Here is a 72089-nt window from a genome sequence, read left to right as displayed (position 1 = left end):
TCATCTTACTCCCACTTAGTACTTGCATATTTGGTAAATCAACATAAGAGTAATAATCATACAACTTGTCCAGAGTACCCCTCACCAAATTATTCATCTCATTAGCCATTTTATCCCCATAAATTTCAGAAAAAGAAAATTTCAAAAACCACATTTTCTTTCTTCTATTAAGAACTACAGCCACATACAAATGATGATTAATTTTATCCCCTTTCCCCTCAATGCTTATCAAATTTAGATTCCATTTTAATTGCCATATTTTTCAAGAGGTGGTTTTGAGAGTAACATACAAAGAACCAGAGAATTTCTTTGTTGCATTGTAAAAAAACTTCAACAAACCCACAAATGTCCTAAAATTTTAAAAATCAATCCCATTAGGAGATTCCAAACCACCACTATGTTCCTTATTCATAAAGTATGATGAATAACTATCATCCTCAAAGTCCATTTGTATGAACACTTTCTCAAAATTTTCAGCAGTTTCTAACATGAGGTAAGTAGAGTTCCATTTAGTAGATACATCTAGACAAAGCAGACACTTGGAATCAATACCTAAACTCCCCACAAAACTCCTAAAAGTTTAATTTCTATTTGGTGAGAGTTTCACATATCTTACAACTTTGCACACCCTAGCAATAGATGTATCAATTTCTTTCAAACTATCCCCTACAATTAGATTTAGGATATGTGCACAACACCTCTTGTTTAAGAACTTGGGTTCTAAAACAATCCCCTTCCAATCTTTAATTACTGTTTGCAAAAACTTAATAATGGCACCATTTGAGATAGCATTATCCATTATCAAAGTGAATATGCCATCAATACTTCATTCACGCAAACACAACTCAATCTTTCTACCTATAGTCTCCCCCTTGTGGTCTTCAACTTGACAAACATTCAGAATTCTCTTATGCAACTTTCAATCATCATCAATGAAATGACATGTGAGAGACATATAATTCAAATTTTGAATGCTAGTCCATGTGTCTATAGTAAGACACACTCTATGACCCTTCAAGGCCTCCCTTAGTTTCTCTCTCTCAACACTATAAGTTTCAATCACATCCCTAGCCACAATTTTACAAGATAGGATATCCCTAATATGCAACTTAGATTTTAAGATTGTCAAAAATATTTGAAACCCATACCCTTCAACAAACCTAAAATGCAACTCATCTATTATAATCATTTCAGCAAGTGCCTTTTTAGAAGCCTCAGCAATAAAGGCTATTAGCAAAAGCTGAAACCCTTCCTCTCCATCTATTTTGGGTTCAAACACTAAGGTTTTTTTGCCCTTTAAGTGCATCTTTATTAGAGTTCTTAAGACAATTTGACATATAAGCCAATAAATTAGTAGTACTATGCTCCTTACTGTCAGCAAGATAGATTTTTTAGCAATAATTGTAGACAACCTTAAAATTCACTAATCGGTTTTTTTTTTTTTTTTTTTCAAAATGATCCTAAACAGTGGACTTTTTCCTATTATTTTACCACGACTATCTACTTTCTCACTCACCTTGCCTTTACCTTTAGGTGGAAGTAGGGGAACCTTAACAGTAGTTGGAGTGGTAGCAGGTTCAGCTTGGATAATAGGTGTTATTCTTTGGAAAATGGGTGCATCACTAAAGGGTTCCATAACCTAACACCATCAAATTTAGAATTAGAAAACCACAACAATAATGATACTATTATCGTTTTACAACAACTACTACTAATACTAATCATAATAATCATTCAAACAAAACATAATAAACAAAGATTAAGATTTAGTGCACACAATAATATGCCAAAAGAATCCAATGAAAATCAACAAGTAGAAATACAAAAATTCCATATACATTTGTCCCATATCCTACCATAAATTTAGGGAAAAATAAATAAAATAAAATAAAGAAGGTTTATGTTTTTTACAATATCAAATTCACCTGTGAATCCTTCATATTTTAACAATGCATTTCAAGTGACCGCTAAAGCATGCCTCAAATCTAGATATTACCATAACAAACAAGGAGACCTACAAGCAATAAATCATAGAAACAAACAAGTGAACAACATAAAACCAACAAATTAATTATTACAAGAGCCACAAGTTTTACATTAGATGGCAAACACAAAATCATACAAACATTCAATTTAACTACCCTAACTTTGTTGACAATTTGTCCCTCCCATTAGGTTCCATTAAATAGGTATCCAGTACTGTCTAAAATGGCTAGGGATGTGTTGGCTGTACCAGTTTCTACTGTTACTTCTTAGTCAACATTTAGTACTAGAGGGTGCATACTTGATCCATTTCAAAGTTCAATGTCTCCTTTCATGGCTCAAAAGCTTGTTTGTGCTCAAAATTGACTTCAAGCCTTGGTCCCAATTTCTATTCGCATATCAAAGGATGAGGTAGAGGCATTAGAGGATGAATTTCATGACTTTGGTAATATGTTTAACTTCCAAATTTCTTGTCTATTAAGTGTTATTAAATGTGTCTTATATTCAAACAAAATTTAATCTGTTACCTTCATTTCTTTTTCTTTTCTAGTTATAAATCAAGTAGCAGCAGAAGGTTCCAGTTCAAGCAAAGTTCCAGCTCAAGTAAAGATATCTCAATTAGTGTTGATGACTGATCACTAACCGGGTAAATTTTTTCCCTTACTATTATTTCTATTGATTTTGGTTACTGCCCTGACTGTTATTCACTTATTCTATAATTTTTGGTCTTGTCCTTATACATTATTGATTTATTGATAAATATCTTTTTTGCCCCTTGTATTGTAGAAGGAATGTTACATTTTGTGTAGGAAGCAGCCTTTTGAATACATTTTGGAAGCTCTTTTTGGACATATATATTGCTTTTTTAATTGTAAATCAACTCTTGCTTATAGAAAAGAAAATTTATAGTCTATAGGTTTTCTTTTCTATTAGTCATGGACTTAACTATAGAGAATATAATAGTTGTTCTTTAATGCTTTAGAAAAACTATTTTTTGGAAATACTTAGGTATTTCATACTACCTTGGTGATAAACTACCTTCTAGCCTACTGCCTTGGTGGTAAACTACCTTACAAACTTGCAGTAATTGCATTTTGCCTTCTCTACCTCTATATTTTACTAAGTACATATATTGTAGTATGCTCTTCTTATTTGTTGTTGCCATACTTGCTGTGTGGAATGGTTGGCAGGTTTAATTAGTTGAGATGGGCTTTTATGCCTATGACTATTTAAGTTTTCTTGATTTGTTTATGCCTTAAGCTATTGCCTAGGTCCTAAGACTAAGGCATTTTGAAAATATTTATTACTTGTATTGTGTTTGTGTGATTTAATAGGTGCTAAAAAAATTCTTAATGCTATTATATGTTTATATTTGTTTGCTATTTTGCTTAGGTTTTTACATGCTATTTTATGTGTATTTTTTGTTGTCATTTGTTAATGTGGGAACTAGGAAAAATTAAATTTTGACTGATATGGACTGAGGCCCAAAATATTCAAAATTGTGTAGTGGCTTAATACGAGCTAAACTTGAAGGCCCAATTTAAAATAAATAATGTAAAACTAGGCCCATCATATATATATATACAAGGTTCAAAATTTTATAAATCCTTGCAATTTAGCAAGCCCATTTATTTGGGCTAAAAATGCCCTTAAAAAATAGAATTTAAAAAAAGAAAATCCATGCAAATCTCCAAACTTGGCCCAATTTGAAGCCCAAACCCACCTAACGAAAGAGCCTGACCTGCTCAATCGATGGCCCGAAACGCTAGTCTAACCTATATGTTTAGTCGAGTGCAAGTCAAATTTTCAGTCACCCAACCCAATCGGATTGAGCATAGGTCAGGCCCAAACTTGAGCTGACTTGACCCGTGGATAGTCCTAGTTTCCACTTTTGGTCTACTCACTCTTTCTTTATAATGAATCCCCCAATAAGCGGACCCACACTCTCATCATCAGGCCCAAAGTCACGAGCTGTAGTGTAAACTCAAAACAGATAGTATTCTAGATCCTTCCAAAGAAGACCCGTTATTTCCCATTCTATTTCCAATAAATTGGGTCACTTTTCTTTATTTTATTTTATAAACCAAAAAAAGAAGTGATTCTAGACACTTCCTCCAATCTCATCAGAACCCTCCGGACTCAAGACTCCACGTCTCTAGTCTTTCTTTATAACAACCCTTCTTTTCCTTCTCCCTCTCACTTTACGCACAAACCTCCTTAACCCTCCTTAACTCTCTCTGTTCCATAGCTTCCTTCCTTCCTTATTAACTCTATATTTTGTCTCTTTACTTTTCTGGGTTTCTTCAATCTTTAGCATTTGATCAATGGCGAAGTATGGTGAGGGAGACAAGCGTTGGATCGTGGAGGAGAGACCCGACGGCGCCAATGTCCACAACTGGCACTGGGCCGAGACCGACTGTCTCGAATGGTCTCGAAACCTCTTTTCCAAACACCTCTCCAATCTCACAATCCTCGATGGCGAAGGCAACCTCTACGTCAAGACCAAGAAGGTCGAGAAAGTCGAGGGCGAGGCATACGTGAATGTGCGAAAGGGAAAGATCATACCTGGGTACGAGATCAGCCTCGCGCTTTCGTGGGAAGGAGAAGCTAAAGACTCTGAAGGTACTTCTTTGCTCAAAGCCGAAGGTCTTGTTGAGATCCCCTATATCTCTGATGAGAATGCTGGTGAAGACCCAGAATTCAAGGTCTCGGTTAAGGACGAGGGACCCATTGGGAAGACACTCAAGGACGCGGTGTTTGCGAAAGGGAAGCGTTTGATTTTGGATAAAGTTCGAGTCTTTGAGGAAACCATGGCTAAGGGTGGACCTGCCAAGGATGAATTGGAGGTCAAGAAGGTTGCGCCCAAAGCTCAACCGGGTTCGAATTCGAATTCGAATTCGAATTCAGCTGCTGCTGCTTCTTCCGGGACGGCGGCTGCGGCTGCGGCGGTGGCGAATTCGGCTGCAAAGCCGAAGGAGGAGGCGAAGAAGAAGAAGAAGGAAGGGTTTAAGACCATAACTATGACAGAGAAGTTTAGCTGTAGAGCTAAGGATTTGTATGAGATTTTGATGGATGAGAATAGGTGGAAGGGTTTTACTCAGAGCAATGCGAGGATTAGTAAAGAGGTGGGTGGGGAGTTTAGTATTTTTGATGGGTCTGTTACTGGGGTCAATGTGGAGTTGCAGGAAGCTAAGTTGATTGTGCAGAAATGGAGGTTTGGAAGCTGGCCTGATGGGATTCAATCAACAGTGAGTTTCGATTCGTTTTCGTTTTCGTTTTTATTAGGTTTGTGACTGATGGGAATTTGTGTACTCACTGGTTTTTGAATGAATGTTGCAGGTGAGACTAACTTTGGAAGAGCCTGAACCTGGAGTTACCATTGTCAAGCTGACGCATATTGATGTTCCCGAAGAAGATAGGTGAGTTTTCGTTGATGGGTTTCTTTCTTTCTTTATTTTTTGGTTAAATTACATTTTAAGGGCTTTGAAGTAACAAATTAAACTCTATAGTTTCAATGGAAATATTAAACCTTGACTTTCAAAAAAGTCACTAAGTAAATCTTGAGGTTCAAAAACGTAACAAATTAAACTTCATTCCTTTTAAAGTTTGTGTGTGGAGCTCAACAGGGATTGAGATTTTGGAGTTTAATATAGACTGAGGGTTTAATTTGTCACTTATAGGGTTTAAACTGTACATATATATATTTTTTCATTGCTGTGTTGTGTGAGACTTTTATTGTTTTCTTGGATGGTGAGGCAGGTGAGCTGATTGGGTTTTGTTTGGATTGTTTTTGATTGCAGATATGGGAATTCGACTGTGGTGGAGAATACTGAGAGGGGATGGCGGGATCTTATTTTCCATAAGATACGGGCAGTTTTTGGTTTTGGAATATGATTTTTTTTAAAGATAGTATCCCTCTGAACTGTAGGATTTTAATCAATGTCTCTCTTTTTCAAATATGAATGAAATATTGACATTGTTCAATGTTGTGGAATGTCTTGATAACATGATTTTTGTACTGTATTTCAAACTTAATTATCACCCCTTTCAGTGTTCTCAATAGCAAAAATTTGTTGTTGAAACTTAAAGAAGTTTGTTCTGTCATGAAATATGTGTCCTGTTAAGATTATGTCTCTAGCCTGCTTAGGATGTACTTCATGTTTTCATTCTATACTGCATTCATGATGTTGGAACTCATTACTGCCTTTTTCAATTTCTGCCTCTTGTGGGGTGAGAAACTGTTGTTCAAATGCTATATAGAAGCTTGTACTTCTATGTTAAATGTAATTTCTTATGTTGTTGGCAATTGCTGATGGTGTTGTTGAGCAATTTCAGGAATCATAATTTATGCGGAAGTTTTTTTATTAGCCGGTTGGAGGCTTTTTGGGGTGCTCTAGCGTCTTTTAATGCTTATTAGTTGGTAGCAAAGCCAGATTCTGCTATAAAGGAATGGAGTTTGTCTTGGCTTGCTGTCTTTAACTATGCAAGAAACTTCTTTAGGTCTATGGTAAAAACATTTAGTTAAGTCTATCCAATGTCAGTAGACCTTAGACTCAATTTGAGATGAACTTTTAATAACAGATTGGCTTAAGTATTGCTTGATAATTCATAAATATTTTGAGGAGGTTGTTCAAATCCTGTGTGTTTGATTTTGGCAATTGGCTTAGTGTGATGGATTATGAGTTGAGATGGAGATAATCGGAAGATTAATCTAGATTGTCTTTTTGCCTCAAATTTTCAGTGAGGGAATTGGGTTTAAGACTTAGTTTGAGTGGAAAATATGTATTGCTGTAGTTTTTGGTGGTACATATGTTGTAGTTGGAGGGGCTCTTGTGTGGCTGTGGATATTCCTCTCTGTTTTTGGCTTGAGACTTGTTAGGGAAACCTTTGAGGGTACTGTTGGTGACCCTTGTTTTAGAATTTGACTGTTCAATTTAAAAACTATGGTGTTGTCTATCTTTTAGGGTTTCCATCACGCGTGCAGTCTTGGGTCATTTGTCTATATCAGGGCAAAAGTTTTTAGCTTTGAAGTTCTAGGTAGGTTGAAGTGATAGGTATGTGATTGAGTACTTAAAAAAGGTATTAGATTGATGCTTTAATGAAGTTAGGGAGTATATGGATAATGATGGTATAGTGTGTTGACTAAATTTATGAGTCTTAATTTGTATAAATAGAACTAGGAATGGTGGCGTTTACATGTGAGGAGAGTCTATGTGGGAAGGCACTTCAGTTATCATGGTTTTAAAATTGTTAGTCTAGTCATTAAAATTGAGGGAGGTTGGTTGAGAGAGTTTTTGACGTGATCAAATTGTAGTTAGACAAAGGTTGAGAATATGGGAGTTTATCTGTTCGTATAAACTAGGAATTTTTTATTTTTTGAGAAGCCAAAGGTTGGACTGGTTGAACACAAAAGAGAAATATTGATCTACCATGCAACAAAGACTGATGATTCTGCTTGAGGCTTCTGTTATGATCCTAATGTCCCACATTGCCTAATTATAAGCTTAAACATGAGTTTATAAGCTCTTGGGTTTTCAAGGGTGAGTTCTACTCATGGATTTGTAACAGCTTCATCTTTTGGTTCAAGCAGAAGCAGCAGTGAAAAAGAGAAACCGAACTCATGACATTGCATTGAAAATTTTTACGGAACTGTGTCAATATGCCTTTCTCGACCTGAGTTTTTTGTTGTTGTTATAGAGCGAGAAGAATTATCTTATGTCTTGTGCCATGGTTTTAAATGTGCAACCTGTGTACATATCATTTTGTTCATGTTTTTCTTGTCTCGAGCCTTTTTAACTGAAAATTGAAGATATTTCTACATAGGTAGAAGACCTGATCTAGGGTCAGATATTGCTTAGGAGTCTGGACATGATAAAATATGGTAAGCAGCTATTCTTTAGTACAGCATTCATGGATGTTTGACGTGACTACGGGTATACTAGTTGTCTCAGAAAGACGCGGTGGGAATTGGTTTGATGGAGAATTTATTTAATGATTTGCAGTTCATTTGTGTCCAAGTTGGTTTGCATGGGAAGCTCTCACTACTAACCGGGGAGTGTTTGAACGCATAATTTGTGTGTTCATGCTGTGTACCACTGTTGACTGTACCTTGTACCTATTGGGGCAGGTGCAACCAAACATTCATGAATCTAATAATTCTGATATTTGGTTCCTCCCCTCTGGCAATGTTTGGAGTATTCCAGCTTTTCTTTAACTAAATAGGTTGAGATTCTCATAATATATACTGTTCTAGTTCATGGCAATTTAACTATGATAATTTCAGAGTATATTTGGGGTTAAATGTGATTAGAGGTTAGATTGATTTTTCTTAGGGAAATGTGAATAGGTGCTAAAAGTGCATTTGTTAGTAAACCATTTTAGGAAAGTTAACAAGTTGGTTTGCATAGGAAGCTCTCACTATTAACCGGGGAGTCCTTGAACGCATAATTTGTGTGTGCATGCTGTGTACCACTGTTGACTGTACCTTGAACCTAGTGGAGCAGGTGCAACCAAACATTCATGAATCTAAAAATTCTGATTAGAGGTTAGATTGATTTTTCTTAGGGAAATGTTAATAGGTGCTCAAAGTGCACTTGTTATTAAACCATTTTAGGAAAGTTACCAAGTTGGTTTGCATAGGAAGCTCTCACTATTGACCAGGGAGTGTGTGAACGCATAATTTGTGTGTTCGTGCTGTGTACCACTGTTTACTGTACCTTGTACCTAGTGGAGCAGGTGCAACCAAACATTCATGAATCTAATAATTCTGATATTTGGTTCCTCCCCTCTGGCAATGTTTTGGAGTATTTCAGCTTTTCTTTGACTAAATAGGTTGAGATTCTCATAATATATACTGTTCTAGTTCAAGGCAACTTAACTATGATAATTTCAGAGTATATTTGGGGTTAAATGTGATTAGAGGTTAGATTGATTTTTCTTAGGAAAATGCTAATAGGTGCTCAAAGTGCATTTGTTAGTAAACTATTTTAGGAAAGTTACCCAGTTGGTTTGCATAGGAAGCTCTCACTATTAACCAGGGAGTGTGTGAAGGCATAATTTGTGTGTTCCTGCTGTGTACCACTGTTGACTGTACCTTGTACCTAGTGGAGCAGGTGCAACCAAACTTTCATGAATCTAATAATTCTGATATTTGGTTCCTCCCCTCTGGCAATGTTTGGAGTATTTCAGCTTTTCTTTGACTAATAGGTTGAGATTCTCATAATATATGCTGTTCTAGTTCAAGGCAACTTAACTATGATAATTTCAGAGTATATTTGGGGTTAAATGTGATTAGAGGTTTGATTGATTTTTCTTAGGGAAATGTTAATAGGAGCTCAAAGTGCATTTGTTAGCAAACCATTTTAGGAAAGTTATTATAGGAAAAGAAAAGAAAAAAGCAATTAATGTTTTGATAACTATTTATCTTTCTCATAAAAGTGACGTTAAAATTTTTTTAAAATGATTTGTTAACGATTGCTCTAAGCATGATCCTTTTTCTTATGCTACCTGATTTTATTGCTTCCAGTCAGCATGAAAGATACTCATGATCCAACACGCTTGCATGGTATATTTTTTGCCAGGTAAAGATGGCTAGTATTGAAAACTATGGTTCTCTTTGGAATATGGCGATTATGTAAAGTGCTAAACTGACATTGTTGTCTAAATCAATTAGATTTTAAATTCTGATGATTAGAGCATTCACAGTGGGAAATGCTATCATATTTTATTTTACTATCTCAAAAAACTATTTTATCAATTATACCATACCATTTTACAATATACCTAATATCTTATTTTTTATGGATCTCATCTATTCATTAAAATATTAATTTCACCACCTATTTCTCTCTTTTCCTCTCATCTCTCCTTTTTCTCTCTATCTCTCCTCTTCATAAAAAAAAATTAAGCCACCACAGGAAAGCTCAGCTACCACCATCACCAAGCAAACCTTGCCCAGCTACCACCATCGCCAAGCAAACCCAGCCACAGCACCAAATGAAAAAACCCAACCACCACCACACAAACCCACCATAGCACTGGCTAGCAACCACCACCATAATCACAATACCCACCACCATTCCAACCACCAAAACCCATGCTGACAACCTTAGATGAAATCCATGCCGACAACCACCAAGAGAAACCCACCACAAGAACTACAAGAAAAACCACCACCAATCTCGCTGACAACCATGCCACCACGCCGATCTAAAAACCCATCACTATGATCTTGTTGACAACCACGCCACCACACCAATCTCTCTCACTTTTCCTTTTCCTCTCTCCCTCAACCTCTAGCACATGCCACAACAGATTAAAAAAAAAAAAAAAAAAAGGCCACCATCGTTAAACCACAATCAAACCAAAACCAAATTAAGCCACCGTCAAACAACGCTACCACCAACCGATCAACTGATCCAAACCCACCATCAACTAATTCTAGCCCACTGATCCAAACCCAGCCCGTCGATCCACGCCGATCCCAAATCCAAAATCCAAAACCCAGCACTAGTGCAAACTTTGAACGAGAGAGATGTGAGAGAGGGAGTGAGGAGAGAGGAGCTATAAGGGACAGAGAGAGGAAGTGAGACTCAGATTGAGAGAAATCAAAAGGGAAAATCAATAAAATATAGTATTTTTGTTTACAATTGTGCTACAGTGCAATTCTACATTTAGAATGGCACTGTAGCACAATTGCAATTTTTTTTGCAATTTTAAGCTTTTACAAGTTTGGGTGTTGGGCGGTTTTTGGGCTTTAATGCCAAATCATCCCTACATATCCCATTTTGCAGTCCCAATGAGAATGCTCTTAGTAGACCAAAACACCATTAATGTCGTTGACACCAACGGAGTCCGCTTGTGTTGCCTAATTTGGCGATGGCCAAAAGCCTACTGTTGTCACTATTTAATGCCTTGCCACCGAAGTTGCAGTGTAGCGCAAGAGAGAAGATAGAAGTTGATTGAGACGGAATTACTGGTTCTGCTGCTTCTACATACATGCCTCTTGCAAGGATTATGAGAAAGACAGAGTCTAGAGTGATTGATGTAGTAAGTTTCTTTCAGAGAAGGTGGCCACCATTCTCATGGTTGGATGGTGGTTCTGCATTCAAAACAACTAGTCCTTACAATGATTTTGAGAAAGCAGGGGTCTTTTGAGTTGCTTTCAGAGAAGTTAACCAATAACCACCATTATCATGGCTGGATTGTGGGAAAATGGCAAAGATTATCATCAATAACAATGAGGTAATCTTCTCATTACAAGTATTAGTCAGGGAGGGGGTGTTTCAAGCCATGGTCCAAACTACAGTCTGAAAAGATCATTTAGCGTGTGTATATATATATATACCTTCCTGATAGCTTCCATATTAAAAATCTTGGTTTGAGATGCCAAGATTTTTAATATGGAAGCTATCAGGAAGGGACTTCCTCTGAACTATGTGCAATTAGGGGGACAACGTTAAACAGTTAATCGCAAAACCTGTGCCATTGCTACAGTTATGTGCTTCTCACTCTTGATTCGTTGAATGCCTCGTCCTTCTCTTTTTTTCAAATCCATGAGACAACCAGAGCGAGCACAAATACTAATGATAGGAGTGCTAGTTATTGACTGCACATTGTTTTTTCTTGTAAAAAGTTGGGGGAGGGGATTCAAACGCATATTCTCTTGGAAGAGAGAAATGTATTGTGTCATTGAAGCAAAGGTTCTTGATACTTATTGACAACACATTACAAGATGGTTTGTGTGGGAGTTGCTTGGGATTTCTGGAATACTGTGATTTCCTCTTTTATGTTGTGAGCTTTTCTGGGTGATGTGCATCTTTTATAGCTTGAATGAATTTTATTCTTCTTCTTCTTTTTTATTTATTTTTAATTTTTTAATTTTAAAATTTTTAATTTTAATTTGAATGATGCAAGCAATAAGATGGGGCAGAAGAAAATATTTCATCCCTTAAGTTTATTACCCAGAAATTAAAGATTTTTTTTTTTTTTTTTGGAAGCTTGAAGAGATATATGGCCTGTATCTTTACTTCAATCTTTAGTTAAGTCATTCAAAATCCATTATTTTGGAATTTCAAGACCATTTCAATTAATTATTCTAGGACTGGTCTTTGTATCAAGAGGTCTAGGTTTAAGGTTTTCTACAAAATCCTTGTCTAGATAAGTTATAGTTGTTTGAGGTAATTTTTACGAACTCCCAAAAGTAGATTTTTTTTGTTCAGATGAATAGCAAGGTCTGATGACCACTAATTAAGAGAGAAACTATTTAAAAGAGAGTTTATATGGAGCAGAAAACTATATTTACATTCGTTGGCTTTCTTACAAATGAATTGCATCTCTATAGAAGAAGGGAGATCAACAAAGATAAATTACAAAAATAAAAAGGAATGACTAACAATTGCGTTTGGTTGGTTGGGGTCATTGGGGAAATGGAAAATGGGAGAAATAAGGGGAAGAGAAAATAATGTTTATGTTTGTTTGGGTGGCAGGGGAAAAAAGGGGAGAAAACTGGGTATCTTTCACTCAGGCCCACCAAAATGCAATCTCTCTAATTTGGAGAGAAAACATAAGAGAAAAAGACTTCGGTTGGTTCAATTACTTTTCTATCTTCCTTATAACTTTCAATTATCCACTCCAACCATATCTTATGTATTATGTAATAGGACACTCCAACCATATCTTATGTATTATGTAATAGGAGTATAAGAATAAATTTATTCTTATATAAATTTATCTTCTCTATCCTCTCATTTTTCTCCTCAATTAAACTAATGAGTTTTTCATTTCTTCATTTTTTCATCCTCATAATCAAACAAAGCAACAACTAGTGCAATATGCAAGGGCTGGCCCTTCCACTAGGCCAATTAGGTAGTTGCCTAAGGCCCCCAAGTGGAAAGGGGGGCCCCAAAATTTTAGAAAAGAAGAGGTAGAAGGCTAAAAAAAAAAAAGGTTTCAGATGAATCTAAAAAAAATTTGACACATCCTTTTAACCAAAAAAACAAAATTAAGTCAATTGTCCATGAGAACAGTTGGAAGGCACATGAGAAGGTGACAAATGATTATGTTGCCAAAAGGGTGTGTGCAAAGAGGGCTATCATTTTATGCCGAGTAATTGCAGGCCGCGTTGGTGGTTACCATAGACATGAGCTCATGGATATTGGGGAAGATGGTCGGTCTGATTCTGTGGTGGCATCAAATGGAGATGACTCAAATGGCTCGGAGAAGCTTATGGTTTTGAATCCAAGGGCTGTGCTTCCATGCTTTGTGGTCATATATGAAGTCAATTGTCTTCCATGTGGTTATTGCATTCAAGCTTGCCCCCCACAAGAGCTAAGCAAATCACCATTATACCCCAAGAAACCGATCTATTAGGGGTGGTAAGTTTATGGTTAAACCGAGTCACAAATGCATGCCTAGAAATAACATCAGAAAACCAAATTAGTTGCCACCTTTCCACTTTTGCTCCAAAATTTAGAGGGTGAAACTACAAAATCTCTCTTCAACAACCTCCTCTCTACTTGGGCGCTTTTTGAAAAAAAAAAAAGGGGGGGGGGGGATCTATAGTGACTCTACACACCTAGAGAGCTCTGTATCTCTCTAACCCATTATTTTATTATTCCAAATCAAATAATTTCTCTCTAATTGGGTGTTTGTCCATTGGGAAAGAATTCAGAAAGGATGAAGAATTAATATTTCAATGGAATAGAGAAAGATAGTCTATTGGAGTTTATTTGAAAAAGGCAAGTAATTTTTTTTTTAAAAGGACCTGAAAAAGGCAAGTAATTTTTTTTTTAAAAGGACCTTTTTCCTCCAATTTGAGTGAATAAAGAAAAAGAAAAAGAGAAAGAAAGAAGATGCTCAAGTGCAGAACACAACAATTAGTAAGAGTCTCTATACCCTTTTGTCTAAACCAACCACTAAAATATTTCAGGTCAGAACAAACTATTAGCTACCCCTTGAGGTTTTGGAAAAAGTTTAGCTCCAAACTGGTTTTAGAGCTATTTCCCTCTAATCTATTATGTGGCAATTAAAAAGACCATCTATGTGTAATTTTAGTTACGTGACTTTTTTAATGAATTGTGTGACTTGTTTAAATAGTATACAAAGATAGTCTTACAAATTGTCATAATGGATTGGGAAAGAAAGCTTTAATCTGGTTTGGAGTCAAACTTGTCCTTGACAATCAATTAATTGGTCACTCACTAACTATGCAACAGATTTATAACCATGACTGGGGACCTTTGCCACCACCCACCTTGAGGGGCCAGACTTGGGATTTCTAGCATCTGCATAGCAGAACTTGTTGGCATTTGAAAATCATTTTTTCAGTGCACTATATGCCACTCACTAACTATGCAACAGAAAATCTAACAAAACCATGACTGGGGCCTTTGCCAGTTGCCACCACCCATCCCACCTTGAGGGACCAGCACTAAGTGATGGCCTTTTTCTACTGTGGGGCCGTGGGGGCCCTATAGCATCTGCAGCTCTCAATAACAACATCCAGATATGCATCCTAGTATAAATCCAGGACTAGGAACTCTGCATTACCATAGCCTTCGTCAGATGTAAAAAGCAGCATTCTATAAATCAAAAACTAGAGGAAGAGAGTTGCTCTTTTAACAGAAACTAAGGATTAATACTTGGTCAAAAACACATCCTTTAGAGAGCAAATTATAGCCAAGAAAGCAAAGAAAAAAATCATTAAAATATAAAGAGAAATAAATATTACAAGTTCCGTAAGTTTTTCCCGACCAATCATAAACAGCATTTCTCATGCCTATTTTGTACTGTCAAACACAACATAGAAATGAAAGAACAGGATAGACCACCTGGCAGTGCAATCACCTTGAAGATAGATTTGCCCTTCCTGTCATAGTTTTCTGTCTAAAAAGTAAAACCAAAACTGTCTCAGCTGCCTGCCAACCAAAAATTGTCACATCAATCATCCTTGTTAAGACCCATCTCCACATAGAAATGAAAGAATAGGATATGACATGGTCAACTCCTCACCGCTAGATACACATTTTGTGCTTTCCTGTAGCTCCATCAAAGTTGGACCTAAATAAATTCTCTGAGCTTCTGGAATACAAAAAGAAAAGCCTTCTTGCGTGAAATTGTTTCCCCTAAAATGAATGCAAAGTTTCAATCTTATGTTCAAAATATGCAATGGTTGCAAGTTTAAACCACCATAGTCCATAAAATAAAATAAATATATGGAAGAAAGAATCTTAATCTAGCTTTCCCATATATTGATGAGTGTGTTTGGATGAGCTTATTTTTATTGGATTCTCCTATTTAAAAATGTGTAAAATACAGTTTTAACTAAAAATAAGTGAGTTTTTAAAAAGCTGTACATAAGTTGATGATGAAAATAAACTGGGATTTAAGCTAAAACAAACAGACCTAACTGCAATATGACACACCAATACATCGAAAATATCATGTTTGAACAACCAAGAGACTAAATTTTCCAGAGAAATTTCCAATTTATGCATTTTGCCCATTTGGAATTAGGTACTTGAAGCCTAGTACTGGCACTGTACAAAAAACTCCCTTCCCAACAGAATAAATTCAAGAATTTCGCCCATTTGCAATTTTGGAGTTAGGTATCTGAAGCCTAGTACTAGCACTGTCCAAAACATTTCCCATACCAATGAGTTCTAGCTCAATTGGCAATTCCTCCCTTTATAAGAGCTAGGTGGAGGGTCATCATGAGTTCAAAACTTATCAGGTGTATGTGTGTGACTTGCTAAAAGAGGGAGAGGGGGGGGGGGGGGTGTTGGGGGGGATAACTATTTACAAAGAAACATGAAATTTATGCAAAGAAATGGAAAATCTTGAGTGTGCCACCAGCAGATAGCACATCTTAACTGGATTCACAGCCAAAAATAAGTAAGAATACAAGTTCTTGATCATTTATGGCAAAATCCTATATAATGAAAAAAAATCACCTTGGATGCAATGATGAATATCAAGATCACAAGCCCAAATTTCTTGAAGTGAGTTTGTCCCCATGCAATGTAACTTTCCAGCAATCAACTTGGAAAATAAAGACAGAAATCTTTTTGGGCACAACTGCAAAATATATTTAAAAAATTAAAGCTTTAACTATCAGCATCCTCCAATATGAAGTCAGATGATAAGAAGAGAATGTAAATGTACGTAGAGCAATTACTGATCCAATAAATATAGAAATAGTGTCTCTTTAGTTTCAGATGTCTTTTACAGCTTCTAGCTCAGGGGCACACTCAATTTGTTTTACTTTCTACTGTGCATGAAAGTGTAAGGCTCTTGTGAAGCATGGAAATTAAACCCTAATTTAGACATGGTGTAAATGAACCACCCAAAATCCGGTGACTTTCATTGCATATTTAGGCATTAAAATATACCTTGTGTTTCGTTTTTTCTTTTCTTTTTTTTTTTTTGGGGGGGGGGGGGGGGGGGTGGGGGGGGGGGGGAGGGGGGGGGGGGTAGGTAGATAGTGGGGGTCATGGTGTGATGGCAAGTACCTTCCACCAAAGGTGAGAAGTCGCGGGTTTGAGTCAAGAAATCAGCCTCCAAAAAAAATTGAGGGTAAGGCTGCCTATCTTCACCTTTTCAAGACTCCACAAAAGTGGGAGCTTTGTGTACTGGATACAACCTTTTAGATAGTGGGAAGATGGGAGGTGGAGTACGAACCATAAACATGGAGCACCACGAAGGATACCATTACCGTTGGGCTATCATTTGAACGCCCTGTATTTCTTACTTTTACTAAATAGTAAGGCATACTACTTTGGTTTTGCTAAATAGTTAGAGATTTCCCTGATTAAGATAATTACTTCACTACCTTGTTGATTTACAAATACTGCAAAATCATGGACAAAAAATATACTAGTCAAACATTTTATTTTGCCAGCTGTAGAGCTCCATTACTTCATATAAGAAAAATTGTATAAAAGGCTACACAATGCATTCAATCTAAATCTTCCTCATGCATGCATGTTTAGTATGAGACAATAAGAATATCAAAACTATAACTGATTATGGTTAAATTAGTTTGAAGTTGGGGCTGGTGGATGAATTACCTCGGAAGACATCATCTTGTGTAATTATCCCAAATGTTTCTGCAGTTTCACGAATCATGATGCCGCTCACTCCAGTGAAAGAAGTTGCTTTACACTCAGCAACTGCCAGAAATTTGGAAGGAAACTGTAGTAAGTAATTAAATATAAAAAACAAAGAAAAATAATAAATAAAAAAGGGGAGAGAGAGAGAGAGAGAGAGAGAGATAAGTGCAGGACTTTTGAATTTTTTATGGGGGCCTTCAAAGAGTGTTTCAAACATTCTTTGGTGGCTTGGGAGAAGGTGTGTTCACCATTAGAGATGGGTGGTTTGGGGATTAGGAAGTTAGTTCACTTCAATCAATCCCTATTAGGAAAATGGTTATGGAGGTTTGGCCAAGAAGGAACTCATCTCTGACAGAGGGTTATTGCCAGCAAATATGGAGAGAGTCAAGGGGGGTGGAATACTAAAGTTTGCAAAAAGGCCCACGGGTGTGGTCTTTGGTGTGGTATTAATGACAGTTGGGAGAAGTTCTCCAAACATTTGGCCCTCGTGGTGGGTGGATTGGAGATACCTCACTTAAAATGCTCTATTGTCAATTATATGTGTGTTCAAATGACAAGGAGCTTGCATTTCTGATGTATTGTGTCAGCAGGAGAGTGGGAATAATAGATTTTGGAATTTGAGATTTTATAGGAATTCATGAGAGGGAATTAGAAGCTGCCTTCTCCTTCCAAGATTTCATTCAATCTCGGATTCCGAGAGGCATTGGGTGTGATAGTCCCCATTGGTGTCTTAATGGGAATGGTAAGTTTGATATTCGGTTCTTTTATAATAAGATCAGGGGTATCTCTCTCTCTAGCTTCCCTTGGAAGGGGATTTGGAAAGTCAACGTTCCTAAAAGGGTGGCTTTCTTCATGTGGACTGCAGCTCATGGTTGGATACTTACCTTGGATAATTTGATGCTCCGGGGTCTCCCTTTGGTGAATAGGTGCTGTATTTGCTGTTGTAATGAGGAATTTGTGGACCATCTTCTCCTACATTGTCATGTAGCTCATTCTTTGTGGGTGCAAATGTTACAAGTTTTTAAGATCCAATGGGTCATGCCAAGTTCAGTGGAGAGTTTGGTGTTTTGTTGGAGTAATTGGTTGGGGAAATTTTCTTCAGACGTATAGAATATGGTTCCTGGCTGTTTGATGTGGGTTGTTTGAATGGAAAGAAATTGGCACTCTTTTGAGGCCAAAGAGAAATCGCTTGTTCAGTACAATTTCTATGCCAGAGTACTCTTTTTGATTGGACTAGGTGCTGGGGTTCTTCAAATTGTCTTTCTACTTTGGAGTTTCTTACTCCCCTTAGAATTGCCCCTTAAGTTGCTTTTCATATCTTTGTTGTTTTTTGTTGCTGTTTCTTGTGTTCACCATCATGAACACCTTGTATTTGCTGTTTTCGCTTTTTCTTCATGATTAATATGATTCTTATAAAAAAAAAAAAAAAGTGCAGGACTTTTGCGCATATGTATAGGGTCTCTTTTACTGCAGTTGACACTGCTGATTAGTGTGCAGATTAAGTCTATGTGCGCACCACTCCAAATAATTTAATAAGCTGGTGAACATTTAATAGACTATACATGGCCCTCAGACACAGACAAGATATCATTGAACATTCCTTTCGAAGTAAAATGACTCAAAGGAAAAAAAGAAACAAGGGGGGAGGGGGCGACTTAAAGACTTGTGCCCTTTCGGTAAGGAGGTTTCAAAACACTTTTTCAACTACAAATTTATTAAACTCCACTTTTTTGTAGGTACAGCTTTTTCAAACAACCCTGTTATTAAAAGGCTGAAAAATAAGCTGTACCAAACAGGCAAAAAGGATATCCCCATGAACTTGAAGAGTCATACAGTGTACCTCTCTGTGAATTTTGGAATTCTTGCCAGTAACAACTCATCAAAGGACACTGGCAGGGGAACTACCTGTGTATCTTTTTCCAACTAGGGTTTGCTTTTATATTCTCACTATCTTATATTTGTTCCATAGGACAATTTTTGCAGTTCTTTCCAAAGGCATAGTACTGCATGCACAGGTAAATGTTTGGTATCCATTGGGTTATGCCATATAAAGTTATTGAGCCGTTAGATTCTTGGCAGAGCAAGTTCAGTAGACATCGAAATATAGATTTCTAGAGGTTTGCGCTGCATTGTTTGTTTTGGTGCTTATGGCGAAGCAAAATGCTAATTGCTTTGAGGATTGTGAATAGTCTATCCTTGATATAAAGTCTTTCTTCTTCAGTACTCTCCTTGATTGGAGTTTATTTTTACCATCTTGTTCTTGTTTGTCCCTCCCTGATCTTATTGATCATTGTAATCTGGGTTCTTAATTTTTGCCACTATAGTACATTTCCAGTGTAGTTGGTTGGCTTTTTATTCTTAATAAATTTGTTTACGTTATTTATTAAAAAAAAAATCTCCCACAAGCAACAGGGAATTTACATGCAACCCAGCAATAACACAAGTAGTAGGCTGTTGCCATTGTAGACCAGTCCATCATGGCATGATGTAGAAAGTAATAGGGACAGTAAAAGGCGGATAACAAGATTACACATCAAAATTACTTCTACGTTCTCTAGAAGCAAACAGCTACTATAGGTTCCACTCTTATTGCAAAGATTTCTGTAAAAAGAGTATAGTGTTACCTAGAATGAAAGCACCATGTAGATCTGCGCTGAGAAGACACTGAGCCAACTGATTTTTCCTGTAAGATCAAACAAAATTATAAACCTGTATACTGAATGATAATAAGCACATAAAAGAAAGATAAAAAATGCAAAAAAAAAAAAAATTATAATAATAATGAAGGATAAGAAACTGCATGATTGCAAGATCAGCATAGAAGGACAATATTCCTACCCGACAGTTTTAAGCAGTTGCATCATGTAGCCTTTCCACATTTCATGCATAGGCCTAAAAACATCAAACCTGTTATCCAAACACATCCAATAATAATTAGAACATACTGTTGTTTGAGAAAATTTAAAGGCAGAATCAACTTTGAAATGCATAAAAACAATTATTCTTCGGATTACATCATATACAGAAGCAAACTTTAATTTCTATCTGTATTCTCTCATCATCTAAACATTCAAGAGTAAGTCAATTGTTATTTTCCTAATTTCTTCCAAATTGTTGGACAAACTACAGCTGAAAATTCAAAACAATTGGCAAGCATCAAACTAGTCAAGAGTGGAACAGGGTAAACAGATCCCTCATGTAAAGCCTCTCATAAAACACCAACCCTCTGAAGAGTAAAACCAGTTCAACCAGCAGGATGGGATTATTTCTTGAAATTATTGCTTACATAGGTTTGACCCAACTACTTATTATAGGATAAACCAATAAAGTCATGGTACCAGTTCAAACAACTACTGCAATGCAAATTACAAGCTTGCAACCCAACTGTCTGAGTGAGCAGTTTTGGCTCAACATTATATAGAGATAATTGATCAACTTGATACAGCCTTCCCCAGATTCCCAGTCCAGCTTAGTATGCTTTCCAAAAAATGAGGCTATGTTCTTTTGAGAATGTTAGCCTAAATACTTAGTTGTTCATGAAATAAAGTAGCCACTAGATATACAGTGAGAATAATAATATCTAGATTGCAAGTATAGAAGAAGAAAAGGACCACAAGGTCACAACCATGAACAAAGAAGAGAAGCATTAAATTAACTTAGAAGAAGAAGGAGAAAAATCATTAAATCACAACCATGAACAAATCAGAGAAGTATTAAACTCACTTATGAAGCTCTTGGGGCAAATCAAATGATCCACATTTTTTATGCTGTTTCATGGACATGTGCTTTTTAGAACGCTTTGAATGCATCCGCAAAGCCCTGATATGAGAACCAGTAGATACGCCACGTCCTTGTACATAATTATCAAGAAGGACGAAATGGTCAATATGTATTTTTCTAGACTTCTGCATGTACTTCTGAGCCATATCACCATTCTGAAGAAGCTCGTGCAAAATCTTATCGACCATGTCTCCTTTTCTACTAGAAAGCTGTACGATACCAGGCAGACGTGAGCCAAGGAGCTGAGAATATATCATCTCTTTAATTCTGTAAAGTCAACTCACTAATTGAAGCAGCTCCAATGATCAAAGGCTCATGGTTCAGAAAGAAAAGATGTACCTTAATATTGGATGCCAGCAGATTCTCATGTACAGCTTGAGAGAGCTGCAAATATGCCGGAGCATTTTCTTCAGGATCTGCATAAAACAAAAATAAAAAACAAAAAATTTGACTTCCGACTAATCAATTAGAATATATATAAGCACAAGGATATTAGTACACATTACATTCCTTTTTTAAAATAAATTTTACTTAAAAAACTAAAACAAGTATATGCATGCCTAAAGCAATACCTTGTGAGTTGTGACACACAGTACATATAGAACCACGTTACATTCCTTTTTTTAATACAGTTCATAAAACTAAAACTATATGCAATTTTGCATGCCTAGAGCAGTGCCTTGTTAAGCAGGGTGACTCCAAAAAGAACAAATGCATTCCTTTATAACAGAACTACAAACTTTGGTTCTAGAACAACTAACTAGACAAAAACCAAAAAAGTGTATGGTATTAAAAAAAAAAAAAAATGGGAGCCAATCTGGACACCCGAGTAGCCAAACTATTTATAACGGTTGTCTGTTGGACATTGGACATACAAAAATGAAGAATTTGAGACTGTTCTGAGACAGCCTTACAAGATGATATTTATTTCTTACTGAATTTTTTTTCCCCTAATAAAAGGGAGATCCTCAAAACCAAAGTTAGGCATACAAGAATTTTTGTTTTTAATTTAAAAAAAAAACCTTTCTTGTGTTGAGCATCAAATGAGGGAGTGACTGCTGCATCAGTTTTATCTGCTAAAGAAGTTGTCCTATGAGGTTCTTTTCCATCTCCTTCTTTTATACTCTTTTTGTTCTTTTGTTGTAGCAGATCAGCCTCGACAAAGGCAAACCTCCGCTTCAATGCCTCCAAAGCATGTTTTCTTGGATCTTGAATAGCTGTTTCAGTAGCCATGGAAACTAGAATAGTTCACAGCCTTCCTCCTCACGATATGAAGAAAGAGGAACCACCTAAAAGGATGTGGAAAATGAGCTTGTTCAGAAACTTAAAATTAAAGATTTGGAAATTAAAAAATTTCAAGATTTGAACAATGTAGTTATGGGTCTCTCTCTCTCTCTCTCGTAAAAAAGCTACCATCTCAACCTATGTAGACACAATCACACATCTCAATAACAATCTTCTATCATCAATGGCTCAAGTCAATGATTCAAATTACTCGCGAAGCCAGAGCCAATCTAGAGCTAAGCATGACCTGATAGCTCCTTGTGTTTAGTATTTACCAGTTTATGGTGAAAGAACATCATCACTAAAGCTATTATAATTTTAAACACAAAAAATACTTCAAACTTCAAAGTCAGATGAGAATCATTGCATTATCATTGAAATTTTGATCAAACACCTTCACGCATACTCAAATCAAGTCTAAGAGAGAGAGAGAGAGAAACTCACATAGACAAACACTTAAGAGAGACACTCATGGAAACTCTTGGCAACTTTGGATTATGCCTAAGCCACATTGCAAAATTGGGTTATGGTTTTTGAGGTGAAATTGCTAGAGAAGACGTTTGAACTGTGAATATTGAATTCTTCAGCAAATTTTTATTTTTATTTTTATAAATCAAGTCCTAAAAGTAACCACTTTTGAAACATATTGGCAAACTATGCTAGTTTATGTAAGAATTATAGACAATTGGTCATTAACATTAAATTAGCCAATAGCCTTCTGAATCTCAAACACATACGCAAAGTCTAACAATGGCGAAATCAACAAGGTCCCCAACTTACAACTAATATATATATCTATATATAAGTTCGGTGAATTTTATTGGTACCCAGTAAAGAATTTGGTCTAAAAACCACAAAAATCAACGAATTTTAGAGCATTATCACACGAGAGGTTTAACTTTATGCCGAAGCAACAAAGTATTGATTGAAGCAGAGGAGGAGAATCCCAAAAAAAAAAAAAAAAAAGATTCACAGCAACTACATGAAATTTAATTTTCTTACCGAACAGAAGATATGGGCGGAAAAACCCGAAAAGAAATCTGCACCCAATGATATCAGTGATGGTGGTGGTGGGTTTGATGAGTGTGGGTGTGGTTGGATTGGTTCATGAGTTGTAGCTCTCTCAGTGATGGGTTTTGCAAACCACGCACAGTTTCATCTTGCAAACCACGCACCTGTGTCTTTCAAAAAATCACTGACAATCCCAAGGCCAATTCACTATGCTAACAAGAACAGAAACAACGCTGGGCTTTCTCTACTTTTTATTTGTTAAGACTGGGCCTATTTACATTGAGTTATGGCTAGACGTTTGGGCTTTCAAGGTTTTTTTTTTTTTTTGGGGTTAAGCCTGCGTTTTTTTTGTTTTTGTTATAGGTGTAATAGGATTTGTTTTGTGTTTTTTGTGGGCCAAAATGGCCCATTAGCATTAATTTTTGAAATATTTAGCAACAGAGTACTGTTTCGGAAATAATTAGGGAAATACCACTTTTTCCGAAAACGTTGCTATAGGGCCCGAAAACGTCACTATAGGGCTTAAAAAACGCCACTATAGAGCCCCGTGAACCTGTTATGGGGACTTATAAAAAAATTTTGCAGGAAAACGCCGCTATAGGGCCCAAAAACGTCACTATAGGGCTTAAAAACGCCACTATAGGGCCCCTTGAACCTGTTATGGGACTTATAAAAAAAACAGGAAAACGTCACTATAGGGCTTAAAAACGCCACTATAGGGCCCCTTAAACCTGTTATGGGACTTATAAAAAAATTTTGCAGGAAAACGCCGCTATAGGGCCCGAAAAAGTGGTATTTCCCTAATTATTTCCGAAACAGTGCTCTATTGCTAAATATTTCAAAAATTAATGCTAATGGGCCATTTTGGCCCTTTTTTGTGGGTGGGTCTTATTAATAAGATTTGTGTGGTTATCTTGGCAACTTCTTGGCTGGGCTGGGCTGGGCTTGTACTTTTGTTATGGCTGTACTTAATTTTTTTTTCTTTAATTTTAATTTTGTGTTTATATATATATATATATATATATATATTAGTTAATGATAATATAATGAATAAATCTTTATTTATGTAGGTTGAGATTATTAAAAACTTGTTATTGTTTAGTGAAACTACAACAATACTTTTTATATAAATCAGATTCTATTTCTTATTTGCTCAATACTTGAAAGTTAGTTTTTATTTTTGTCTTTATAAATATATTGTTTGATTAGAAATGTCTATTATTAAATATGCATCTGGATATAAAAATCTTTAAAAAAGAAAAAAGGAAGAAAAACTAATTGAGTCTTAAAAAGGATCAATGGATAAATTTGTTATTAGTAATGAACAAAATATAACACAAAATTTAGATGAATATATCACAAATAAGCAAGAAATTCACCAAAAATAAATTTTAAATGAAATATATTATAATATAAAAATTTTAAATAAATTTTTTTAAGATTAATTTAATTAATATATAAGTATAAAAAAATGCCTCATTTTAGGTCTCGTCTTAAGCCCCAAAATGTCTAGGGTCGACCCACCCTAACAATATATATCTTGGATTTATAGATTAATAAGTAAAAGTGTTACGGGAAGCATAAGAAAAAAGAATAAAAAGATATATATGAACGATAAAAGAAGATAGATACATATATTGATATATTAGGTGTCTCGATAATAATCTTTTATAATTTGTTGTGGTATAAAGGTCGTATGGCATTGAGAAGGTCTTTTGTCCTTAATCTAATTAGCTTTACCTTCAGCGGCATGGAAGAAGCATTTTAGCTACTGATTTGTAATGATCTTTAAGCTTCAAGGCATTCACAGCTTGACGTGGACGTGGACCAGAGAAAAGTGAAAAGAGAGAAATGAAATAAAAAAAATAATCGTCGCCTGAGAGATTCGAACTCTCGCGGGGAAACCCCATGTACTTAGCAGGCACACGCCTTAACCACTCGGCCAAAGCGACGATGTTGCTATGGCTTACGAGCTTCCTTTAATTATTTTGTATGTAGGATAGTGTTGATCCAATGAACTCACATACTTATTATGTAATTACTAGTAATAGACCCGTGCGTTGCACGGTTTTATGAAAAAGCTTATAAAATAAATGTATAAATAATTATATATTTTAATAGACTCAATAAAGATAAAAGAAAAAATTATCAAGTGTAAATAATTATTTCACTAAAATAAGGGGTAAGATTTCTTCCTAAAACTAAATTAAATGATAATTCCAAATTGAATTTTAAATTGATAATCACTTTAAAAAATTGTACTAAACAATTGATAAATCTAAAATTAATATAATCTTGATAATATTATAAATTAAAATTAAAGTTGATAATTAAAGAATACACATGTAGAACATCTTGATAATTTGATGTAACATAAAAATCAAATAAGAAAATTGTTAAAATTAATCTATTAATTCTAACCATATTTAATCATTAATTCTAAGAATTGATTTTTAAATTGATAATTATTTAAAAAAATGTACTAAATAATTGTTAAATCTAAAATTAATATAATCTTGATAATATTATAAATTAAAATTAAAGTTGATAATTTAAGAATACACATGTAGAACATCTTGATAATTTGATGTAACATAGAAATCAAATAAGAAAATTGTTAAAATTAATCTATTAATTCTAACCATATTTAATCATTAATTCTAAGAATTGAATTTTAAATTGATAATTATTTTTAAAAAATGTACTAAATAATTGTTAAATCTAAAATTAATATAATCTTGATAATATTATAAATTAAAATTAAAGTTGATAATTTAAGAATACACATGTAGAACATCTTGATAATTTGATGTAACATAGAAATCAAATAAGAAAATTGTTAAAATTAATCTATTAATTCTAACCATATTTAATCTTAATTCTAAGACCCTAACCCTAAGCATATAAATTAGATCAAAGCTAAGAAAATTAGTTTAAATAAAAGGCAACCAATACACAAAACCTAATCAATTTAATAAAAAAAAAATACAAAAACAAAGAAGGAGCCTTTAGAAACTTGACAATGTTTTCGAATGTTTTGAATTCATTAATTAAAATCACATGAAGACAAAAAACCAATAATAACAGTAAAGAAAAATAATAATAATAATAAAATAAGAAAGAATGCATACCTGCATTGTCATGGGATTTAGGCATTCACATATTGAAATAAGCTTCACTCCAAAAAGGATATATAGGATTATATATATTGGTAGAGTTCCATTTGAAATATAATTCATTTAAATCTTATTGAAATTAAAGATATCTAATTAATGTGTTTGTTTTTATCCCATAAAAATTGGAATTAAAAAAAGGTCATATGAATAGAATGAAAAGAAAAAAAGAAAAAAAAGAGTTGATTCAACATGACATAACATGTAAAAAATTAAAATTTGAAAAGAGAGAAAGAGAACGTGGTTGATAGATATAAGGAAATTTGATATAAATATATATATATATATATATATTTAAATGTCATCAACGTAGAAATTATCAAATTAATGGAGATATATACATTTTTTAGAATAGATAGTGTAGGGACACGATTTTTACTACCCAAGGATGACATTGGGCTTGTGTGTAAAGGGTCCAAACAATATGATTTGTAGAGAGTGGGTTTGGAAAAGGCTAGACCTTGGTCGTTGGGCAACGGTTTTGTCAGGATTTTCATGGAAGCCCATCCAAAGATGGGTTTGGCCTGAGTGGCTAAGCCTTACACGGATGGGGTGTGAAGATCTATCTCCTCGGAATTGGTCCGAGGAGCGTCTCGTCCTCACCATCCTCCTTTTTATGAGTTCGTTCTCCCTCTTCTCTCTGGTTCCTGGAAGCCCCCTTTGTCAATGCGACGAGCTTCCCTTTTATACTAGTATTTCCTTCCCACTCTTCACCCACGTGTCCGTTTCTCATTGTTCAGGGTGGTTACTTGTCTTATCAATTCTCACGTCAGAGTGGTTGGGGAAGGCTGGATAGCAGGATATGAGTGTGGGTTTGTCAGGCGCTGGGCTCCACATTAAGGCGTTGGCAGCCTTCCCCCTTGTGCTTATCTTGTACTGAATTTGTCCTTTTCTCCGGGCCTTTCTGTAAGACGTTGGGCGTAAAGTCATCCTCGGCCACATCCTTGGACCTTCGAGAAGCTTTCATTGCGCATCCTTAGCAATAAGGCTCCTCGGCCTGGGCTTGGGCTTCTAATACAAAGTGGGCTGGGACCTCAGATTTCGAGCCCCACAGATAGAGATTATCAAATTATTGGAGATATATATTATTTCTTGGGATAGATTTATATTAATCACCTCTTGAAGAATTTGGATTGTGCTTATCCATTAATAATCAAGTTTTGTAGCTTGATATTCTGATAAAATAATATTAATTTAATAATATTAGAATTTTGAAATTTTAGATGATAATTATTATCTAAATTAAAATTTTGTATGTTAAATATTATCCCCTAATTTAAGAAATATATCCTAAGAAATAAAAAAATAATGTTAATTAGATGATAAATATTATCTAAATCGTAAATTTACTCTCTCTCTCACTATTCATTCCTTATTTAAGGAACATTTCCTTCTACCAACCTATACTAAATAAAAAAATAATGTTAAGTCTAATTTTATTTATGATAAGAATGAATTATTGGTCCTGGTAGTATTATTATCATTTTTAGTTCTTTAAAGTAATCTAAAATTAATGAAAATTTCTAACAATTTTAGTGAAGCCATGTTGGCACAACCACGGCATCTAAGCCTAACTTTTATCATTATATTAATACTAGTCGCTAACCCGTGCGATGCACGGGAAAACTATTGAAAATAAGATTTTAAAAAGAGAATTTTATTAATTTTAGTTTATATCAAATATTTATTTATGGTAGTTTAAAATATTATTTTAAATCTTCATTTCATTTTATTTTAGTTGGAATAACTTATATAATTAATTGAAATGCTTATAAATAAGAGATGACATTAATAATATACTATATATAGTTAGTGATTATTCAAGATATCATTCAAATATGACAATTTTTTGGTTTTAAAAAAAGAACAATATTAATGCATTTAAACACAAAATACTATATTGTTCAATAGATATTACAACTTTAAAACTAAAACATGAGTAGTAATTTTTAATGGATTGGGGTAATAGCACAACTTTTAATAGAAAAAAAAAATATTTGATTTAAAATTTTTTGGAGTATCACTATAGTAAAAATGCCGAAAGGAAGCAAGAAATTCCACTAAAAAATGCTACAAATACATTTGGGTTTTTTTTTTTTTTTTTTCAATGAGCAGGTACATTACTGTTTAGTAGAGTCTTAATACATGGGGGATACTCCTCCATCCAATACATCATTGTCTAGCAAACCCAGCTAGTTCTTTGCTTCAAATGCTATCTTCTCTGTTGGTCCGTTTGTTCAAGGAGCCACAAGAGAAAAATATATTCCTAATAGAAGAACCAACTACCAAGTAGTAACTACCAAGTAGTCTAACATCATTAAGGATGTGGCCAATGCTCAAATTGGTAGGTCCAGCTAACTTGCCTTTGGTTTCGATTTGACCATAATAGCCAACCTCCACCGCAACTAATACAATCAACTGGATTGGTTAAAACAATTATCAAATACTGGGAGTATAAAAATACAATCAACTGGATTGGTTAAAACAATATATCACATACTGGGAATATAAAAATACAAAACTTGGTATTATGTATATTTAAATATCATTGCAGGCTTCTTGAATTCCACCCATCACAAAAGCCACGGCTTACATCAAATTGGCCTTTGAAATTTTGATCTCCTTCATCCCTGGAACCTGGAAAATCAAATTTCTGGACTAATTGAAAATTTGTAAATATTTCCAACTATCTTCTAACGATGAAATTATTATATCTTTTCAAGAACAAAAAGGAAAACAAAGACCAAACGTTCTATGTAGCAAATTTGAAACCTATCACCAAGAAAAAGAATTAAACCTATTGGAAATTCATTAATTGGTACCAATGCAAGTAATTGGTACGCTAAAATATATTGATGAGTAGATAATGGTGACGATGAGAGAATAAAACTTTATAGGAAAAAAATAATATGAATAAATTACTTGTGTATGCTTTGAAGTTACTAGCATATCTATCAAAATTTTGAGGAGAAAAATAGAATGAAGTTACTTGTGTATGCTTTTATTATTGATGCAACGATTTCTCTAATGTTAAGGTGAAAAAATAATATTCACTCTCACAACAACTCAAAACATTTACTTAATATATTATATCATCCATACCATCTAGCCACCACTTCCATTCCGGGTGATCATCTCTAACCACCCTCTAAAATTTTGTGGTTGCCTATGTTTCCGGCCCAACACAAAATTCTACTCCCCACCTTTAAACAAAACTTCACAACTTCGCAAATAATTCTTGTCACATTTAGAGATCTCAAATCAACAATTTTCATTGTAGAAACCAAAATACACACTCAATAGTTCCGCAACTATAAATTATACAACAAATTGAGCTATAGCAAATATTGGTAACACAAAATCTCATAAAGGATTTAAAAGTATATTCCAAGAGGAAAAAAACAACAAATTTTTAATACAAATAGTTAGAGTCTACCTTTTAATTTGGAGTATGTACATGTTTTCTTAAAGAATATAATCGTGTGAAACTTGAAAGCAAGTTCAAAGAATAGGTGCAACACATAAAAGCCAGTCATTCATTTAAGTTGGAGAAAAAAAATCCATCCTAGTTCAATTGAAAAAGCATAAAAAAAAATGACAGTCATGTTTTTACATCACACAAAAAATGACATTGAGAAATAAGGCCAACAAATACATCTCACCCTGATTAAATCAACAACACATCATCACATTCCCTACTTATCTTCCTTCTTACCACTCTCCATGTATTATGACTTCTAGAACAACAACAAAAAATCACTTACAAATTTTATCAAACGGCTTGTGTACATGTAAGAAAAAAAAACTTAATGAAAAGAGAGAATTTTAAAAAGAAAAGAGAGTACCATGTTGCAGCAACACCAGCATCTAAGCATTCTATCAAACACATGTTCAGCAATCTCAAACAACTATACTAACCAACCCCAACCTTCAAAAAAAATTCCCACGAAATCCAAAATAGTGGCAGCCCCAACATAACATTCCATAGGCTATCATATAATAAGATCCAGAGATTATAATAATTTATAAAAAGGGAAAACCAATGTAAATGAAGACGACAGTAACACTACATATCAAACCAAAACAAAGCCAAAATTGAAATCAAATAGAAGAATCCCAGGAAACAAAAATCCAATAAAAATTGCATAACCAAAAAAAGGGAAAAAGAAAATCCAAACCAATGTAAAATGAAGATGAGAAAAACACTATATATCAACTAAAACAAACCCAAAATTAAAACCAAATAGAAGAATCCCAAGAAACCAAAAATCCAATAAAAATTGCACACAAAAAAAAACGGAAAAAGAAAATCTAATTACAAAAATTTTGTGATTGTTCTTTGCCATAGATTTGACAACAAAGTAAGAAGAAGGAACGTTCCGCAGAACTCTCTGACTAAGAAAGACAATCATAAACATTAAGTACCAGAGATGAATCAACATAACAAAAAAAAATTTGAAAATACCTTAGAAATAGGCAGTCCCACCCCGCAACCCACAACCACAAACCAACAAAAATTCCATGAAAACAAAAACAAAAAAACTTAAATCCAGAGCAACCCACAACCACAAACTAACAAAATTCCATGAACAATTGAAGTGGATAGAAAGAGAGCAATATATAGAAATTAAGGAGAGTAAAAAACATGTTTTAATTACCTCAAAATAAAACATGATGGGCTAGATTGAGCGATGATGGAGAGGCAAAGAGAAATCGATGTAGTGGCGGTGATCCATGGCGGCAGCGGCGGCGGGAGGATTGAGTTTTGGCATATATTAGAAAACAGAGAGGTTTTGGGGTTTAGACGTGAAGGCTGAAGAGGGAGTTGTAACTTGGATTAGGGTTATAATTTGATAATCTATATATATATATATATATATATATATATAACGTTAAGAAGAATTTAAAAAAAAAAAAAACGTTAAGAAGAATTAAAAAAAAAAAGAAGAAGAAGAAGAAGAGGTGACGTGAAAGGATTAGGGTTATAATTTGATAATATATAACATATATATATATATATATATATTTATATATATAACGTTTAAGAGAATTTAAAAAAAAAAAAAAAAGAGGTGACGTGGAAAATTGTGGAGCTAGCAGAGGCTTCGGTTTTATATATATATATATATATATATATAGATGATATGTGTACCAATCTATACTGCCAAGTCAAAGTGTGAGTCGTTGAAGTTGAACACCTGCTTAAACGGGTGTAAAATGCAAACTGCACATTTGTCCTTGCAACTTAAAGGTTAAAATACGTTGGTTAGCTCTGGCCCTTAAAATTTTGTCCAAAGATTTTAATTAAAATTTTAAAACCCCTCTAATAGTAACTTTTAAGTATAGAATTTTCTTATTAGGATTCAAACACATGATTATACTGGCCAATGAAACATAAGTAATTTTTTTTTTTTTTTTTTTTATAATAACAATTAAATTCAATACAATTACTTGAATTTAACTGAAAAACTAAATTTTATAAAAATTAAAAAAAATAATAATTAGGAAACTTAATGCACTTCACCTAGAATGCTCTACCTTTTTACCTAAATATATAATGGTGGATTTTAGTAAGTTGGAAAATTATTGGTAATATAGTATCTTTACAACTTATTATACATTTGTTGAGGTGAAATGTAACACATGTTGTCATTGATGGACATTAATAGTGGTGTTAGCGGTGATTGGTGAACACCATGTAAAAATGATATTGAACTCATTATTTATTATCACTTCAATATATTGTGAAATAAGTTGAGATAAAAAAGTTGTCCATATAATTGCTCTTGGTATCATTTTTTAAACCAATTGAAAGTTATAACATGCCAAAAGATGACCCCTTTAAATTTCTCAAAGAAGCTTAACCAATATTTTATAAAGTTTGGAAGAGAAAATCATTCAAGCAACCCAAATATGGTTCACTTCATACTTTAATTGTACATTCCAATTTTCATCGTGTGTTCAATACCCCTAAATGAACGGGGATAAGAATCCTAGAAATTATATCCAAATTCTTTTTGACTTTTTAAACCTTCTTAATAATGAACAAGTTTCTACTAGTACATCTCTTTTTTCTTTTTTAAATAATAATAATTGATAAGTTGTACATACATTTAATGAGTCTTAGACCTACGACTTCATCTTTCCCCTAGAACTTATAAGATGAGGAGGTGCCAATTGTCTCAAAATTGAAACATCCAAGGTGGTGACACGGAATGCAATGGAAAAAAAATTTAGATTTCATCCCCTCAAAGTACCCGTTATAGACTATAGGGAAGGAAATAATACTGTACTATATGATATACGCACGACTGCAATATAAGAGGGAAAAAAATATAAACAAGAATTTGTAAAAAGAGAGAAGTGCCAAGAGTAAGTTAGACAAACTTTTGGATCATTTCTCTCACTTCATCAACCACAAGCCAGGCCTTATGCCCTCCTATTACTTCTGCTTTCATCTCTCCATCTTTCCATAGCTGCAATAAATTTTTACAATCCGTTTGTAAGTTTTCCTTAGGATCACTCTCACTAGAATCAAGAAAATTTTGAAAAATAACAAAACTTAGATGGACAGACACTGACCTGAATTGTTGGCATCTTCTGAGAAAAGAGAACACAAGAAAGCATCATTAAAAGCGTCCAGGGAAAACACGTGTGTATTATACATATTTAAGAAGACAAATTAGAGAACGCAGTATATATCATACATACAGAGATGTTTCCCCGCTTGACTAGAGTTTGAGGTACCTTGTTGACATCCACCCAATAAAATTTGGCCCTGTTATAAACAAAGAATCAGAAGAAAAAAATTTAATTGGAATTATAATAACCACCAATAACTGAAAAGGATATTCAAATTTTGACACATTAGTATTGGTTAATCCATGACAAGGAGCTCCCACATTAGATTATGACCGACTTCCAGAAAGGAAATGAAAGATTTGTGCTTAGGCTCAAGTCTAGTGAGCTAAGCTTGATGACAAGTCTTGATTAGATTAGTCTATGACTCTAAATTAGTAAAAGAGGGAACAGAGCGAAAAATTAGATCTTTTCTTTTCAAATTATTTTTTATATATATTTTTCGGTTGGCTAAAAATTCTGAACTAGTACTCATTCTCAACATATCCTTCAACTCAGTGACTCAAGCACAAGTTAGTCATTGATGTCCAGATTTTGGACAAAACAGTAACGGCACATGTTTAATATTCATAGTCTAAAAGCAAAAGAATTGTAAAGAAAGCTGCTTTCAAGTCTTAATGTCACAAGAGCCTTCACTACTCTCATCACCAGAATCGATGAGTCAGCATGAAAATTCATACTCATTGATGTCAACACACCAAATGTTTAGTTTGTCCTTTTATTTATGCATATGTTATTTGAAAGAGATAAGAAAACATTTAACACCTTAAAGTCTTAAATATTGGTAGATGTCAAATTGGAATATCTGACTGACTCAATTCTAGTCAACAATACCAATGTAAGCAAACCAGGGAGGAAATAAGAGAGAAGAGACCATATGTGAACTGATGGAAGCTTATTTGGTGCTCTAAAGATATTCCTAAATACACATTCTTAAGCTGGCTGGGATAGACTAAGAACCAGAGAGAGATTTGCTAAATGGGGCTATCAAGGAGACATGAGCAGAGTTGAAACTAGAGATTATTTGTTTCTTTGAATACAATCCTCCAAAAGAATATGAAAGGATGTTCTAGAGGTGTACAAATCACAGGCAAACTGGAGATTGGGAGGAAGAACTCAGTTGGGCAATGCAAAAGCTGAAAGGCAAGAGTTTTTAGAAGATGATATGCAGATTAGCTTGGGCTGCAGTGATAAACCATGTGTGGATTGATTGAAATGCAAGCGTTTATAAGTGTAAAGTTTGAATGGAGGCTGCTATCTTGAAGGCTACAATCTATTTTGTAAGATATACATTGTCATTTGTCAAGCTGTAAAAGAATTAGAAACTCAATCCAAGATAGAGTTCTATGCTATTTGTGGAGACCAACATTTTATGTACTAGAGTAGTAGTAGGAGATATCCTCGGTAGCCTGAATGGCAAGTATGCAGTCAGCTGCTTCTGTTTGAAATGATTTTGCAACATTTTTCTTGAATAAAAGCTCTCATTTATCAAAGAAGAAGAAAAAATTCTAGTCACCCAACTTTTTTTTTTATAAAAATAATTCAAATGTAAAAACAAGTGGAGGGTGATTCGAACACTGATTCTTTTCATAAAGGAGACTGGGCAATACAGCTATAAGGTTCTTAACCCACCAGTCACTCAAACCTTGGCACTGATGAAATATGAACATTTTCACGTACCACTAACTTCATGAGTGGGCCCATAAAAAAAAAAAAGAACTTCATGAGTGGTATGCTATATATATTGTGAGAATGTGGGAACTTTAAGAGTGGTAAAACTATATAGTGTTAGGTTGGATTGTGCCTAAAACGGTTTTTAGGGCATTTGCATCTCTACCGGTGAATCTGTGCATTGTTCACGGACCCACAAGTACTATTTTCAACAAAATTTTCATTAAATCTAGATTTCACAAGTACTATTTACACCTTTAAAAATTATTTTGTTATAGTATTTTCAGTTTTCAGCAATAAACAGTATCCAAACATACCCATAATATGAGAATGTGGTGCCTTGAAGTTGAAGGCTATAGTCATGTGGGGTTTAAATGATATTAAAGAAAGAACAACTCAGTTATTCAATAACGCTTGTACTGTCAAACCATGATACAGGTAACAAATGGTGAAGAAAACAACAATTGATACCTAATTTAGATATGCTTGTTTCACACGAGAGAGACAGAGAGAGAGAGACAGAGAGGTTACTTGGTATCAAGCTCAGCAGCCAATTTCTCCAACTTAGGCTTCAAGTAGATGCATTTGCGGCACCAAGTAGCCATCCTGGCAATAACAGAAAACCAGCCTTTATAAAACTAGAATTTTGGAAGAAAATGAATTCAAGAACCAACCAATGAAAGCATTTTGACTGTTTTATATAAATATATATATATATATATATATATATATATATATTTTGGAGAAGCTGCTTTATAAGGAAAAAGAAAACTCGTTTTCCATCTTTATTATTTTATATTTTGGTCTAAAGCTTGATGCAATGTCAGCCTCTAAAATAAATATAAAAAGAAAAAAAAGGGAAAAAATAAATAAATAAAGACTGTCTATCAATCCTTCCAAGAACCTATCAAAAAAAAAAAATCCTTCCGAAAAAAAGTCAATCACCATTCACTAGCCTCCTCTTGTCAAAAAAAAAAAAAAAAAAAAAACATGTCAGCCTCTAAAATAAATATAAAAAGAAAAAAAAAAGGGAAAAAATAAATAAAGACTGTCTATCAATCCTTCCAAACCTATCAAAAAAAAAAAATCCTTCCCAAAAAAAAGTCAATCACCATTCACTAGCCCTCCTCTTGTCAAAAAAAAAAAAAAAAAAAATCACTTGATCAAATTTAGGCCAGATTCGGGCTACGTGTTTAAAACCCGACCCGGCCTGCGAATAGCTATTAAAAATTTTAAACTACAAGTCGTCTACCGTGGCTTGGTCTATGCGACACCATTCCATAACAACTATAACTTTTTTATTTAAAAAACAAAAAACCAGGTGCGCTCCAAAACAGCATCGTTTTGCAGAAATCCACTGAGAGCAGAACACACACACACCCACACAGAGTGAGAGAGAGAGAGAGAAAGATACCAGTCGATGATAATGGGTTCGGAGTGCTTTTGTGCTAGGAGTAGAATCTGATCAAGATGATCACAATCGTTGATGTGTTCCATCTCAACAGTTGTGGGTCTTGACAAGTCTGGCCAAAACGCATCCACTCTAATGTCTCTTCTCAAACTCTTCTTGCACTCTCTGTTTCTTCTATCAACCCAATACCCAGATGAACAACTTCTTTGCAAAATCAAAAATCTCCCACTGCTTATTGAATACTTCTGCTGTTGGTCTCGGTGGTGAAATTCCCTGCACAGAATTTGAGCATTCGCTGCTATTACAGACATTTTTTCCTCTGTCTCTGTCTCTGTCTCTCTCTGTCTCTTTCCCTACCACTTTTTGTTTAAGAAGAAAAGGAATAAAGAGGGATTAAGGTGGTATTTACTAGGTTGATTGGTGATGAGAAAGCTTGAGGAAAATCATTACTTGGTGATACTTATGGGGCTTTGAATTGAAGGTTGGAGTTGGGACTTGGGAGGGGTGTTTCATGGAGTAGATATTTTATTTTACTTTCCTCAAAAAAAAAAAAAAAGATATTTTATTTTACAAAATACTGTTTTTTTTTTTAAGGCTTTTTGCTTGGTTCGAAAGAGAATCGGACAAGTGGACGACGGTTGAATAGAAAGCTTATCCGCAAGGGGAGTTGGGGGGGGGAAGGAAAAACGGGCGTGGGCCCCACCAATGGAGAGCCTAAATTTAATATTCTTGTCCTGCTTGCTTTGCTCACTTTTCTTTCGTTTTAATTTTAAGGATATTTACGTAAAGAAACCTTATAATTTTAGGGGCGTCTTTGGGTCAAACTGGCTTGGGTTTGCCCTAAACCCAAAGGAGGCCAATCATTGCCGACTGACCAATATCAAATTTATCAATTGATCAGGTCATCGATTTTCACTATTGGAGTTGTCTAGCTATCGGTTGGATATCTCAACGAGGGAACAAGGAGTACATGTGTCGAGAAATGACAACAAACAACGAGAATTTTGACCTTTTTTTTTTTTTTTTGGTAGAAAGAATTTTGACCTTTATGGTTAGATCTAAACTTCGATGGCCATATCTTGACCTTGATAGGTTAAGAGATGCCAAGTCTCGAGCTTAATTTCTGTAACTTCCGCAAATTAAAAAAAAAAAAAAATGGAAGAGGGAAAGACCAGTTTGGTGGTAAGGAAATTTGAGAGAGAGAGAGAGAGAGAGAGAGAGAGAGAGTAACAAGGGATTCAGTTGGTTCAATTTTTACTTGTCAGGAATCAAGGGACTTAAGATGTGAATCAAAACCTAGCTTTTTTTAACATTCAAGACCAACCTATGCAAATGGAGCCAACCATGGGTGGTCGAATCGGTGTAAATTGACCAAGTGGGTTGGGTTTTGCGGATCTTTAAAATTTAGACCTTTAAGAGCATCAGCATCCCAAAATTTCAATTCTACTCTATTTTATCATTCCAAAAAACCACTTTATCATTATACCATACCATTTTACAATACCTCCAACATCTCAAATTTTTATTTTCCTATTCTATTCATTAAAATAATATATCTACATAATAAAATAATATATCCCAAAATCCAAATAAAAACAAAAACCCAAATCACCACTTGCTACCACCACCACCACGAACAACCATCAACCCATCACCGATCCCAAACCCATCAACAACCACAGCACCGATCAAACCCATCAACCCAACAAAACCATCAGCACCGATAAAAAAAACCCAGATTGCAACCCAGACCTCTTCCTTTAGCCATCAGTCACAAAAGGAAGAAAAAAAAAAAAACACACACACACACACACACACAACCCAGAAGAATCAAGATCGCAACCCACTTCGGCGGCGCTTTTTTGACACCAAATTCTCCACTTTAGCGCCTACAAACTCGCATCATCACTTTCCTCCTATTCATCGCGTTCATTGTCACACTATCCAACGGCATCATCACGGAGAGACCGTCTTGTGTCACAGAGAGATCGGCTCGTGTCATTCCGAGCACCGGCAATCTGCATGGACTCAACGGCGACAACAGACCGAAATCAACAATGTTTGGTTTTTGGACCTTGCATCGAAGACGGACTGAAGGTGTGAGAGAGAGAGAGAGAGAGAGAGAGAGAGAGAGAGAGAGAAAGGTGGAATAAAATATTAATATTATTTTTGGCATTGTGCTACAGTGCCATCTTACATGTAAGATGGCACTGTAGCACTATGTCAAAAAAATTTACACTTTCCCACTTTTGGCATTTCGGCTGCTGAGTCCAATTGCTAAATGCTTAAATTTTGTGGACATTTTGCATATACATGTGGACCATGTCCCATTGTGGATGCTCTAATAAATCTCTTTCAACTAAAATAATGGAAAACCACGAAAATTTTACTTACATTTTATATGAACAAAATATCTCTCCATGTGAATTCTTTTTGACACAAAATTTTAAAAAACTCAATAAATAAACAAAGTTTAATAATAATAAAAAGTCATGTTTTAGATATATATATTTTGCAACAAAGTAATGTTTGACCTCTTCTTAAAAAATAAAAAATGTAATGTTTGACTTTCATATAACAGGTCATTTATTTATTTTTACACACATAAGAGTAGGGGTGTCAATTCGTGTTCACGTGTCAGGTTCGTGTCGTGTTAACTCATGAATACTTGACTATATAGGTTAACCCTAACCCAACATGTTTATTAAACAGATCAAGATTCTTTAACCCTAACACAACTCATTTATTAAACGGGTTAGTTATGTCGATCTATTTATTAGATTTTATCAAAATAAAATAAAAATTTTAGTATTAACCAAATTGATATGAATTATGAAAAACCAAACAAATAAATATTTTTAATATAAAATTCAGAACTAACGAGTAACTACATCACAAATAATCATTCAAAATTAAAGTATATCTCAATATCATAAATAATCAATCATAATTTTTCAAAGAAATAAACCACAACAACTAATAAGTTTATATACTTAGGGTTAGAATATTATATTGGTAAAATATCATTTAATTAAACGGTTCAAACAGGTCAAATGGGTTTCATGTGATGGACATTAACCCAACCCGTTTATTAAACGGATTAATCGTGTCAACCCAAATATGACACGAACCCATTAAGCCTCAACCCATAACTTACTAATTTCGTATCGTGTTGTGTCGGATCGGGTTTGCGAGTCGTGTCCAATTTTGCCACACCTACATAAGAGGGAGGAAATGGGGTACAATAGGTCATTTTGTACCTATATAAGGAATAAGTACATTCTAATTTAAGGGTTTATTTTTATAATAAGTAAGAAGGTAAAAGTTGTGACAATCCTACTTTTGTGTGAGTGTGACAATAGTAACACTTAAGTTGTGGGAGGCAATAATCCTTAAATTAGACCAACGTCACGTTATTGCCTCTATTAATTAGAACTCAAGACCCATACTATACTAATACTCTACCCATTCTGTCACTACCTTAGATGGTTACTTGTGGTTCTGATATTTTTAAATAATAATTCAAAGGGATGAATTGAAACGATTTTTTTTTTTTTTTTTGGAATAATTTGTGTCAAATATTTATATTTATGTTTATGAAATATCATTTCTTATCAATTTGTATCGATTAACTCCCTAACTACCATTTAAAAAATAATAAAAAACTTCATAAAAATAGAAGAAGTAATTACTAACCATTCAATGGAAGCAATATTATCCATATAGCAAGGAGGTGAGATCAACAAATCAATATATATATAAAGCAGAGATCTCATGTGGAAAAACATGAGGTTCTATCAAGTGGCGTATTCTTTGCAAATAAAATTGGAATATTCTCAAATGCCATATTAGAAATAAAAACAAATTAAATAAGAACAAAAATTATATATATATATATATATATATATATAAGCAGAGATCTCATGTGAAAAAGTATGAGGTTTTGCCAAGTGGCGTATTCTTTGCAAAAAGAAATTGAATATTCTCAAATGACACATCAAAGATAAGAACAAATTAAACATAAACTTTTTGTTTCATTTGGTTCAATGTTTCAAGGCTTTTCTAATTAAAAAATAAATATTATTTGTATCATTTGGTTCAATGTTTCAGGACTTTTCATCTCTTACACATACACACAAAACTCTAATTCAATATTTTCACCTCTTGTACTTTTACCCCTTTATATATACTTACCTATAGTCATTCATGTCATCCCATGTCAAATACACAGAAACCAAAAATAATGTCATTTACCTTCAATCTTTTGACGACACCTACCTAGCTAGCTCTAACATTGTTGTTTCATCTAATCCAAACTCATATGAGTTGGTTACAACCAAGGAAGGAGGGGCTTGCTATTTATATTGAATGACAACAACAATTACGATTTTGTTATTAAGATTAGACGTTGTGGATTTGTGATTTTTGTAAATGATGTGATTGACTGTGGGTGTTTAGGATGTGTATTTTGTTTTATATCAATTTTTATTCTCTAATATTCCTCCAAAATTGTTTTTTTTTTTAATAATTATTTCTCATTACTTCAATGAATAAATATAATGGATATGTGATAGCAATTTATAATTGTTGTTTTTTATGATGAACTCATTACTAATAAAGTTCTATAACAATTATGCTATAATACATATACAACATTCTCCAAAATCATTTTACATAAAATATTACAATATTATCCACGAATCGCATGGGTAACTTACTAGTTGTACTAATAAGAAACTCTCTCTTCTTTAATCTATTACTACTTGTTCTTCCTTTATTCCTTTATCTTTTTTTGTCATCTTAAAAATAATGAATTTAGAAAAATAATTACTTTGTAGTGAAAATGACTTAAATTATAAACTTTTTCATTATTGGAATGCTAGGATGCATGGACACGACAAAATGGGCACCGCACGAGCGACGCCGCTACCATATCCAGTTTTTTTTTTTTTTTTTTCCAATATGCACCAACTTGCGTAGACTTGGGCCAAACCGGTCCGTATCGGGCGAAACCGTTGAAACACTCCGATTTAGGCAATATCGACGCCGAATCGGTTGATTCAGGCCGAAATTCAAAAAAAAAAAAAAAAAAAAAAAAAAAAAAGGTGCAAAACGCACCGTTTGAACTTAATAACAAAACCTTAAACTATCTCAGTTCTCAAAGCGCACCATTCTTCAATCTTCAGCTCTCTCTCACTCTTTGTGCTCTATCTTCCCTCTCAACTCTCTGCTCTCCGTCTCCCCTCTCTCACAAACGCACTCAGTCACTCCCTAAGACATGTTCTCACTCTCCTATGCTTTGCATGACTCTCGGTCTCAAGCTCACCTCAAGTCTCAAGTCTCAAGCTCACCTCACCTCACTAGCCCACTATCAACTTTGGTATCAAACTAATTAAAGCTTTCAATCTCAGTTTTTCAATCTCAAGCTCATTATACTCTCATATGCTCTGACTATTACTCATTGTGAATCTGTGATTTGATTTTTAAATTTTTTATATAAGTTGTAATGTTGTGACTTGGGTTTGATTTTTTATTTAGTTAATAGTTATTATTTGTAGGTTAAATTGAATCTATTGAATTTGCAATGGATGAAATTACTAGCACAGAAACTTCACCTTCATCAAATGAAGAAGTGCCAAATGATGAAGCTCCTCTCCGACAGTATGTGACTAAAGTAGAAAAACCACCTAGTTCTACTGTTAAATCAGGTGGAAACACACACTTTTAAGTGCAACTATTGTGGTGGAGTTTTTTCGGGATCCTATTTTAGGGTTAAGGCTCATTTATTAAAAATTAGTAATAAAGGTATTAGAGCATGCCCTAAGGTGACACCGAGCTAGAGGTTGGAAATGCAGCAAATGCATGATCAGATTGAGAATGATAACTTAGAGAGAGAACAAAGAAGTCAAATTCCCTTACCCCCACCTCCCCCAGGCCGTGGGCCTATACTTATTCCCTCATTTCGAATACAGGAAGGGAGTGATAGTACAAATCCGGTTGATGGTAAGAGGAGGAAGGTGATTATGAATTCTCCTTTGGAGAGAGCATTTCAGAATAATGTTAGACATGAATTGGATAGTAGAATTATTAGAATGTTTTATACCGGTGGGCTTTTGTTTAACTTTGCAAGGAACCCATATTATCGTAATTCCTATTCATATGCTGCTACCCATAGCATTTAAGATTATGTTCCTCCTGGATATAATGCCTTGAGAACAACACTTTTGCAAAGAAAAAGAACTCATGTTGAAAGATTTTTGAAACCAATTAAGGACTTTTGGCTTGAAACTGGTGTAACTATAGTTTCTGATGGATGGTCAGATCTACAAAGGAGGCCTCTTATTAATATTATGGCTATATCAGATGGGGGTCCAGTGTTTATAAAGGCAATTGATGAGTCAGGTGAGTTCAAAGACAAACATTATATTACTGGGGTGTTGAAGGATGCTATAAAAGATATTGGACATGAAAAAGTTGTCCAAGTCATCATTGATAATGTTAGTGTGATGAAGTTTGTTGGAGCTCTTATTGAAGGTGAGTATCCTAAAATATTTTGGACACCCTGTGTTGTCCACACTCTCAATCTAGTTTTGAAAAATATTTGTGCAAAAAAAAACACTGAAAAGAATGAAGTTACATATGAGGAATGTAGTTGGATTACACGTATTGCTGATGATGCATCTTTCATACGTGTTTTTATCATGAACCATTCGATGAGGTTGGTAATGTTTAATGAATTTTGTTCATTAAAACTGCTCCAAGTTGTTGATACTAGATTTGCTCCGGTTGTTGTGATGTTGAAAAGGTTGAAGTTGATAAAAAGATGCCTTCAAGTCATGGCTATTAGTGATCAATGGGCTTCTTATAAGGAGGATGATGTTGGAAAAGCTCAAAAGGTGAAAGATATTATTCTAAGTGATCGTTGGTGGGATATTGTTAATTATATCCTTGAATTCACAGCACCTATTTATGATATGCTATGAGGAGCCGACACAGATAAGTCTTGTCTTCATTTTGTGTATGAGACGTGGGATTCAATGATAGAGAAGATGATGGCAGCAATATATCGGCATGAAGGCTTGGAAGATGATGAGTATAGCTTATTTTGGGGTGTGGTGTATGATATACTTATTAATCGATGGACTAAAAATTGTACACCACTACATTGCTTGGCTCATTCCTTAAATCCTAAGTAAGTACATGGCGACGGGATGGGAAAGAGAACAAAATACTTTCAAACAGGTCCAATGAACATGATTTTTTAGACAAGACACTTGTCACTTGAGCTAAGATTTTCAATGATGCAAATTTGCCATCAACCAGTCTAGTGCTTAGATTGGATGACCTTCAACTCAGGTGCCTTCAAGTTGGAAGGTTTTATCAGGTTCGAGTCTAGGTTGGATAGTCATAAGTCCAATATAGTGATGACCTATGGGCTAAAGGAACATAATTTTGGTCCTCGTGGAGAAGGTATTTGGTATTAAATGATACCATGTCAGTTGTGTCCAAATCCAAAAAGTGTGAGACATGCCAACAAAAAATAACTAACCCACTAACAAATGAAAGACATGTGTTAGTGAATAGTTATTTTTGCACACATGTTTCTCGTTTATTGGATTTTTATACAAATGATGTGGTATCATTTGATACAAAATACTTTTTCGGTCCTAGTGAGGGATGTAATTGAACCAATAGATCACAAATTCAACAGTTAGCAAAGGAAGAGATCTTTTATGGACAAAGTTTAGCTACAAAATTGATTGTAGCGTTAGGCTACAAACTCACTCAATATCTTTTTATTAGAGGTGAATTTTGACAAATCCACCATTGGATTACATCTTCTTCTTATATCCTTCATGTTTGCAAAATTTTAAGAAAATTAAAGATCAATAACTATGTCATCAATAAATTTTTAAATTGCAAGTTTTTGTAATTTAAAATTATGCATAAAATATAATATTATAGATTATATAGTAAATAATATCCGATTGACACAAAAATTGATATGTGTATTAAGAGCATAAAAAATATGTAATTTAACGGTTAGATTTTCAAAATATGAAGTAATATTTATTTTATTGAGTGAGTTTGTAGCCTAAGGCTACAACTAATTTTGTAGATAAACTTTGTCCATCTTTTATTTGGTAATTTAATTTAATAGTTTCTTTTCCCTCTTAATTAACAAGAAATTTTCCCCGCTTATTTCCTTTCTAATTTTACTAGCCAAATTACCAAGTAAATTAGAACCAGGCCGCCAAAAACGTAGAACAGATTTAATTATTTTTAGTTTGGTAAAATTTTTTGTTTGGAAAATTGATTTAAAGCAGGACTACATATATTTCCATGTATATAAAAACCACTTCTACTTTTATATATAAAACCGAAACTTTGAAACTCCTACAATTTTCCACGTCAGCACTATTTTATTTTTCTTTTTATTTTACGTTTTACTTAAACTACTTTCTTTTTTCCCCTATTCGACAAAATCTGAATTATGCTTTGGAGCTCCATAATTTTACACCTCATATTAATTTTTAAAATTTTTTAATTTGCTGAGTAAAAACCACACGATTCACCTTTGAAAACCCGACTACATGATTTCATGACTTTGTTTCTGAAAAACCCTAAACTTAAAACCTGAGACCCACACGGTCACAAGCATAAAACTTGAATACTTGGCCGCCCTTGCAAATTGAACCTTACTCACAAGCCAATGAAGCCACAGCTCACAACCCCTACCATACGATTTTGTTAATAGGCTATCTGAACTACCTAAGTAGCGACCATAGCTTTTGTATGTTTCCTACCCATAATGTTGCTCCCAACAAAAGACCATTCTACTATCTGGTGCTGAGTCACTGACACAACTATATGAGCATTAGCTGAACAACATTGATCACCCGGAGTGAGTGTGAAGGTAAGTAATCCATGATATTGCCAATAACAGTGAAAGCTTGGTTGATTTCACCTTCTTGACCCAATTTTATGCTATGTCTATTCCCTGGTAATACTTATTAAAAAAAAAGAGTATGTTCTGGTAATGATATGTTTGAGTAGCTTTTTACATACTAATTGATGCAAAGAGAGAAAAAAAAAGAGGTTAGCTTTTATATACTGTAGTCTGTAGTGTGCCTACAAATATACATTCAGCAATTGTGTTGTTTTGGTTCAAAGGCACCATAAAGGAGGTGGAATTTTACATCAAATTTGATCTAGAGATGAAGGAGAGTGGGAGAACCATGATTTTCAAAGTTCAAGCAGTTAGCTTGCAAAATATTGTGTCAAGGGAGATAGACCCTTTTTACATTCTTGAGTCTTAATTAATAATAATCTCAAAATCTAAGTACTCCTATCAAATGAATTCAGTCATTTAGTTTACAAGTCTACAATTTGGAGTTGAATTTCATTTTTGACTTTACATAATGTAGGTTATTTATGTTACCATAAAAAACTTGTAACCAACGATTAGATTTTCAAAATATGTAGTCATGTTAAACTTTGTTCTATAATAAATTTTCAAACTATTACAATAGAAAACATTGTCAATAGCAAAAACAAATTAATAAAAATATTTTTTTTAAATTGTATTTAATAGTTTTTCTGTGCATTGCACGGGTTAGCGACTAGTATAATATATAATGTAAAGACTTACAAGTTGTTTTACAGCCTTCTATGGCTTAGTCTTCATGTATTAATAACATGGGAAATTTTCAAATTGGACTGTATATAAGTCATTAGTGCGCGACATAATTTAGTGGTTCAACCTTATTTAAACATTTGAATAGACTTAGAGAATCTCTTTTGCTGAAAAATAGAATTTAGAGAATCTTCTTTTGCTTTCTGGTCTGTCGTTGATGAAATTTCTAAGCAATATATCAGATTATCACAAAAGGATTTGAATAAATTTACAGCCACCCATACATGCTACAACTTTGGAATATGACTCGTACAAAGATTATATAAAAAAAATTATGAGCATAGCTTTAAAATGCTGACCTTTATTAAATAGGAAAAAAAAAAAAAAAAGTGGCACAAGCAGAAATCATCATGCTTGCTCACCCCCAGTAATAGACTAATTGATATTGTTCACATGCATGTATGTATTCTTCTTCGTTTTTCTTTCATATCTAATATTATATTCTTTTTTCGTCTCCTTCATTAGCGTATAATTTTTTTGCTACTTCTAATGGCACTAATTTCTACTTCCTTGACTTGAATTAAGTTACTTTTCTTTATAAGTGCTTCAATTATATTAATTCACTTCATCCATCTTGTTTCTTTTAAATAGGTTCTCTCTACAAATAAAATTGAAATGTTCTCATATGTAATCACTACAATAACTATTATTAAATGGTTATATTAATGGATGTTCTTAGGGTAATTGTTAATAACTATAATAAAAAAGTTTTGATATCACTTTTTTGGAAAATATAAAAAGCTATCAACAGCATTTATTATTTTATCATTCTCTCAATAAAATATTTATAAAAGTAACTCCTTAACATTTTCCATTATCAAGTTTGACATTTTCGTAGATTGTATGTTACTAAAACAAAACTTGTCCTCATCCGATTCTAGAAAAACTAATTGAAATAAACTAGTTCAATTTAGAATTAACTAACCTTTTGGTTTAGCTTGCATTAGAACTGATCCAGTTCTATGGTCTGCTATACATAATTACTTAGAAGCCTAATTATATCACAGTTTTGCTCACAAAATGAAGATCTTTTTTTAAAAAAGAAAAATAAGAAGATAATGAAAGGCAAAATTTCAATTATACAGGGTTTTTTTTTTTTTGATAGATAAGTTAGGATTTGGACCTATTATGCCTACTCAATAATAATTGCTCATTTTTTTTTTCAAAAAAAAAAAATTGCTCATTTTTATCAAACCAAAACAATAACAAGGTTCTTTTTGGTATAAGTATTATTTAAATCTATATATTTTTTATTCAACAACAAAAAATTTTACTAATTAAATTAACTTAAACTCGTAATCAATTGTGGTAATTGAACTAAGACATTTAACACATTAACATTATTGAAATCAATGATTGATCCATCACTTATAAATTTAATGGTGGATCTATCACAGCTCCCTTCCAATAAATTAAAAGGAAGGTGCATGACAGCATGAGTACATTCCATTACTAGATCAATAAAAGTAGTTTTGCCAAGTATTTCATAATTGCTAAGGTGATAAGTTATAAATGGTAAATCAAAAAGTGATTTATGTGATAGACCTAAATAAGAGCAAATAAAAACATGTCAAATAAACCTCTGTGAGAAACATTGTGTGTAACATTATTTTTACCGTATTACCCATACTCCCCTTGTTTATTGGTTTTATGGAACACCTCTCACAAGCATGTAGGTCCCAAGCAAAAGACGCATTGCATAAGACAGGCATATAAGATAATTTTGAAGAGGCAAGCTCCATAAGATAGACAAATGAGATAGTTTTTTCTCCCACTCACCCCGCTCTTAATAAAATAAAATAAAAATAAACAATATACAAATTGGAAAGAAACATGAAAGACCCTTTTCATTTGCGTCAACATTTGAACAGCATTAAACAAAAGTTCATATTTCATGTTGGAAAATGTTAGCCATGACCAATTCAACTATATATTGCCATTAATTTGTCACTAGCTAAGGCCACGTAGAACTCAAGAGTAGCCACAGGCGGAAAGCAGTAAGAGCTAGTAAAAACTAGTTATTGACCTAGCCTTCACCAAACCAACCTTACCAACCTCAAATCCCACATCATAATCATCACTGTTAAACTCATCCTCACCGTACAAACTAGTCTCCAGCACCTTCTCAGCTTTACTACTTATCTGTGCAGCTTGTCTTTGCTTACAAATATGCCTCATGTTTCTCACTCTTTCTTGATTCAAGTGATACTCACATTGAGCATAACCCTCAAGAGCCGATTGCCAACATCTCCATTTCTTCCCATTTGTCCTGACGCACCTCCCCTCATCATTTGCAATTGCACTAGTACTCTTCTTACCCATTTCTTCCTCCTCTTCCTTCCTTGTAGCTTCATTTTTTAACATTAATCTAATGAAGCTTTCTCTTCTTTTCTTCAATGGAAATGCTTTCTCTTCCTCACTCCAGCTTCCTGTCAGTGTCATTGTTCATCAAATCCATATCAGAGACTGAAATAACAGTGTCAATAATCATCAATGCTACATACACAATAATTTTTTTTTTTTTTAATATCATAACATCGGAGGTGAAAAAAGTTATGTAATTTTTTCTATAATAAACTCGCCAACATACATACACATATATCCAAAAAACATTCATATTAATGTTATTATCTATTTTTGATGAAATGAAAAACTTTATCAGTAAATAAGATTTATACATAAGGGGACCTGAAATTGCATTGCATCCAACCCCCAAAGAACTTTAACAAGACTAGGAGCTAGGGCAGCAACCCAAATCAAAAGATCCAACCAAAAGAGAACTTTGTAAGAAATGGTGAGGCAACATTGGCTTCTCTAGGCAATAGGCACACAACAGAAGGATGGGCAATTTGTATGTACGAATATAGAGCTGATATATGTGTACGTACCAAAATGAGATAAGGACGAAGAAATGGAACTTGTAGGCGATGTCTCTGGCTCTGTCTCTGCATTACTTTTCTGATTGTACCATCCGACACTGCAAACACGCGCACACACACACACAAGCTAGGCGCATTAATTACTACAGCTGGAAACTCTAAAGAATATTGGTGCTACGTACAAAAGAGGGCAACAGAAAATTTATAATTAAATTAAATTAAAAAAAAAAAAACGATTGGTAAAAAGTTAGTATGAACAATATGAAGTATGAACTGTACAATGCACATCCTATTAAAACACAAAGAATTTTTCTTTAAGATTATTACCTTTGCTTAGTTGCACTAAACTTGTTGTCCTTGGAAGTGCTTTCTTCTTCTCTGGCAGGGGTAGGTGGTTCCTACAAAGCAAGCCCAAAACAACACGGTTTAAACATTGATAAAAACCTTAATAAGCTACATACAAAGAACATAGTGGAGAGAAGAATAAACATTAGACCTCTTATGTACCTCATTGGAATAACTATCTGAGCTGCACTCGTTTTTTGCCTTTGAATAGTTGTTATGGTTTGGGCAATCCCCGCCGCTGATATTGCTGACTTTGACTGGCTGAAGATGCTCTTGTAGCCGTAGATCATTGCCAGTGATAGATGGCTGTAGTGGAGGTTGACTCGCCTGAGGAGTTGAAGATAAAACATCTGGCGGTGAAACTAAAAGAGGAGGAGGAGGAGGGGGCCACCGTTTTCTGATCCTCATTGATGAACGGCACTGAGATTGCAAAGATAACTGAGAATTTTGAGGTTTTGGGGAAGAAGAAGAAGACTATAAGAGCAGCAATACTATAGGAGTGTTTTGGACATTTAGGTTTTGATCCATATATTGTTTGCGTGCGATGTTGTGGCACAGAGCAGTGTCTGAGAAAAAACAAAGACATTGTTGTGTGTGTAAGAGAATTTCATTCTTGGAGTACATGTCCTGATGTCCGTCCACGCTCCATGGCCATGTGGGGCCGTGCCGCCGTACGTACGCGCATATGTCATGACTACCCCAATCGCTACGCAGATTATATGCTACTTTTTGGACTATTTATTTGTCAAAGTTTGAACAAATTTAACTTGCTTATTACTATTATGTGTATCCTAGTTGAACAATCTATTTGTCATATTGCTATGAAAAAAACACAGTCGATTCTAAGTAAATGACAATCTTCCAACATTAATAGCAACCGTATTTGACCATAGAGAAAAAGAAGGATTTGACTATAGATAACAATAGTTCTTATTTTCCCGCTTAAGACCCGTATAGTAGAGGAGTTTGAGTAATGTTGTTTGTATATTTTTGAAATACGTGAAAAAATATGTAAAAACGTGTATAATATTGTATAAAAACTGAAAATTTATTGTTTAACTACTCTACCAAATGAGGCCTAAAACAGCATGATTTATGTGCTCCTTGTCTTAATAACTAAAAAATCTAAAACAGTATGATTTATGTGCTCCTTGCATTCTTATTGACTAAGCAATTTTTGGTACAAAATATGGAAAATGCTAGTCATAAATTATTTTACAGATTGTTGATTTGGTAAGTAGTTATTGGCAAGTAAAGAAATGACGTTAGCGGTAGACCCAAATGAGAACCAATAAGAATTTATCAAATAAAAATTTGTAAAAATATTGTAAAATAATTTGCGTTTGTAGTATTGCCATACACCTGCACTTGATTGGTCTTCCTTGCTAACCTGAATTTAGTTTATGGAGTTGAATCCATGACTTTTGTCTTCACGAATAATAGAGAAGGCTAATAGTGTATTTTAAGGCATGTTTGTTTCAACAAAATTTAATTTTTGGAAAATATTTTTCGTATTTGTAGGTGTTTGGGGCAACTAAAAACGTTGATTAATTGGAATTTGTTTTCTTGTTAATTGTAGAATAAAGGCACTTCTAGCGAAAAATGTTTTACATTTTCATTTGCAGTCCTTTTATTTTCGCCTCACTCAAAATTCATCAACCAAACCTCCACCCTAGCTCCCACTGTTAACCACCCAACCACCATCCCCCACTAATATCCCTAGACTTCAATCACCAACCACTACAACCGGCCATTGGTCGTTGACCAAAATTTTTCTTTAAATCTAAAATCAGGGGCGGCTGCACATACATTTCAGGGGGTTCAAATGAACCCCCTGACTTGAAAAATTATATATATATATATATATATATATATATTGCTTTACTAATTTAAATCATGTTTTAAATCTTGCACACCCTGATCATATATCAGCTTATCCCATAATCAAACAACAATTTAGTGTATTATTTATGTATGGATAAGTGTGGTTGTGTGAATTAATAATTATATAGTGCAAGTGGAGTTGAGTTTTTTCATTTAGTTTAAAATATTTTTATAAAAAAAAAAATGACAAATATATAACCACAATTTCATAAAAACAAAAATACTATACAAACTTAACAAAATAAAAATGGTCATACTTACATTGACAATAGATAATGAAAACTGATAATAAACAATTATGGGGTGATTTCAAAATATGAAAACTCATAAAGGATATTGTAAAAATTTCACGTATTTGTGTGTTTTTTTTTCGTTAACTCAATGTGTTCAAGTTCTTTTTTTTTTTAATTAAATTTTTGTTTAATTTAAGTTTCTTAATGACCCCCCTAGAAAGAATTTCTAGAGTCACCACTGTCTAAAATTCTCATTTTTTTTTATATGTGCTTGGGGATGAGAAAATATGAGAAGTAGTAAAAAAAAAAATGTTTTTCATATTATTTTCAGAAATGCAACTGAACAATTAAAAATATTTTCTTTTTTCTTGAAAACACTTTATGGTAGAAAAATATTCAGTCAAAACAAAGCCTTGTTATGACACAGCACTTGACAAGCCTACAAAAGAAGGGAAAACACTATGGCAATGTTTGGATACACGTTGCGTTTTGCTGCGTTTAGTTTCCTGCGTTTTCCTTTTTTTTTTTTTTTTTTTTGCACGCGTTTTCCCCCAACAAGCGACTACTATTCATGCAATGTACATGAACAGTAGCCGCAACTTTTGACCAATCTTCCATGAACGGTGCATCCGTGCACTATTCACGGACCCACAAATTTCATTTTTATCAACTTTTTCATTAAAAATGGGTCCCACAGCACTATTCACACATTTTAAAATTATTTTGCTACAATGTTTTCAGTTTTCAATTTTCAGTTTCAGCAAAATAAGTTCTATCCAAACAGACCCTATGTCCAACTCACAAAACTTGGGTAAATCATGGTATTGGCCTTGGAATAAAGAAAAATTGTGATTAGTGTAATGAAAGTAAAAAAGTCACTCCTGTTTAGTGCACTTAATGTTTAAGTATCTACTAAATTTGTTTGAAGGTTTATGCGAATATAAGAACCAAGAAGCACCTGAATTCAAAATGTAATTTTCTATCTCTCTCTAAGTCTCCTCAATTTGATGTCCTAAATGTTCAGGTCCTCCTCCATTTTATAGATTTTTAAGAGTCACTAAAAAATCTACTGAATGAGAGAACAACCTTGTATATTTGATGGACTTATGTACTTTCTTTAGACAGAAGACACTCAAAAGGAGTAGGTTGTTATTGATTTTCCCTATTTGATGAATTTGAGAATTAGGAAATCAGCACTAAATGTTGATTGAATCCATTATTGGGATAAAAAATGTATGTCAAGCATGTGCGTTAATTTAACAGACTTTTGGTTCTTCCTTGAGTGTCTAGTTTTTGCATATTGCATTTAACCTGAGCTATATGGTTTCTCTACAGAGTGGCCCTTGATGAGCCAGTCTTTTGCCCTGCAATTCACATCTCCAAATTATCCCTTTGTTGGGTTTCTTCTTCTCAAATGCAGGCTTGGCCCGCATAGCAAGTCCTTTGTTGTAGCAGTGGGCCTTATATTCTTGATCTGGCCATTTTTGCTAACTTAGCTTTACCAAATTTAAAGACCAAATGGTGGATCTTTGGGCTCGACCTTGTGGGCCCAATTCTAACCAGCCTTGCATTTGATTTTACCAACTACATGGGCTTCTTTCACGGGTTCGTCTGTCTGAGTTGCTGAAAATATTGAGTTAGTGGGCTTTGGGCTTATATTAATTTGTCACTCCAAAATTTCCCAAAAAGCATACGAGAGAGAATTATGTGATTTTTTAACCTTTAGCAATGTCGAGTTCTATGCATATTTTGTTACTTAATTTTTTTATAAAATTGTTCACATAGAACTTGGATTTGATGGTGTCGATTTCCATCTGTAACTCTATTTTGTTAAAATTGAATTTTAAAATAGGGGGCATTTTGCTAAATAATTTGAAAAGAAGGGTATTTTATTACATAGTTTTAAAATTAAGGGCATTTACCCATTTTGCCCAAGAAATTGTCATATCTAAAATCAGAAAGTGTGAAATTGTTTTACAAGAGCTTACAATGATAAACAATGGAGAAGCAAAAATGGAAATTAAGGCTAGTTAATTTTGAATTGCAATCTCTTCTTTTGAGATCAAATTCAGGCTGGTTACTTATTTGGCTTTTGATTATATTATAGAGCCCATGCTAATTATATGGAATCCTATATATGGTTATCATGGCAGGTTGCTGGTGATTAATTGGTAATTGCTCCATTTGTTTGCACAGATAATCAACTAGCAGAAATCATATCTTCTAAAGAATTGTCCTATTAAACATGTACTGCTGTTCATTCATCTTTCTGCGGCCTCTTAAGTAACTCAACTTGGTCGTTGGTGTTTATAACTTTATATGTTCGTAGAATGTAGTTTGAGTACGAACTTTTACTGCAAGCATTGCTAGTTGCAAGCTGGAGCAAAAAACACTATGAACCTTTTGGCTATATGTTTTGCCCCTACCTACGATCTCGGTGTCCATTTTTTATTTATTTATTTTTGCATTCTTTTTGGGTCCAAAATAATATTTTGAACTTCGTGATTCAGCATTGTCACAGTTGAGCACTAATTGAGCACTTCAGAAATGAGAAACATGGAAATTCATTCTTATGTTTGCGTGTGTTTGCACCAGTTGTTCACCACTCTAGTTTTCCTTCTAAAACCATCATTGCAATTTTCCATTTTACTCAATCCACTTTTTTATGTGTTAGTGTACTTTATCATTGCACTATTTTCAAAGCTTCATTTGGGCTGTGCTGGGTTCTGGGATGTTCTCAAAAAGATAACATTCTCATTTCCTTCATTAGTGGAGGGGTAAAGCTTGCCGTTTACTTGTTTGACTAATTATAAAGGTCAAAGCGCTTGCACCGGCCAGGAAACATGTTCCAATCACTTGAGTGATTTGCTCACACATCAGTTTACAATTCCTAAATTCTTTATCTTTTATAATATGTTGGGATCTGTAGCAATATATATTCTTAATAATAAAACAAAGTTTTGTTTTACCAAATCATGTGTGTTGAAGTAATCATATGAGTAGAAACAGAAAGTACATGTGGTCCTCTTTTCTTTTTCTTTTTTTTTGAGACTAATCAATTGTAGCATTGGGTGATAGGATTTTGTATATGAGCTGCTTAGTAAAATCTGAGTGGTCTCTGGTCTGGACCATAGCTGCTTATATTTGGATTCTTCAATTACACTAATGTTAATCACCATTTCCATTATTGTTTCTGTGGTCACCAAAAAGGCATAAGGTGAAAAATCAAGAGCAAGTGTGCTCGATCAAATTGATGACTAGATTGGCCAAGGAGCATGAAATAGATAAGGCTAACATGCTAATTTCCTGAAGCAAAGAGTGGTGATAGTAGTTTCTGATCTTCATCATAATTGAAGAAACTCATAGACAAGTTTGAAAGCAAAGACAGAAAATGATACCATATTGCCCCATGTTCTAGCTATCACTAAGGCATGCTTGTCTCTATCATCTATAATATGGCTATGGTTGGCAATTATAAGCTGAAACCAGTTTGATCCGTTTAAAGATATAGGGATGCCTCATGAATCATGAATCATGATCATGGGACTTCTTTATCGAATAAGAAGGTTGAGCTTGTGTCCCTCAATAATTACAATAGAACTAGTGGATAGACTAAAACTTTTGTGATTAGGTCTCACATGGGCAATGCGTGGGATGCTTTTACAACGTAGAGTCCAAGACGTGTACGTTGTTACTTTGCTACTCCAGTCCAAAGATCGATGTCACTCACATTCTTCTCCCTTACGTTTGGATCCCAAGCAAAGGTGAATTGAAGTCCAGCTTATAATCATTTAGCAAAAAGAAAGAATTCCAGCTAGAATCCACTGTATGGAATCATATATTGTTTGTTTTGTTTGGGAAAAAACAGTTTCGTGCAACTATGATACAGTAAAAGCGTGTTGAAGCAATATCCTTAACACATGTGATTTCTCCTTCACGTTTCTTTTAATTAGTATGTGATTTTCATTGTACCGACCATGCTCTTATGAAATAAAATAAGCTTTTTCATAGATTTGGATTGAAGTTATGATGGTATTCAATTTTTGATGTAAACATAATTCAAGACTTTCTTATTAGAAGAGTTAATTGTAACCCACTAAAATAAGTTAAGTTATAGTTTACTTTACGCCACAATAATGGCCAAGCCATCATTGTTTTTGTAATCCTTGTAAAGTTATTTATGAGAACAAAATTATTGGGGTGTCCTAACTTGTCTTTCTGCTTTGCATAGTGGTAATCAACAAGACAATCCTTTTCTGAGGCCAAGGGAAAGGGGGGTCGGTTCTTTAGTTAAAGCACCTATCTTTGGAGCTAAGGCTAAGGGCATACATTTTATACATAATGGTTATCCATTATCCTAATTACTAATATAATTAATAAATAAAATACCAACACGCTGGTGGCCTAGTGACAAAGGCTTGGGCTAACATGCTGCTGGGCATGGGTTCAAACCCACCTGGAGACTGTTTATCTAACTCATCAAAGTTTGTGGTGTGGGGTCTTAACTTGAGAGTGGTTATGTTTCTACTATAGTCACACCCTAGAAGATAGGGAAGCAACATTGGTCGTCCTAGTCTAACCAATTGTGTGTGTGTGTGTATATATATATATATATGAGGCTGTATATTCATATTTCATTTAGTTCCAATTTTTTTTAATGTATTCAAATTATTATTGTAGTAGAATGAATATTGGGCCTTATAATAAAGGGATAAACATTGGGCCTATTTTAAGCATTGGCCCAAACGGAGGAAACAAATCCAGCATTGACTAGCCCATTCTGATAATAAACGAAGATCCTCGGATCATTGGTCAAAACCAATGACCTTCCAAGCTCAGTGTTGAGATTGAGTCCGAGACAAGCCTGAGCTATCAAGGTAAATCCCAAAGAAGGTACACTTTTCTGAGGTAGCTTCCTAAAATTTCCTTCATGTGTCTTGTAATTAGTATATGATTTTCATTGTACCAACCATGCTCTTATGAAATAAACTAACCTTTTTGATAGATTGGATTGAAGTTATGATGGTATCCAATTTTTGATGTAAATATAATTCAAGACTTTATTAGATGAGTTAATTGTTACCTACTAAAATAAATTAAGTTATAGTTACTTTAAGTCACAATAATTGCCAAGCCATCATTGTTTTTGTAATTCTTGTAAAGTTATTTATGAGAACAAAATTATTGGGGTGTCCTAACTTGTCTTTCTGCTTTGCAAAGTGGTAATCAACAAAACAATCCTTTTCTGGGGCTAAGGGAAAGGGGGGTCGGTTCTTTAGTTAAAACACCCATCTTTGGAGCTAAGGCTAAGGGCATACCTTTATATATAATGGTTTATCCATTATCCTAATTACGAACTAATTAATAAATAAAATATCAACACATTGGTGGCCTAGTGGAAAGGGCATGGGCCAACATTTTCGGGCATGGATTCAAGTCTATCTACAAACTGTTCACCTAGCTCATCAATAATTGTGGCGTAGGGTCTTAGCTTGAGAGTAGTTATAATGCTACTATGGTCACATCTAAGTAGGAAAGAAACATTAATCACCTCTATCTAACCAACTTTTGTACACCAAAAAAAGAAAAAACATATGTTTAACCAATTTTTTATACAAAAAAAAAAAAAACATAATTAATAAAATATGAGGCTGCATATTCATATTCATCTAGTTCCAATTTTTTTAATGTATTAAAATTGGTAGAGAGATAAATTAAAACGTGTATTACGTTTCTTAAAATTAAAATATATATATATATAAAAAACGTTTATTACAATTTAAAAAAAGATAAAGAATAAAAAAAAAAAGGAATGTATACATTATATTATTTCTTTTAATATATTCATATTTAGTAATATATTTATACTATCTTAGTATAATTTTGTAAGATGTTGTCAAAACCCAACTAATATATCATATTAATTAAGTACTCTTACGTACTAACTATTATATATACTCATTTTTTGCTGTATCTTAAAAAAAAAAAAAAAATTACATACCATTTATTTTTAGTATAAAATCAATAATTTAATTTAGGATCAAATTTTATTTTACACTATTTAATTTTAGGCAATTATCATTTTGCTCCATTTCAATTTTATCAATTTAGTTTCTAAGTTTGCAATTGTTTTCAACATTTCTCTTCAATGGTAGAATTATTTAGCGTACCTAATGTACTACACATTTCTCTTACGTAAAGGTGAGCCTCATGCGTGGGTCTTGCACATGGGGTACTCCTCTTAGCCAAAGAAGCGATAACGATTGAAGAGGATGACAAATGATATATATAACCTACCACTGAAATGAATTATAGATGATATTGCTATAAGAGTTGGTGAATCCAAGGGGAAAGTTCATTTTTAGTCCTAAAAAAAGGGAAATGGATCACTGTGGCATGTTATACACATGTAATCAAATGGATTACCGTGGTGAATCGATTGGGAAAGTTGATGTGTATAATGACTATATGAAGCTGTGAATATGTGACAGTAATCCGTTGTGAAAATTTATTTTTAGTTTGAAAAATTGTAAAAATTTCAAGTCAGTCTTTCCATAGCCTTGTCATCATAATTATTGATTAAGTGACGAAATTCAATAGAGTGAAGTATCACTAGATTATAACATGCACACCATAGAAGGACTAACCTTAATATGATTTAATTATTTAGAATTAAAAAGCATTTTATATTTTAAGGAATTAAAATAAAACTTAACCCAATCTTTAAAGACCATGGTCTTTTGTGAAAGTTCATTTTTAGTCTTAAAAAAAATTATAAATGTATCAAATCAATCCTTTCATAACCTATTTACTATAAGTATTGCTTACGTGACAAAATTCAACAAAATTGTGTAGCACTTTCTTATAATGGAAAAACTACAGAAGGTGTACTCTCCTTTCTTACTTTGGTTAAAACACTAAAAACAACAAAAAGAGAGAGAGAAGTTAAATTTAAGAGTCGCATTAATAATTCCTGCAAGAACAAAGTGCATAAGACTTGATATGCTTAAACGGTGAGAAATTAGAATTTGAATATAAATAGGAATTATAATTATTGAAAAATTTGTTAAACAAACAATTAAATTTTCTCAAATTCTCATAAAGTAGCCATTTTCATTCCGAATTCCTACGTAAAATGCACCTCAAGATTCAATGTTATAGTAATCTTAATGGTGGTTTTTGGTGGAGAGAGAGAGAGAGAGAGAGATCATGGTTTAGAATGATACAGTAGACAAATTTCAATTAAGCGTGTACCCCATGTGCCATTCATTTTTCCCTTTTTTTTTTTTTTTTGTACTTTCTCAAGCAAATGTAGAAACTTTTATCTTTTAATAAAGCAAATAGGGAAAAAAATGTTTACAATATATAGTTAAAAGATACTAGGGATTAGACAATTAGTGAATTGAGAAAGAAAAAAAAAAAAGTAGAACAATAATTAAATTATTTAATTTAAAATTTTGAAAAAGTAGTAGTTTGAGAAATCGATTCTCCCAATTTGCTTTGAAATTGAGACAGTCCATTTGAAAATAAATATTTGGTAATTAATAAATTTCAAGGTGAATGTACTAGCTCATCATTTAAAATTAATTCTCATTATTTGTTGGAATCAATTTTTAGTATAATTTTAAGTGATGTAGTATCGTGTACACTCTTAAATTTAAGAAAACTAATTTTCAATCATCAAAATAATAACAATTTTACACTACATAAATATTACATACTAACTTGATTTCTGATGAGATGAACTTGGCTCTTACACAGGAGTATTTTTAGAATCTGAGGTTTCTTTAGCTCTAAAACCAATGGCACCACTTAAGGCATTTGGCCCAAATGAAATGCCACCGTTGTTTTATCAACATTTTTGGGGAGTGGTGGACCATGATGTTACAAATTATGTTCTCTCCTGGTTAAATTCAGGTACTCTTCCTCATCCCATTAACCACACCATTGTTACTCTTATCCCAAAGACCATAAATCCTGAGCATGTACAAGAATATCAACCTATTAGTTTATGTAATGTGTTTAACAAATTTTTTTCTAAAGTTTTGGCTAATAGGCTGAAGAAGATTTTGCCATCCATTATCACTAAATATCAATCTGCTTTTGCTAAAGATCGGCTTATCACTGATAACATCCTTATTGCCTTTGAGACATTGCATCGTATCATAAATCAAGTGATTTGGGTTTCATGGCTATAAAACTCAACATGAATAAAGCCTATGATCGTGTGGAATGGGTGTACCTGGAAAACCTTATAAGGAAGATGGGCTTCAATGAAAAATGGATTGGTCTTGTAATGATTTGTGTGAGAATAGTTACATACTCAACCTTATTAAATGGTGAACCTCATGGTATGATACACCCCACCAGAGGGATTAAACAAGGAGACCCAATGTCTCCTTTCCTTCTCCTCCTACGCATAGAAGGGCTACATGGACTCATAAAACATGCTGTACATACGGGTGACATCAAGGGTTTCTCCTTATGTTGACGAGGTCTTGAACTAACCCATTTATTGTTTGCAGATGATATCCTTTTATTTTGCAAGGCTACTCCTGAAGAATGTGAAAAAATAGTTGGCATTTTGATCCACTATGAGGAGGATTTAGGACAAAAAGTTAACAAAAATAAAACTGCCATCTTCTTCATCACATCAACTCAGGAAAGCACTAGACAATAAATCAAATCTGTTTCAGGTCTTTAGGAAATTACACAATATGAGAAGTATCTTGGCTTGCCAACTTTGGTGGGTAGAAACAAAAAAGAAAGCTTCAATTTTATCAAGGAAAAAATATGGAGGAAGTTGCAAGGTTGGGAGAGTAGGTTATTGTCTCAAGCAGGACAAAAGGTCTTAATCAAAGCAGTTATCCAAGCCATCCCAACCTTTACCATGGGATTTTCAAAATCCCTTTGCGATTATGCCATGACATTGAAACTATGATTAAAAAATTTTGGTGGGGACAACAGGGTGATAAAAGGAAAATTTATTCGATTAAATGGGATGAATTGACAAAGCTCAAGATGGTGGCTGGAATGGGCTTTAGGGACCTTGCTTTGTTCAATGATTCCCTACTAGTTAAACAGGCATGGCGGCTTTTACAAAATAAAAACTCCCTCTTTCATAGAGTTTTTAAAGCACGGTTCTTCTCACATTGCTCAATCATGGAAGCAAAAAATTCAAGATCAAGCTCGTATGCATGGACAAGTATTTTACATGGACGAGAAGTGCTGAAACAGGGATGTAGGTGGCGTGTTGGTGATGAAAAGTCAGTTAGTTTATGGCGTGATTTTTGGCTACCTAGACAAAGCAACCCCAATGTTCTCTCCCCTGTATTAGGCTCCTTAATAGATGCCAAGGACGAAATTCTCATTGACAAGTCACAAAGGTAGTGGAATCACAGCCTCATTGATGGCATTTTCACTAGGGACGAAGCTGTCCTCATCAAATCCATTCCACTCTCATGGGTGGAGAAGGTAGATAGTCTGTTTTGGCCATACACGAGTAATGGAGGCTACACCAGCAAATCAGGATATCAGTTCTTGAAGAAGGAAGCTAGCACTGAGCACTTTGTTTTTAATCCACAACCTGAAACAGAATTATGGCGAGGAATTTGGTCTCTCAACATCCCAAACAAGGTGAAAATTTTACTTTGGGGGGCAATACCCTTTTTCTCTCTCAAAAACGACATCAAAACCCTAATCTCCAGAGCAACAATTTTTTATATCCTATGCATAGGATTCATAATGGGCTACAAAAACGGCCCAAAATTTTTTTCTGGGGCGGTTGCCCCGAGACCCCCAAGGAGGCTTGTCCATAAGCGCTACCCAGGCCTCCACTTCATGGACCAAGCCTCAAAAAAAATCTCATTAAAAACTGTAACAACATTATTTCGGGTCGAGTCATAATCTAAATCAAACACAACTAGGCTCCACAAAAGCCCAACACAATCAAAATAAATTTTGATGGAGCAACCTCAACAAAGGACCAAAACTCAGTATTGGAGTAGTTTTGCGCGATGAGAATGGCTCGATGCTGGCATCTCTTGCCTAGCAACTCCTATGGCTCTACACTCCTCTGATCATTGAAGCAAAGGCAGCTTCCAAGACACTCCAATTTGTAGCGAATTTGGGCTTCAACCGAGTTATCCTTGAAGGAGATTGTCAGGTTCTCATGAAAGCTCTCAAAGAAGATCGTATTTTCTTGTCCACTGATGGTTTATTTATTGATGATGTTCGTTTTGATGCTAGACTTTTTAATCAATTACGTTACTTTCATGTAAAGGGAGAAGGTAATACGGTTGTTCATTCTTTAGCTCGATATGCTTTAGGAATTTTGGATTTTGTTGTGTAGATGGAGGATATTCCACCACCTTTGTTTTTTGTTGTCCAAGCTCACATTCTTGGTTTTCATTAATAAAAAGTACGAAGTTTGTCCCTCAAAAAAAAATTAACTCAATTAGTAATTAATAAAATCTCTTTTTATCAAATAAGAGATTTGAAAATTTAACCATAAGCAAAGAGAGAACATTGTAGGTACAAGAATTTTGTGATAATAAATCTATGTTGTGTTGAAGTAGACCCGCCATATGTTAGTATACAAAGTTGAGCTATTATATTGTCAATGGATCAAGAGCTTTATAATTCAACTGACATTTTTTTTTTCAACGAAGATATTTAGGGTCCATTTGGTAATATTGTTTGTATTTTTTGGAAATATGTGTAGGTGAAAAAGTGTGTAGAAATACGTGTAATGTTGTTTAAATGCTGAAAATTGTTGTTCAAAATACACTACCAAACACCGTATTCAAACCCTTCTCTACATCATAATTTTTGAATTATTAACAAAAAAAAAAAAAAAAAAAAAAAAAAAAAAAAAAAAAAACGAAAACAAAGTTGAGCTACTACAAAATCCCCGTCACCCAAACCCGAATAAGCCTCAGACAGCTTTGATTTAATTAATAGTCACATGTTGTTGCTTCCAGGGGAAGACGCTTTCCACTCTCCTAGGTTATCAACGTCTTATTCTTATACCTTGACTTGCAATTCAAAGCTTCTATTTTAAGAAAAGTAAGAGGGATGTGTTTGCGTTAATCTTGGCTAGACCTACGGCTTATGCTTTTGGAACTTCATTTTATTAAGATTAAAAAAAAAAAAAGCTTCTCTTTTTTGGTTCAGTTTGATTTTAAAATATATCATAATCTATTAGAATTTAATATACATTCTCATGCTAATTCCCTTCTGGTCTCTAATGGGATTTACTATTAAAAAAAAAAAAAAAAAGACTCAAAAAACAAAGGAATGGCAGGTGTAGTTGTAACTTGTAAATCTTAAAGAACAGGATACATGCCCAGGTAAAGGACACATACTTAAAAAGAAAGTTTATGGGCACAACAAAATCTTATATTGATACCTTTTGATTTATAGTATTCTGATCACTTAATTTGTTGTGAGGATGTTATAAGATTTTATTGTGACTATATAAGAGCATTAGCATTAGTCTCACCAAACTAATTTTTCAACAAAAATATAGCTAAAGCCCCCTAAAACTCTGGTGCATCAGGCTCAATATTTCGTCCCCAAAAGTTAGCAATGCACAGTTAACTCGCTACAAGTGTTGAGACACTCTTGCTTGCCAACCCACTTTCCACCAATTTTATATTCATTTCACAAGGGGAGGGAGAGTATCAGATCTCAAACACGATTCTCTTGCTCCCCTTGTGATGGCTGTGGATGAGCTTGTTTCTCTGCCAGTGGCTCCTCATAATGATTCCAATGATTTTGATATGATTTATGGGTCCCGATCTAGTTGGTGGGCTACAGCAGCGTGTGGGTTTGTTTGGTTGCCAACGGCGGAGGCGATTTGGGTTTTGGTTGTATTTGACTGAGTGGGTGTTTTGTGTTTGCTCAGGAAATTTTCATTGATTTGGGTTTGTGTTTGGTTTGCTCATGGAATTTTTATTGATTTGGGTTTGAGTTTAGAACTTTGGGTTCGGGTTTTGTTTGATCGAGAGAGTTTTAACTTATAACGTTCACTCCTGATGATAGTTCTTTATCATCATACTAAAATACCAATCGATTTTTTTATGTAAGCGGAGATTGAATCTCAGATCCCTTATTCAACCTTCAAAGACTTTACCAATTAAGCTAACTGAATCCACTTGATCGCATCCTTCTCATCAACAAACAATACAGAGTTTGACCAGGAAAAAAAAAAGGCAAAGTTATTTTTTAAACGTGAGAGTACTCTGGAATCATTTCTTTAGATATGGTTCAATTTGGCACTACTGTACATAAGAAAAAGGCCCAGGCCCATGGGTTCAATATTGTGCCTTTGTATGTGACACAATGATAAGGATTTTGAAAAAACAAAAGTCTGAAATTTGGATTTTTTTTTTCTTGGGTGACCGTTGGCTGTGGTGAGGTGGGGCTATGAAATATTTTTGGGTTTGTAAAGGTGAAAGAATTATTAAAAAAAAAAAATTAATTGGAATAGTAATATAGTATTGAGTATAATGTATGCGTTAAAAAATAGTAGATAGTAAAATTAAAAAAAGTAGAATTTTTTGGATTAATTTAGTTAAAGATGTGAGGAAATTGATGTGAATGCTCTAAGAACTCACGGTGGAAGGGAATACTATTTGTAGATAGATTCTTGATTCAACAAATTTCAAATCAATGGACCATGTTTTTGATGCTGCTAGTAAATCTTGTAATAAAAATGATTTTCAACAATAAATGAAAAACTTCTAAAATTTTTTATAAAAAAAAAAATTAAAAAACAGGTGCAAGAAAAAGGAAAAATTAACTATAGCATTTGAAATGTTATTAAGATCTTTTCCGAATAAATTAATATACTTTATCTGAACAAAAATTCAAACCTTATGATTTTATAATTAAACCCTAGTACACTAATTAGAGAACAAATGAACAATTGAATAAGTTTCTCAAAAAAAAAAAAAGTGAACAATTAAATAAGCTCCACAGTTTGTAATCAGGCAAATCCTAATATTGTGGCTTAAGGGCTTTTATATCTTGAAAAAAAAAAAAAAAGGGTGTTCACGGTGCGGTTTTGAGCAATTTTTAGCACCGCACTTTACAATACGGTTTAGTTAAAACCATAACTGTACCGCATCTCATTTTTGTAATCACATGTGCAGTGTATAGTTTAGCCAAAACCATAACCGTACCACGCCTCATTTTTGTGGTCATATGTGCAGTGCGGTCGGTGTATAAAAATTCACCTGCTATTATCCATAAAATTTTAAGCGATCAAACAACAAGAAGACATTATAAAAGTCTCAGAAGTGAATATAAGCAGTTCAAAGTATCCATAAGGCACTGCAGCTAACATAAATTAACTCTAAAATCTCAGTAGCACGTAGTAAATATCTAAACCTCAGTACCAAACAAAAACAAAGAAAACCCACAAAAACTAAACTTAAATATCTAACATAGCTACTGATTACAGAGTCCTGACCCATCACTTCCAAGTGCCAATATACCAACAGCAACAATCAATAAAAAAATAATATAATTAACAAGTTTGTCATATACAAGCTACCAATAGATTAACTTTAACAAAGAAAAACTTGAATTGAACACATATAGAGAGATAAATACTGCAATGGTAGAAGCAATTGGTGCAAGTGAGTGGTCTAGTGGCAATTCAAGTGGAAGTGTGGCAGCTAGGATCTGACTTCTAAGGGTTGAGAAAGTGATAAGATTTTTTTTTTCTTTTTTTCCTAACAGAACAATGAGATATGATTAGGGAATTAAATTATTAATGTATTGATATTTTTTCCTAATTATATATAATATAAAATAAATAAATATATTAATATATATAGGGTGCAGTTTGTGCGGTTTTCATATTATAAAATCACAAACAGCACTGTATTATGTGGTGCAGTTATGCCATTTTACGAATAATTTTGGTACGGTTTTTGTGGTTTAGTGAACATCTCTAGTTTGGCCATACACAACTAAAAGTTTGGTAATTTGAAATAATAGTTATTGTCATGTAGGCTGACTCAATACTTCACTTGGGAGTTTATAAATTAAATAATGAAATGGAATAGAACACTGAAATAGGATACACAATGGCTATATTTTAAAATGTAATAGGATACACACAACGGCTATATTTTAAAATTATTTTTTTTCTACTCTTTTTTTTCCCCTTTGATCCAAACATTTGCTATATTTTTAACACTTATGTCAAACGGCTACAATTAAATTTGTAATCAAATTTTGTCTTAATAATAATAGCCAAAATAAAGAAATAGTTTTTTATTTTAAAAAAAAATAAAGCTGTAAGTTTTATTAGGAAACAGCAGTCAAATCGACTTAAGTTACAGCTAAAAAATAAGGTAGAATATTTCATCCACACATATAAAACATGTTTAACAAAATTATAAGCCACGGAATTACCATCACAGCGTACACGAGAGAAACACATACTTCCGAAAGAAGCCAAGAGAGTTAAATGGCGCCGTTTGTCTTTTTCCATGATCAAACTTTAGGTCGAGTTTGAATTTAGTTGTAAAGGTGTCCCGTCGGTGGAAAAAAGAGTGGTTGGATGAATTATCTTGGACTTAAATGAATCAGGGGCCCTTCCCCATTGTCATTTTCCTTTCTCATTAATGGCCATTCCATCTATTTTAAATTTTAATGAAAAATCAAAATGGCATTTAGATGGGGAGAGCTACAAATTTATGAGTGTTGTTACACCTTTGCCAAATTGCCACCCAACTTAATGAATATAAAATTTATTTGCTATACTCATTGATATATGTTTTTTTAATCAAATTGATATCTCAATTAAAAATAAAAATTTTGATGGTTGGATAAAAGGTTTGATGTTCAATTTCTGCCTATTTTAAAAATCGATTAGTGTCTTAATTTGATAATAAAAAGTTATCATTAGAAGTAGACGTCATAAGTTAAAAAACTCTCTCAACAAACAAAAATTTATTAGGTGAAATTTTGATAAATACATGGACCAAAAATATCATAGATTAAGCTGAGCCCTTTGTTTTTTTTTTTTTTTTTTTTTTGAGAAGCAAGCTGAGCCCTTTGTTGAGAATACTATTAACATTTCTTCATTCAATATAGTCTTAAAAAGGAGGTGTGTATCAAATAATTGTATAGAACTAAAATTAATATTTAGTGTGCTTTCGATGAAGAAAGCGAAGTGCCATTTCAGACCCTTTTTTTTTCCTGGAGAGATCATCCTTCTATGACTTACAAACAAAAACATACTATCTTTTAATAGATTCTTCCTCATCACGTGAACTAATTCATAATGTTTTTTTTTTCCCTTTGTCTTTAATTTGTGATATGGACATCTAATTTGGCATTGCCCAAACTCAGAACCAATAGGAATAAATATTAACCCTACTCATCCTGTGCTTCTATCTCCCATAACATGATCTAATAAATTTTTGATAAACCAAAGCAATATTTGTAGTGTAACAATCACAGCTTAACTATTATATTGGGAATTATTCTATTGAGGCTGTTTTGTTTCGAGACCACTTTAATGTTTGATTCATCTATATGTTATACGCAATTCATCAATAGTTTCTTATCCGACATTCCGACCTCCACATTATCAATACAATAATATGGCGAATTTACCCTCCAACCCACAATCCCATGGACCAACAAAAGGTGTGCACTCTCTTCCTATGAGCTAGACTTAAATATGGCCAAAACCTGACTACAATACTTTAGGTGTAATTGTTTAGATTCCTCTTTTAAGATTCTGTCATGTGGATACTTAACTAAAAAATAAAGTTTCATATCATGAGAAAAAATCCATATGCAAAATATCAAGAGGAAAACCTAAGGAACAGTACTTAAATACTATACATCTATACCTATGTCTTGCCCCTTAAATATACAGTTGCATTCTTTTTCTTTTTTTGATTTCCAGTTGCATTCTGTTAAAAAAAAAAAAAAAAGGATGGCATAACATTTGCATTTGCTGTTACTTTTTGACCCTAAAAGGTTAATTAAAGTTAGAAGAAATTGGTAAGTCTATAAATTTGTTGCTGCCCTGCATTTATTATAGCTATAGTTATCGGTTAAGTTTATTGCTGTTGGTTAATTTGCTTAAAGATAGGATAAAAAATTATTTTAAGCAAAAAAGTTAACTTATTTCAAATCAACCAAGTTCTCTAAAAGTCTTGTAAAAAAAAAAAGTTCTCTAAAAGTCAATATTTATCTCACTTTTAACAGATAAATTAACAGCAAATAAGAAAGTTGCAAAAAAGAATTCGTATGGTTCACTTCTCTTTTTGATAATTCAATAGTTTAAAAAAATATATTATAATTCAATAATTACAACAAGAGGTTTGAATCCTAAATGTGTCTCTTGAAAATATCATGAGGTATAAATTAGTTGAGTTACAAGACTCTTAACGATAATTCAAAAAATTGGGAATCAGAAATTTGAACCTTAAACGTCTCCATCAGAAACATTAGGTAAGGTTGTAATAACTAAGCTATTTATGAATAACTTGGAAAAAAGCTTGTTCATGTTTATTTGTTCAGCAAATAAACCAAAGTTAAGCATAAGTTTAGACTCAACTATTAAACAAACCAAACTCAAATATAATAATGTGTTTGTAAACAAGCTTGCGACCAAGCATGCTCAATTTAATTATATATAATGTCATATTTTTATATATATACTTATTCAAAAATATACTCAAATGGACTTGAGAATAGATTGTGTAAGTTTGTAACTAGTTTTATATAATATCAAATACGTATTTGTAGTTTATTGATAATGTCAACAATTCATTCCTAGTAAAATTTATAAATTTGTGAAGGGATAAAAAATTTTAGTTAATGTTTTACTATATATGGAAAAAGAGTTTGAGAAAATGAAAAGTTAATTAAGCATCTCTTGAACAAGTTTGAGTTCTTTTAATAAGAAAATAAATCAAGCTTGAACTTATAATCTTGTTTGGTAATAAGCTTGAGCATGACTCTTATTTTAAATAAAATTATATAAACAAGTTTAAAATTTTAATGCTCAACTTGTTTACAACCCTACGTTGTAGGCCGTACTAGTTGAGTTATAAGGGTATTGGCTCTTATTATTCACTTTTTAATTAGATTTGTTACAATTTAAAAAAAAAAAAAAATTGAGAAGGAGATTTGTTACAAATATGATATCAATTATTATAAGTAAATACCTTTTCTCCTTTTCATTGTAAGTCGATACGAGTATTGTTGTCTTTTTTTTTTTCTCTCTCTCTTCTTAAAAAAAAAAAAAATCTTCTAAGCATATGATTATCATTATCTATTTAGGTGTGAAATGTTCCTGGAAAATCAATAACATTTGTGTGTTTAGCATATCTTAAATATTTGTTTCGCTTAGCTTTAAAAAAAAAAAAAATGGTTTCGCAAAACTATATCCAAACAATTTGGATTGACTTTGTTCAATTCCTTCTTTTTTGTTTTCTTTTTTCCTTTTAATTCTTTTTTTTGGGGGGGTGGGGGGGGTTCTATATGAATGGCATATGGCAATTCATACATAACAGTAGTTTTTAAAGAATTATTAAAATCTTTTGCATTTAGAATTTCAAAATAAATGTAGAGAATCCATTTCATAATTTTTTTTTTTTTTTGAAAAACTGTTTTAATAAACAAAGAGGAGGGGAAATTATTGTTCCACATTCCAATATTCACGCAATGTACACATTACATTTACTCACGAAATGATGTCCACGTTTTTTAACTGATGTACACACTTTGTTAGTGAGTGCAAGTGCATACAGAACATGCATATTAGAGTAAGGCAATCAGGAACAGAACTATGCATAAGTCCAAAGGGGCAAGGGCAAGGGGTCCATGGCCCTCCTGGCCCCAACACCTCCCCGCTACTAAATATAATTATTTTTTTATAATAATAAATAATTATATAATAAATTTTTAAAGTTTTGTTTCAAAATTTACATCTAAATAATAGCAGAGCATATTTTCGAAATTTTTTTATCAATTCATATTTTTGGTATTTTCTATAACTATAATAGTTTTGTATATAAAAAAAAAAAAAAATTCCTAATCAGCAGAAAATTAAGAGCATATAAAAAATAAAAAAAGAGTAGTCTAAGGGCCTTCTCGCAATGTTACTATGTTTTTTAACTCCACGATAATTTCATGCTCCTTTTTTATTTTTAGGAGAAAGTTTTAACCTATGACGATCATTTCTGATGATATAATTTTTTATTATCAGATCAAGACATCAATCGGTTTTTAGTATAAACAGTGATTGAACCCTAGATCTTTTATTCAACCATCAAAGATTTTACTAGTTGAATTAACTAGTTCCCACAATAATTTCATGCTCTTGTACATGCATATTTGAGCTTTCTTTTATATTGATATATTTCACATTAATTTTCTGTTGCTCAAAATTTTGATGGAGATTGTAGAGAAAATCCAAACAACTTATGTTGCTTAGAAAACTGTCTATGTGTTCAGGGTAACTTTAAAATAATTTTTTAACGCGTCAATGTCCAATAATGCAAAATCATAAAATCACAAGGCATCCTGCTATTAGTGCTATCCATCTTTTTGCATACTATAAATTGTTCATTTTTGTTCTTTTAAAAAAGTAGTAACAATAATTAATTAGTAGTAACGATCAAACCCCGACAGAATCGAGCAGAGATTTTGGAGGTTGGCGCGTATACTCTCTGAAGTCCAGCGAAGTCCACACTCATAGTTGTACGGATTCTCTAGATTTAGTCAATTTATAGGTCATTAACGTGACGAAAAAATTGTTCACTACCGAGTGATTTTTTTTTTTTTAGAAGTTTATTTTTATTTTTTTTAAAGAGCTACCGAGTAATGATTAATCGTATAATGGATGTGACAAAAAATCCGTGACTAACTATTACTATTTTACATGCAGGTGTCTTATCAAATAAATAAATAAAATACTTGAAGGTGAACCTTTTTTTTTTTTTTTTTTAATCACAATATAATACTAACTTTGAATCTTTCCTCCCTAAGCCCTTAAATATTTTGTGCACGATCTAGTGCCAACTAAGTTAAAAGGATATTGACCATAATAATTAATCTAAATGCAAAGATTACTTCCTAAAGAAATTAATGCTAAGTCTTTTTTTTTTTTTTTCCCTTTTATAAGAATGTTAAGTCTATTTATAATAATTCTATAGTCACAAAAAAATTTTATAAAATATTTCAAACTGCAGAGATGATAAGTTTTCAATTGCAAATGAAAAATAATGTTAATATTGTATTTAAATGAGAAAGTAATAAAAACTTGTCAACTCAACTCAACCATACGATAGGCTCATTAGTATGGAGTGTGATGTAGATCTAGAACTCCCAAATTCAATCCACAACGCTATCGATGCATGAGATTTTGAGGGTGCATATAACATTACTTATCTATCTAAATCTTGCTTTATTTTTTGGGCACATAAATCATCCATTAAAATACAATAACAACAAAGTCTTAGAGCATAATTTTTTTGGCCCAGTTACGAATCATTAACAAATTAGTCAAGGTTGACTTTTATAATATAATGACCAAGAAAAATGTAAGAAATGATTTCATATAGAAGAAAATTATATGTGGGTTTCAGTAACTCAACCAATAAAATTTATTGTTGTTGAATAAAATATCTAGGGTTTAAATTCTACCTATCCCAAAATTAATTAGTGTTTTAGCCTAATGTAAGAGCAATCATTATGAATTAAATGCCATATGTTTAAATTCTATCATATCTATAAAAAAGTTGTGAATAATATTGGATTCCCAAGAAAATTCACATTCTTTGAAGGTAAATGCTAACGAATGTCCTTAGGGCATTGGTTAATAATCCATTGTTCGAGGGCTTTTTTCGAGTGCCCAGCCACGTGTTGTCCGTTGGAGGGATGACCTTACTAGGCCTTGGTTCTTTTAGGGAGTTGCGTCCAGAACTCAACATTGGGCCACGTGGTCCAACAGCTACCGGCGTATCTTTTTAAGCCTATAAAACCATTAAAGCCAAAGTCTGAGAATCGCAATAATGGTTGAGTAAATATGTAATATGTGTTTGATATGATAACTTTGATTAGTAGTTGTAATAATAGTTGAAATAAAGCAATATTTATTTAGAAGTAAAGTAATCATGTACTCAATGATGTAAATTTAAAGATATGGAAGCAAAGTCACTTATCTTTGTATAATTTATAGCCCAGCTGTGTAGCATTAGTGAACTAATAGGGTTCCAGCAGAATGCCAGCAGTAAAGGCTACTCTGATCGTTTGTAGCCCCAGCTGTATAGCTTCTGTGAGTTGATAATATCCCAGCAGAGTGACCCCAGCGGTAGAGAGGCAGTTTTCCATGATAACTTCAAGATTGAGGGGGAAAAATGGGTGCAACTGAAGGGAGAGAGAGTATGTCTAGTTGTGTGTAGGAGCTGGTTAAGCTTGCCCCTCTTATCATGCACTTAAATTAGTTTCCCCTTTGACAATACTCTTTTAATTGTTGTGAAGTTATGAATAGGGTTGCCTTCCATGAGAAGGGCTTTTGTATGGAGTACATGTGCCTTCTAAGAGAAAGGTTTTATGTAAGAAGTAGTTGTGCCTTGTAAGAGAAGGGCTTTTATAAGAAGCGGTTGTGCCTTGTAAGAGAAGGGTTTTAATATGAGATCTTGGTGCCTTCTAGGAGAAGGGGTTTAGTAATAGAAGTTCATGCCTTCCATGAAAAGGGCTTTTAGTATGAGTGTTTGGCATCTTTTGAGAAGTGTGGAGATGGTAAAGACATAGATGTTTTGTGGGATGTAGTATTTGTAACATGTGTGATATATGGAAGTATGAGAGATATGGTGGTTAAAGATAGTAAAAATATGAGATTATAACTGCTGGAGAAGTTGGAGAGATTGCTTTCCAAGAGGAAAGATTTTGTAAGAGAAAAGCATGGAGATATGTTTAGGCATTTGGAGATAGGAGCAGTAAG

At 33.5% G+C, this 72089-nt stretch overlaps 4 protein-coding genes and 1 non-coding gene across 10 annotated transcripts; 2 read left to right on the top strand and 3 right to left on the bottom strand.

Moving 5' to 3' along the window:
- The first annotated feature begins 4067 nt into the window (after positions 1 to 4067).
- On the top strand, positions 4068 to 6152 carry LOC115953715 (activator of 90 kDa heat shock protein ATPase homolog 1). The gene is made up of 3 exons (XM_031071479.1): positions 4068 to 5231; positions 5323 to 5402; positions 5784 to 6152. The coding sequence occupies exons 1-3, from the start codon at positions 4308 to 4310 to the stop codon at positions 5875 to 5877; spliced, it is 1098 nt and encodes a 365-aa protein (XP_030927339.1). The 5' UTR covers positions 4068 to 4307; the 3' UTR covers positions 5878 to 6152.
- An 8444-nt stretch (positions 6153 to 14596) lies between these two features.
- On the bottom strand, positions 14597 to 23385 carry LOC115953709 (ribonuclease P protein subunit p29-like). Of its 4 annotated transcripts, none has more exons than XR_004083778.1 (10): positions 23160 to 23385; positions 21896 to 22162; positions 21213 to 21289; positions 20817 to 21082; positions 19932 to 20000; positions 19718 to 19776; positions 17052 to 17153; positions 15936 to 16059; positions 14995 to 15107; positions 14597 to 14900 (listed from the first exon to the last, which is right to left on the bottom strand). XR_004083778.1 is itself a non-coding variant. In XM_031071470.1 (9 exons), the coding sequence occupies exons 2-8, from the start codon at positions 22104 to 22106 to the stop codon at positions 15962 to 15964; spliced, it is 882 nt and encodes a 293-aa protein (XP_030927330.1). In that variant the 5' UTR covers positions 22107 to 22162; positions 23160 to 23385; the 3' UTR covers positions 14597 to 15107; positions 15936 to 15961. The 4 variants fall into 4 exon arrangements, 2 of the variants coding, with proteins under 2 accessions (XP_030927330.1, XP_030927329.1); XR_004083779.1 differs by having other exon boundaries at positions 14995 to 15063; positions 23160 to 23384; XM_031071470.1 differs by having other exon boundaries at positions 14597 to 15107.
- Positions 23386 to 25038: 1653 nt separating this feature from the next.
- Positions 25039 to 25120, bottom strand: TRNAS-GCU. The gene has a single exon. It is a non-coding gene; the product is annotated as a tRNA-Ser (tRNA).
- Positions 25121 to 28428: 3308 nt separating this feature from the next.
- Positions 28429 to 36622, bottom strand: LOC115954303 (thioredoxin-like 3-1, chloroplastic). Of its 3 annotated transcripts, none has more exons than XM_031072222.1 (6): positions 36066 to 36622; positions 35183 to 35257; positions 33053 to 33119; positions 32924 to 32941; positions 32729 to 32817; positions 28429 to 28746 (listed from the first exon to the last, which is right to left on the bottom strand). In XM_031072222.1, exons 1-6 carry the CDS (start codon positions 36371 to 36373, stop codon positions 28659 to 28661), a joined length of 645 nt encoding a protein of 214 aa, XP_030928082.1. In that variant the 5' UTR covers positions 36374 to 36622; the 3' UTR covers positions 28429 to 28658. The 3 variants fall into 3 exon arrangements, with proteins under 3 accessions (XP_030928082.1, XP_030928083.1, XP_030928084.1); XM_031072223.1 differs by lacking the exon at positions 28429 to 28746 and adding an exon at positions 28765 to 28994 and having other exon boundaries at positions 36066 to 36621; XM_031072224.1 differs by lacking the exon at positions 28429 to 28746 and adding an exon at positions 28765 to 28978 and having other exon boundaries at positions 36066 to 36621.
- Positions 36623 to 41646: 5024 nt separating this feature from the next.
- Positions 41647 to 43045, top strand: LOC115951779. The gene is made up of 2 exons (XM_031068926.1): positions 41647 to 41770; positions 42246 to 43045. Exons 1-2 carry the CDS (start codon positions 41647 to 41649, stop codon positions 43043 to 43045), a joined length of 924 nt encoding a protein of 307 aa, XP_030924786.1.
- The last annotated feature ends 29044 nt before the right edge of the window (positions 43046 to 72089 follow it).

The sequence above is a fragment of the Quercus lobata genome, chromosome 7 (genome assembly GCF_001633185.2).
Source record: "Quercus lobata isolate SW786 chromosome 7, ValleyOak3.0 Primary Assembly, whole genome shotgun sequence".
Lineage (NCBI taxonomy): Eukaryota > Viridiplantae > Streptophyta > Magnoliopsida > Fagales > Fagaceae > Quercus > Quercus lobata.
Note: the sequence above shows the minus strand (reverse complement) of the source record. Positions and strands in the feature narration are given on the sequence as shown.

What these genes read in the sequence shown, in the direction of transcription:
- LOC115953715 (XM_031071479.1), top strand. Translation starts at nt 4,308, where the DNA reads ATGGCGAAGTATGGTGAGGGAGACAAGCGTTGGATCGTGGAGGAGAGA. An exon ending in CTGATGGGATTCAATCAACA is followed by an intron (nt 5,232 to 5,322) that starts GTGAGTTTCGAT and finishes TGAATGTTGCAG; the next exon opens with GTGAGACTAACTTTGGAAGA. An exon ending in GATGTTCCCGAAGAAGATAG is followed by an intron (nt 5,403 to 5,783) that starts GTGAGTTTTCGT and finishes TTTTGATTGCAG; the next exon opens with ATATGGGAATTCGACTGTGG.
- LOC115953709 (XM_031071470.1), bottom strand. Translation starts at nt 22,106, where the DNA reads ATGGCTACTGAAACAGCTATTCAAGATCCAAGAAAACATGCTTTGGAG. An exon ending in ACATGGTGCTTTCATTCTAG is followed by an intron (nt 17,154 to 19,717) that starts GTAACACTATAC and finishes AATTTCTGGCAG; the next exon opens with TTGCTGAGTGTAAAGCAACT. An exon ending in ACAAGATGATGTCTTCCGAG is followed by an intron (nt 16,060 to 17,051) that starts GTAATTCATCCA and finishes TATATTTTGCAG; the next exon opens with TTGTGCCCAAAAAGATTTCT.
- LOC115954303 (XM_031072222.1), bottom strand. Translation starts at nt 36,373, where the DNA reads ATGTCTGTAATAGCAGCGAATGCTCAAATTCTGTGCAGGGAATTTCAC. An exon ending in GCTGCTGAGCTTGATACCAA is followed by an intron (nt 33,120 to 35,182) that starts GTAACCTCTCTG and finishes TGTTTATAACAG; the next exon opens with GGCCAAATTTTATTGGGTGG. An exon ending in GTGAGAGAAATGATCCAAAA is followed by an intron (nt 28,747 to 32,728) that starts GTTTGTCTAACT and finishes TGATTGTATTAG; the next exon opens with TTGCGGTGGAGGTTGGCTAT.
- LOC115951779 (XM_031068926.1), top strand. Translation starts at nt 41,647, where the DNA reads ATGGATGAAATTACTAGCACAGAAACTTCACCTTCATCAAATGAAGAA. An exon ending in TAGTTCTACTGTTAAATCAG is followed by an intron (nt 41,771 to 42,245) that starts GTGGAAACACAC and finishes ATAGCATTTAAG; the next exon opens with ATTATGTTCCTCCTGGATAT.